The following is a 60,948-nucleotide window of genomic DNA, read 5'->3' on the forward strand; positions in this document are numbered from 1 at the left end:
CCATGCCGTTGCTACCGTTCACACAACCAAAAAAAAGCCCGAAAAACGTCCATTGTCCTTTCGAGCCTTTGGCTGCAGCCGGGAGCCCCCAGCAGTGCTGGAGCTGGCCGGGTCTGGAGGCCGGATGGCTAATGGTGTGGGTCCCGTCTGCAGAATGCACATTTTTGGGGTATTTCTCTTCCAGTTTCCCATCCAAAGAACAGCTACTCCACCCGCTCGCGCTGCAGCTCCGTCACCGCCGTGTCCCTGAGCGAGACCTCTGCTCCCCCCGCCCCCGCCTGTGCCTCTGCCTCTGCCGCCAACCTCACCACGGCCAGCAAGAAGCCCTCGTCCCCAGCGGATGCAGCCGTGGGGAATGTAGGTGGCCGCCCTTCCCAGCCTTCCCGAGAGGTAATTGCACCCCAGCACGGCACCGGCACCGCATGGTGCTGCGGGGAGTTTGTTCCACGTTTGTGGCTTCTCTCCCCGTTCCTGGGCTGGGTCAGGACTCGCACAGGGCTGAGCAGCAGCGGCGTCATAGAACCATAGGATGGTTTGGGTTGGGAGGGACCTTAAAGCCCACCCAGGGCCACCCCCTGCCCTGGGCAGGGACACCTCCCGCCAGCCCAGGTTGCTCCAAGCCCCGTCCAGCCTGGCCTTGAACCCCTCCAGGGATGGGGCAGCCCCAGCTTCTCTGGGCAACCTGGGCCAGGGGCTCACCCCCCTCACAGCCAAGAATTTCTTCCCCAGATCTCACCTAAATCTCCCTCTTGCAGTGTAAAACCCTTCCCCCTCGTCCCATGGCTCCCCTCCCTGCTCCAGAGTCCCTCCCCAGCTTTCCTGGGGCCCCTTGAGGGACTGGAAGGGGCTGGAAGGTCTCCGCGGAGCCTCCTCTTCTCCAGGCTGAACCCCCCCAGCTCTCTCAGCCTGTCCCCACAGCAGAGGGGCTCCAGCCCTCCCAGCATCTCCGGGGCCTCCTCTGGCCCCGCTCCAACAGCTCCGTGTCCTTCTGCTGTTGGTGCCCCAGTGTTGGGTCTAGCCGCGGAGCGCAGCCTGTCCTCAATGGTTCTGCTTCAGAGCGGACTTTGGAGGTTTTGCTGTTCCATTTCCCCCCTACCAGGACCAAGAGGTTGGGGTGTGCGGGGATGCAGCCCCAAGAGCTAGCAGCTCTCCAGCCCCCCTCACTCGCCCACCCTCTTCTGTTCCAGGCTTCCCAGGGGAACAGGAGACCGGGAGCGGGGCCCAGGTCCCAGGGCCAGCGCCACATCGGCCCCCCGGCCCCCGGCCGCTCCAACAACGGCAACCGACAGCGGAACGGGCCGGGCCAGGCCCATGGCAGGCGACAAACCCCCCCTCCAGCAGCCTCCGCCGGCAACCCCGGCCAGACGCAGCCCCCGGGCACTGGGGGGGCCTCAGCGCGGCACGGCCCCCCCTCCACCGGCACAGAGACCAAGGGGCTCCCGCAGCGGAAGCCCCGGAGCAGCCGTCAGGAGGGAGCCAACTCCTGAGAGCCCCGGGCTCTGCCGCCAGCCCCGCGGCGCAACCAGACTGGAGGAAGCTCCTAGCTAGGATACTAACGAAGGAAAGTTTACACTTCTCTTGTTATTTTTCTTTTTTTTTTTTTGTGCCATTTTTTTTTTTTTCTTTCTTTCTTTCCTTCCTTCCCCCCCCCCCCCGCCCCACCTCCTCATCTGCTTTGTGTTCTCAGCCTGCGCTGCGCCCTCCGCGCGGGTCCGGGCCCCCCCGCCCCTGCCCCGCTCCCCTCTCTCTCCCTTTTCCCCTCCAGAAATCAGCCGCCTTTGCAAAATCGCTGGCCAAAACCCAGCCCCAAAAGTGTCTTTTCTTCTCCCCCCCCCCTACCCCGGCCTCGGAGGAAGGGCCTCCGACAGCCCGTCCCCTCGTGCTGGCAGCGAGGATGATGAGGGCTGGGACACGGGGCCTGGGGAGAGCCGGAGGGGGGGTGTTGGGGGGATGTCCCCTCCCCTGGGGACAGGCAGGAATCTGGACCCCTCCTCTCCGGGGACCTGCGCACTTCGTCCGCACACTTTGCTGTTCTCTGGTTTTCGTGTTGGGGACCTCTTTTTATTTTATTCACTTCCCCGGCTTGCCCTGCCTTCTCCCCACCCCCCACCACTTCTCCAGCCTTTCTTCGTCCCTAAATTAAATTTATAGCAATATCAATTAGCAGAGCTAATCCTAGGTGATACGGGGTGGAGATTGCAACGGTCCTTCTTTAGAGCTGTATGAATAAAGACGATGTTCATGGTGGATGTCGCTGTCTGTGCCTTGCTGCCACCAGCAAATTATAGAATCGCAGGACGGTTTGGGTGAGAATGAACCTTAAAGCTCATCTCCTCCACGCCCCACATCCAGTGGGACGCCTCCCACCAGCCCAGGTTGCTCCAAGCCCCGTCCAACCTGGCCTTGAACCCCTCCAGGGATGGGGCAGCCACAGCTTCTCTGGGCAACCTGGGCCAGGGGCTCACCCCCCTCACAGCCAAGAATTTCTTCCTCACATCTCACCTAAATCTCCCTCTTCCAGTGTAAAACCCTTCCCCCTCGTCCCCTGGATCCCCTCCCTGCTCCAGAGTCCCTCCCCAGCTTTCATAGAATCATTTAGGTTGGAAAAGACCCTTGGGATCATTGAGTCCAACCATCATCTCCACTGTACAACGTTCTCCCTTACACTGTATCCCCTAACACCACATCTAAACGAGTCTTAAACACATCCAGGGATGGCGACTCCACCACCGCCCCGGGCAGCCTATTCCAGTGTCCGACCACTCTTTCTGTGAAGAATTTTTTCCCTAATGTCCAACCTAAACCTACCCTGTTGCAGCTTGAAGCCATTCCCTTTTGTTCTGTCGCTAATGACCTGTGAGAAGAGACCAGCCCCAACCTCTCTACAATGGCCTTTTGAGTAGTTGTAGAGAGCGATGAGGTCTCCCCTCAGCCTCCTCTTCCTCAAACTCAACAGTCCCAGCTCCTTCAGTCGCTCCTCATCAGATTTATTCTCCAGGCCCTTCACCAGCTTCGGTGCCCTCCTCTGCCCTCGCTCCAGCACCTCGAGATCTCTCTCGTATTGAGGTGCCCAGAACTGGACACAATACTCCAGGTGTGGCCTCACCAGTGCTGAGTACAGGGGGACAATCACCTCCCTCCTTCTGCTGGTCACACTAGTTCTAATACGAGCCAGGATGCCGTTGGCCCTCTTGGCCACCTGGGCACACTGCTGGCTCATGTTCAGCCACTTGTCAATGAGAACCCCCAGGTCCGTTTCTGCCAGGCAGCTCTCCAGCCACACTGCCCCCGGCCTGTCGTGTCCATGGGGTTGTTGTGGCCCAAGGGCAGGACGCGGCACTTGGCCTGGTTGAAGCTCATCCCGTTAGCGTTGGCCTATCGATCCGATCTATCCAAGTCTCTCTGTAGAGCCTCCCCATCCTCATGTAGATCAACACTCCCGCTTAGCTTTGTGTCATCTGCAAACTTGCTGATGATACACTCTCTGTCCTTATCAAGGTCATCAATAAAGATGTTGAACAGAAACGGTCCCAACACCGAGCCCTGAGGGACACCACTTGTGACCGGCCGCCAGCTGGATTTGACTCCATTGACCACCACTCTTTGGGACCGCCCATCCAGCCAGTGCTTGATCCAGCAGATCGTATGCTCATCCAGGCCATGAGCCGCCAGTTTCTCCATGAGAATTCTGTGGGGGACAGTGTGAAATGCTTTTCGAAAGTGTAGGTAGACAATGTCCACAGCCTTTCCCTCATCCAATAATCGGGTCATCTTCTCATAGAAGGAGATCAGGTTCGTCAGGCAGGACCTGTCTTTCCTAAACCCTGACTTGGCCTGATCCCCTGCTTGTCCATTATATGAGTTGTAATGGCACTCAAGATGATCTACTCCATGACCTCTCCTGCTACCGAGGTCAGACTGACAGGCCTATAGTTTCCCGGATCCTCCTTCCTGCCTTTTTTGCAGATGGGCGCTACATTTGCTCCCCTCCAGTCCATTGGGACCTCCCCAGTTAGCCAGGACTTCAGGTAGATCATGGAAAGTGGCTTGGCGAGCACGGCTGACGACTCTTCCAGCACTCTTGGATGTAACCCGTCCGGTCCCATAGACTTGTGCGCATCCACGCGGCGTAGCAGGTCGTAGATCACTTCCTCTTTCATTGCGATGACCTCATTCAGCTTCCCCTCCCTGTCTCCCAGCTCACGAGGCTGGTGCCCAGGGAACAGCTCGTTCCACTGCTAAAGACTGAGGCAAAGTAGGCATTGAGCACCTCAGCCTTTTCCTCAGCCTTTGGGACTGTGCTTCCCTCTGCCTCCAGTAAGGGAGGGAGATTTTCCCTAATCCTCCCTTTGTTGTTAATGAATTTATAGAAACAGTTTTTGTCATCCTTAACGGCTGTAGCCAGGTTGAGCTCGAGCTGCGCTTTGGCTCTCCTAATTTTCTCCCTGCAGAGCTTCGCTACATCTTTATAGTCTTCATGAGAGACCTGGCCCCTCTTCCAGAGGTCAGAGACTCTCCTTTTGTTCTTGAGGTCCAGCCAAAGGTCCCCATTTAGCCAGGCCGGTCTCCTTCCTCGCCTACTTGTTTTTCGGCACACGGGGACAGCCTCCTCCTGTGCCTTTCAGACTTCTCTCTTGAAGTATGTCCAGCCTTCCTGGGCTCCTGTATCCTTCAGGGCAGCCTCCCAAGGGACTCTGTCCAGCAGTCTTCTGAACAGGTCAAAATTTGCCCTCCGGAAGTCTAAGGTGGCAGTTTTACTAACCCCTCTCCTTGTTTCCCCAAGAATCAGAAATTCGATCATCTCATGATCACTGTGCCCTAGACGGCCACCAACCTTTACTTGCCCCACAAGTTCTTCCCTGTTCACGAGAAGCGGGTCCAGGAGGGCACCTTCCCTGGTCAGCTCACTTACCAGCTGTGTGAGGAAGTTATCTTCCACACATTCCAGGAGCCTCCTGGATTGTTCCCTCTCCGTTGTGTTGTATTCCCAGCAGATATCCGGGAGGTTAAGGTCCCCTGCAAGAACAACGGCAAGTGATGGCGAGATTTCCCCCAGCTGCTTCTAGAAAGCTTCGTCCGCCTCACTGCTTTGGTCGGGAGGTCTGGAGAAGACTCCCACAGCGACAGCAGCTTCATCGGCCCTTAACCTAATCCAAACGCTCTCCACCGCGTCACCACTATACTCGATTTCGGAGCTCTCGTAGCATTCTCTAATATACAGGGCCACTCCTCCACCTCTCCTTTCCTGTCTGTCCCTCCTGAAGAGCTTGTAGCCGTCGATTTCCTGGAGCCCCTTGAGGGACTGGAAGGGGCTGGAAGGTCTCCCCGGAGCCTTCTCTTCTCCAGGCTGAACCCCCCCAGCTCTCTCAGCCTGTCCCCACAGCAGAGGGGCTCCAGCCCTCCCAGCATCTCCGGGGCCTCCTCCGGCCCCGCTCCAACAGCTCCGTGTCCTTCTGCTGTCCCCAGAGCTGCAGGTGGGGTCTCCTCCGAGCCGAGCAGAGGGGTACAATCCCCCCCTCGCCCCCCCCCGCCCACGCTGCTGGGGATGCAGCCAAGGTTGCCGATGGCTTTCTGGGCTGCCAGCGGCACGTTGCTTGGGGCGTGTGGAGCTTCTCACCCACCATCAGCCCCAATTCCTTCTTCTCCAGCCTGGATTTGTGCTGGGATTGCTCTGACCCCCCTCCCAGGACCCCGCACTCAGCCTTGAGTCCCCTCTTTCGCCTTCTGGGGGCTCCTTGTCTCTGCTTCCCCCCCCCCCCCAAAATTTTCATGCCGGGGGTTTTCCCTTCCCTTTTTTGAACTCTTCTGAGCTGTTTGAGCGAATGAAAATAAAGGAAACCCAACTTGGGAGCTTTCAAAATCCCCAAATCCAGCTGTTTTTTGCCTAATTCAGTCCCTTGGTCTGTGGTTCCAGACCCCCCCGTGCTCTCCCCCGTGTCGTCCGTCCCCCGTCCCCCCCCCCCAAAAAAAATAATAAAGCTACCTGTGTCCCCACGGGCCACCGATCCCAGCCCCTCTCCGGGATGGGGGGCGGCGGTGGGTCCCGGGGGGCGGCGGCGCGGGGGGGACCCCGCGCCGCCGCCCCCCGGGACCCGCCGCCGCCCCCGGTGCCCCCCAGCTCGGAGCCGCCGCCGAGATATCGCCGATGGGGGGGTTCCCGGCACCGCAAAAAACCCTTCCTGGACCCCATCGCCCGCCGCTTCCACGGGACGCGTGAGTGCACCGGAACCGGGACCCGCACCGGCACCGGGACCGACGGGGCGGCGGCGGCGGCGCTGGGACCGGGTTTGGACGGGACGGGCGGTGCTCGGGGCTGCGCATCCCCCGCGGGGAGGAGGGACCGGGATCGGGAGTGGGATCAGGATCGGGACTGACACAGCGACAGTGACCGGGATCGGGACCGGGATCGGGACCCGGACAGGACTGGGAGCGGGATTGGGACCGGGACAGGCGGTTCTCGGCACTGTGCATGCCCCCGGGGAGGAGGGACCGGGATCGGGATTGGGATCGGAACGGAGATCAGCACTGGGACCGGGATCGGGATCGGCACCAGGACCAGCACTGGGAGCGGGACGGGCGGTGCCCGGGGCTGCGCATCCCCCGCGGGGAGGAGGGACCGGGACCGGGATCGGGATTGGGATCGGAACCGAGATCAGGACTGGGACCGGGATCGGGATCGGGATCGGAACCGAGATCAGGACTGGGACCGGGATCGGGATCGGGATCGGGATCGGGACTGGGAGCGGGGCGGGCGGTGCACGGCGCTGTGCACCCCCCTGGGAAGGGGACGGGGCCAGGAATGGGATCAGGATCGGGACTGGGACCGGGACAGTGACCGGGATCGGGACCGGAATCGGGACACGGACAGGACTGGGATCGGGAATGGGACCGGGACAGGCAGTTCTCGGCACTGTGCATCCCCCCGGGGAGGAGGGACCGGGATCGGGATTGGGATTGGAACCGAGATGAGGACTGGGACCGGGATCGGGATTGGGTTCGGCACCAGGATTGGGACTGGGACTGGGAGCGGGACGGGCGGTGATCGGCGCTGTGCATCCCCCTTGGGAGGAGGGACCGGGATTGGGATTGGGATCAGGATCGGGACCGTGACCGGGACCAGGATTGGGACCCGGACAGGACTGGGATCGGGATTGGGACTGGGACAGGCGGTTCTCAGCACTGTGCATCTCCCCGGAGAGGAGGGACCAGGACCGGGATAGTGACCGGGGGAGCGGGATGGTGACTGGGATCGGGATCGGGATCGGGATGGGTGGTGCTCGGTGCTGTGCACCCCCCTGGGGAGGAGGGACCGGGATTGGGACAGTGACCAGGATCGGGATCATAGAATCATAGAATCATTTAGGTTGGAAAAGACCCTTGGGATCATCGAGTCCAACCATCAGCTCCAGATCAGAACCAAGATGGAGACCTGGACAGGACCAGGACCGGGATCGGGATCGGGATCGGGACTAGGACCGGGAAGCCTGGCTTCAAAACCTTTGAACGCAGGGATGCAGGGAAGAAATCCCGGCCCGTGCAAGAGGATGGCCAGAGGATAGAGCTGCTCCCTGGGACGGGAATGGTGCTGCAAGAAGAGGCCCCTCTGGAAGCTTCTGAGACGGGAGCGCGCCCCACACTCGGGGGTCATTAACGCAAGACAAGAAGCCCCCGGTGGGCCCTGTGCCCGTGGCTGCCGGCCTTCGAGGGGCATCCGAGGGGCATCCGAGGGGCATTCAAGACCCCCCCCCGGGCGGTGGCCGAGGCAACGTGCCATCGCCCCCTGAGCGCGACGAGGCCGCGGAGACCTGAGGAAGGTCCGAGAGCCAGAGGACAGGCCACAGGGACCACACCGCGGCGGAGACGGGCTGGGGCTGAGGAGTAACCCCCCCCCCCCGGCCTTCTCCTGCCCAAAGCACAACCCCCCCGCCCCGAGACCCCCTGCCAGTCCCTCCACTTCGCTTCCAGAGGGTCAGGAGTCTGGATTCAGCCTTCACAAAACCCACGTCCATCCATCGCTGCTGGCTGGGGGGGGGGAGAGAAGTTGAGCTGTGTCTCCTTGCCAGGGCCGGGGGCGGGGGGGAAATTAGATTTTTTTTTTTTTTTGGATGATGATGATGACGATTCCTTGGTGCGATTCTGCTCGTGCGGATCCGGAGGAAGGTTTTTCCCGCGGCGGCATCCTCCCGGAGAGGCTCTCGCCAACCCCCCCCCGGTTTTCTTCAAGCCCAAAGAACCCCAAAAGCTGCCACTTTTGCTGCCATTTCATTTATAGTTGGGGAGGGGGTGGGGGTGGGGAACCCCTCCTGGAAGTGGGGCGGGGGTGGGAGAACGTGCCTTTGGGATACGCAACCTCAAATAAAGACACGATTTATTTTACCGCCGTCCTGGCTCCGGCTTCCTCCGAGCTCCTCCGATTTAATTTCCTTCCCTCTTCTTGCCCTGGAAACTGCCGTTTGCAGCCCAAAAGTGGATTTAAAGCCGTTTTTGCAACGAGGGGTCAAATTTGGTGTGGGTCAAAACCGGAGTCGGGGCATCCCCGCGCCGGGGCGGAGACTTCGCTGCTGACCCTCGCCACTTCTGCGCCCAGAAAACATAAAAGTGATTATTTTGAGACGTTTTAGCCCTGAAATCTCGTGTTTTCCTTGGAGATAAGAGCAGAAATGCAGCAGGTGTGGGGTTTTTTTTTGTTTTTTTTTTTTCTTTCTTTCTTTCCGTATTTTTCTTTTTTTAAATGATTGGACCGATAACCGCCGCTATCACACGTGCCGTTTTCCATCCACTGCTCTGTGAGCGGAGCAAAAACCTCCTTTCTGCAGGTTCACACCCCCATTCCCCCCCCCCCCCAAGAACACCCTTGATTTCTTTTGAAAAGGGGGGAAAAATAAAACCGTTTTGGCCAGAAATCAGGGTGGTTTTTTTTATTCCGAAACACGTTGGTGTTTCATTTAACCTCAAAACGCCCCGTGTAGGTCTCCTCCAGTCCCCGTTCGGTTGCCCCCTGTCCTGGGTTGGGGGGGGGACGATATTTTTTTTTTTTGCCCCGCGTTTGCCTCGATTTTCCCAACCCGGGGGCGACGCGGGCACCGTTCCCCTGTTAAAGCTCTTAGAGATAAAGATAAAACCCTCGGGGGCAGCCCGCGGCTACACGCCCTGCGAGAGAACCGTGGCCGGGGCTCGTCCCTGGGGCTCGAGACCGGGCTAAACTCATGACAGCGTTGCCCGAGATGCGCAGAGGAGGGGGATGCCGCCTCCTCGCTCCCGGGGCAGGGCAGGGCGGGGGGGTGGATTTGGGCTGCCTGCCCAAAGCCGAGCGAGACTTGGGGTGCACCCAGGGTTTTCAGCCCTGACCTCGGGGGGCCTTGTGTGTGTTTTGGAAGGGGGACCAAGGCCGCGCCACCTGCTTTTCTTCCCGTCCCTCCTTCCCCGTCCCCTTTAAAGCCACCAGCGACGCGGAGCCCCGGCTTCAGACGCCGCCGCATCGCCGTGGTCCGAGATGATGCTGCAGCTGGTGCTCCTCGCCGCCCTCGCCCTCTGCGGTGGGTCCCCGTCCCCGGCGGGAAGCCATCGGCCTCGTTAGCTGGCGGCGACCCCCCCTTTCCCCCCCCCCACCCCTGGGGGGTGAGTTAGCGATTCCCTCTCCCCGCCGCCCCCTCCATCTTCCCCGTCCTCCGTCTCCCGCAGGACGCTGCTCCGAGCAGGACCTCGATGGGGCCCAGCGGGTGGTCGGTGGGACCGAAGCGCGTTCGCACGCCTGGCCCTCCCAGGTGGGTCCTTCCCGGGGGCAGCCGGAAAATCCCATGGGAACCTCAGTGAGACACCCCCCCCCGACCCCGCGCCTCACTTTCCCCCCCCTCCCCAGATCTCCCTCCAGTATTACTCCGGTGGCAACTGGCACCACACCTGTGGAGGGTCCCTCATCCGGAGAAACTGGGTGATGACGGCGGCCCACTGTGTGGATCGGTGAGCAGGCGCGGGGACCCCCGCCTTCCCCTCCATTTTTCCACCCAAAATCCTTTCCAAGGAGAAATTTTGGCCGCCTCGACCCAGAGAGCAAAGGTCCTTCAAGGTCTTCGCTGCTCCTCCACCCGGGGTGGTTGCGCAGCCCATCTCTGGGAGCATCCTCTTCTTCACCGGCCCTTTCTGTATCGACTCACTCCTGAAATAATCCTAATTTGGGGCCTGATCCTGTGTTTTGTTTTTTTTTCCCCCCTCCCGGCAGCCCCCTGAACTTCCGCGTGGTGGCCGGGGAACACAACCTGAACAGGGCCGACGGCAGCGAGCAGACCTTCAGCGTGAGCAAGATCATCATCCATCCCTACTGGAACAGCAACAACGTCGCCGGAGGGTAACGCCGGCGGGGAGGGGGATTTGGGGGGAGCATCGCTGGGGAGCGGAGGGGGGGTGGTGGTGGTGGTGATGGGGGTGTCCTTGCAACATCCTCTCCCTCCTCTCGCCAGCTACGACATCGCCCTGATCCGCCTGGCCAGTTACGCCACCCTGAACTCCTACGTGCAGCTGGCGGTCCTGCCCCAGGAGGGAACCATCCTGCCCAACAACTACCCCTGCTACATCACGGGCTGGGGTCTCACCCGCAGTGAGTGCCTGAGGGGTCGCCCCCGGCCCCGAAACACCCCAAAAACATGGGAAACGCGAGCAGCCGAATGCTATTTTTAAGCCCTTGGAGGTCCCAGGAGGCATCACGCCCGGCTTGGCTCAGGGCACGGAGTTGCCCGGCGTTGGGTGGGATCGCGCCAAGGTTTTGGGGGTGGCGGGGGGGGGGATTTTCCGCAGGCAAAGGGGACTGGGTGGCGGGTGCGGGTCCGGCAGGTCTTTGCCAGGGTGGCGTTAACCGGCGCTTGGTGGTTGGGTGCAGCCAACGGGCAGCTCTCCAGCGTCTTGCTGCAGGCCTACCTCCCCGTGGTGGACTACCAGATCTGCTCCAGCCCCTCCTACTGGGGCTCCTCCGTCAGGCCCACCATGGTCTGTGCCGGCGGTGACGGCATACGCTCCGGCTGCCAGGTATGGTCCCGGCGTCCCATTTTTTCCTCCCCTGACATCCCACCGGCGTCCCCGTTCTTCCCATCTCACCCCGGCTTCCTGGGTCCGGCAGGGCGATTCCGGCGGTCCCCTCCACTGCGCGGTGAACGGGCAGTACCAGGTTCACGGTGTCACCAGTTTCGTCTCCGGTATGGGCTGCAACGTCGAGCGCAAACCCACCGTCTTCACCCGCGTCTCCGCCTACATCTCCTGGATCTCGAGCGTAAGGCGGCAGCGGGGCTGGGGGTCGAGACCCGGCACTATCGTCGCACCCATCGCGGCGGCGCTGCCCCCGCTCGGCTCAACCGTCGCTTTTCTTCTCCTTCCAGATGATCGCCCAGAACTGAGCAGCGGCAGGAGAAGAGCCCAGTCCCCGGCTCGGGCGATGGACGTCATCTTGCCCCGCGTTTTGCTCAGAGGGGTTTAAAACCCGTAGCCGGTGTCAATAAAATCTGTTCCTCAATCCGGCGCGTTGGTGGATGTTTTTTCCTCCATCCCTCAGCACCCTTTTCCCCCTCCCATACTCCGGAGCGTCCTTTCGCCCGCGTCCCCCTCCTCTTCCTCGCGCCTTAGGAAAGAGCCGCAGGGAAAAGCACCCGGCCCCGCGCTCTCGGGGCAGCCGGGAAATCCTTGGGATAATGGGAAAGGGGAAAACACCACAGATGCCCTCGGTGGGCAGCGACGGAACCCTTGGAGATAGAGGGGGGAGAGGGAGGGATGCGGGGTGATCCGGTGGGATTTTTCCCCGCTGCTAGCTCCGTTTCTCTTCCAAAAATGACCTCCTTTAAACGAGAGATGTCGGGTTCGGTGGCTGTTACCGCCTCGCCCCACGGCTGCGTCCCGTCTTTTCCACCGGGAGCGGGGTGAGCCCCTGGCCCAGGTTGCCCAGAGAAGCTGGGGCTGCCCCATCCCTGGAGGGGTTCAAGGCCAGGTTGGACGGGGCTTGGAGCAACCTGGGCTGGTGGGAGGTGTCCCTGCCCAGGGCAGGGGGTGGCCCTGGGTGGGCTTTAAGGTCCCTTCCCACCCAAACCATTCTGTGACTCTGGCGATTCCACCACTTCCCTGGGTTGGAAGGGACCTTTCAGATCATGGAGTCCAACCATCAACGCAACGCTGCCCAAACCACCCCTGACCCACGTCCCTCAGCACCGCGTCCGCCTGGCTTTTACACACCCCCAGGGATGGCATTTAGGGACTGGAGCCATGGGACGAGGGGGAAGGGTTTTACACTGCAAGAGGGAGATTTAGGTGAGATATTGGGAAGAAATTCTTGGCTGTGAGGGGGGTGAGCCCCTGGCCCAGGTTGCCCAGAGAAGCTGTGGCTGCCCCATCCCTGGAGGGGTTCAAGGCCAGGTTGGACGGGGCTTGGAGCAACCTGGGCTGGGGGAAGATGTCCTTGCCCAGGGCAGGGGGTGGACTAGGTGGCCTTTAAAGGTCCCTTCCCACCCAAACCATCCTATAATCCTATGATCCTGGAGGAACCAGCCATGTCACAACCCCACCTGACACGGGGGCCAAATAAAACCCCAACCCGGCACCAAAATTGCACCGAGCGCCAAATTTAAAGCCAAACCCAGACACCGGTGGAAGAGTCAAGAGGCGGGCGCCGGCGTTCCCCACCGCCCGCTTGAATCACCCACGGCGCTGGGCGCAGGGGGGAGCCTTTCCGGGGGGGTGGTGGCGGTGGGTGCCCGGGTGCTCGGCGGATGCCTCGCCTCGAACTTCCTCCATAGCAAAAAAACATCGAACCGCAGCGCGCGGCGGCGAGCGGGAGCCGAGCTGCAGCCATGGCCGAGGGCAAGACCGGGGGAGCCGGGCTCTTCGCCAAGCAGGTCCAGAAACGGTTCAGCCGGGCGCAGGAGAAGGTAGGGCGCGACGCCCCAGCCCCCCTGCCCTGCCGCCCGAAATCCCATATTTTCTTTTATCCTTGAAGGGTTTTTTTTTTTCCCCAGCGTGGTGCCGAGGGGGTGGCACAACGGGCACCGCTGGGCGCCCACGGGTGCTCACAGGGTGTTAATTTGGGCGCTTCTGGGTCAACGTCATGGTTGCTCCACCATGGCCTTGGTGGCATCTCCCCAACCTCCCCCAAGCACTCTAAAAGTGGGATTTTTTTTTTTTTTTCCACCCGAAACACCTTCCGGAGGTTGCGGGGGGGGACCGTGCGCTGCTGGCACAGGGTCCCTGGGGCTGGAGGGAGGTGACGGCCCCCAGCGGGACCCGGCGTGGGGACGGGGACGGGAGCGCTGGCGTAGCCTGCACCGGCCACGCAGGAAGCGAGGGGGAAGGGCTCCGGAAGCGGGCAGAAACGGGGCAATTCTGGGCTGTTTTGGGGTGGTTCAGGGGCGTCTCTTTCCCTTTCTCTCCCCAAAAAAAGCAGGCGGCGACTCCCATTTTGGGGGCGATGTGAAGTGTGTGTGTGTCTCCCCTCCCTCATCCAAACCCACACGCCGTTGGATTTCCTGGCTGGGGCTCGGTGCTAAATTCAGCTCCCCGGCGGCTGTATCAGCCCTGGCCAGGCTCCGGCCACTTCCCGGGGGGGGTCAACCTCTTCCCGGACACCCCAAACCTCCCTCCTGTGCGGCCCTGGCCCCGCCACGCTCCTGCGACGGCGATTCCGGAGGTCTCAGACCGTCCTCATCCTTGGCACGGTGTCACCGGTGCCCGGCGAGGCCCCATTGCGCTCCTGCGATGGCGATTCCGGAGGTCTCAGACCGTCCTCATCCTCGGCACGGTGTCACCGGTGCCCGGCGAGGCCCCATTGCGCTCCTGCGATGGCGATTCCGGAGGTCTCAGACCGTCCTCATCCTCGGCAGTGTTGCTGGTGCCCAGCAAGGCCCCGTCGCGCTCCCGCGACGGCAATTCCGGAGGTCTCAGACCATCCTCATCCTTGGCACGGTGTCGCCGGTGCCCCCCGTCGCGCTCCCGCGACGGTGATTCCGGAGTTCTCAGACCGTCCTCATCCTCGGCACGGTGTCACCGGTGCCCCTCGTTACGCTCCTGCGATGGCGGTTCCGGAGGTCTCAGACCGTCCTCATCCTTGGCACGGTGTTGCTGGTGCCTGGCGAGGCCCCGTCGCGCTCCCGCGACGGCGATTCCGGAGGTCTCAGACCATCCTCATCCTCGGCACGGTGTCACTGGTGCCCCTCGTTACGCTCCCGCGACGGCGATTCTGGAGGTCTCAGGCCGTCCTCATCCTTGGCACGGTGTCACCGGTGCCCCTCGTTACGCTCCTGCGATGGCGATTCCGGAGGTCTCAGACCGTCCTCAACCTCGGCACGGTGTCGCTGGTGCCCGGCGAGGCGGCACCCAGGGTTTCCCCTGCAGCCACGGTCACGCGCGGGTGCTTCGGGGTCCGTAGGGCTGCACCTGTGGGGTTTTACAGGGGAGGGCGAGGAGTTCGCACCCAAAAAGTCACCGTTTTCCTCTAAAAAAAAATAAAAGCCCCGAGGGATGCGTTGGAATTTTGCAGCCCCCATGCGAATCCCGGCTCTGGGTGGGCTCTGCCGGACCCTCAGCGTCCCCCGAGGGGACGTTCCCACGCGCCCGGCTCGGGGCTGACGGCTCTTCCCGCTTCTCCGTCTCTCTCCATCCCAGGTCTTGCAAAAATTGGGCAAAACGGTGGAAACCAAAGACGAGCAGTTCGAGCAGAGCGCGTACAACTTCCAGCTGCAGCAGGTTGCCGCCGGGGCAGCGGGGAAAGAAGCGGGACGGGGGGGGACACCCCTACGCCAGCCCTGGGCCCCCGCTGCCGCTCCGGGGTGCCTCCGTCTCCGGCGGGATGGCGGGAATCCCCGCGGGTCCTTGGGGGACGTCCCTGACCCGTCGCCGCGTTGCTTTGCAGAACGAAGGCAATAAACTCTACAAAGACCTCAAGGCTTTCCTGGGGGCGGTGAAAGGTACGGCCCCCCCCCCCCCAAAAACCCCCCCAAAACCCACCCCCCCGCTTCCCCCCAATCCTGTAAATACTCCGGGAAAAACCCCGGGGAGGCACCACGGAGGAGCCGGGAGGCGACTGAGCATCTCGGTGTTGTCTTAGCCAGGACAATAGATAATAATAAATGTTAATAAATGTTAATAAATGTTAATAAAGAATAATAATAAATAATAAGTGATAATAAATAATAAGAAATGATAATAACTAATAAAAATAATAATAAATAGTAATAAAGGCTAATAAATAATAATAAAGGCTAATAAATAATACACAATAATAAATAATAAATTATAATAATTGATAATAAATTATAATGAATAATAATAAATTATAATAAATAATACACGATAATAAACGATAATAAATAATAAATGATAACAAATGATAATAAATAATAATAAATGATAATAAATGATAAAATACTAATAGATAACAAACAATAGCACATATTCAGAAGTAATAAATAAGGGGATTTAATCATAAATAGTAAAAAGAATAAATAATAACAGATACCAACGCATCCTAACAAATAATAATAATAAATAAATAACAAATAATAACGGGCGAGGAGGAGGAGGAATAACCCGGGGTGTTCTTGCCGGGCGGCAGTGATGCACGAGAGCTCCCGGAAAGTGGCGGAAACGCTGCAGGAGATTTACAGCCCCGAGTGGGGGGGTCACGAAGAGCTGAAAGCCATCGCAGATGTGAGCCCCTGGACTTGCCACCCCCCCCCCCCCCCCCCCCCGCGCTGTCCCCAAGGGTCCCCTCCAGGGGTGGGGGGGGGTGGTGGGGGGGTGGAATTCCCTGGGGATGCAGCCCGGCACGTAGGGCTGGAGGGGAGGTTGTTGGGGGGGGAGGTTGTGGGGGGGAGGGTGGGAATCTGGGTGTTATACCCCTGTCGTCGTGTGTGTGTGTCCGTGTGTCCCCCCCCGGCCTTTTTTCCACACACCCCCCCAGAGCAACGACCTGCTGTGGGACGACTACGAGGCGAAACTGGCCGACCAGGCCCTGCGGCTCATGGAGAACTACCTGGCTCAGTTCGGGGACTTTAAGGTAACCCCCCCCCTCAACCCCCACCCCCCCGGCACCCCGTAGGGTGTTGAGGGGGGGGGGGAGGGCTTGCCAAAGGGCCCGATCCTGGCTGACGGTGCCCCCCCCCGGCAGGAGCGCATCGCCAAGCGGGGCCGTAAGCTGGTGGACTACGACAGCGCCCGGCACCACCTGGAAGCTCTGCAGAGCGCCAAGAAGAAGGACGAGGCCAAAATCGCCAAGGTTTGACACCCCCTCCCCACCCTCACCCCCACCCCCAGCCTCAGCTCCCTCCCCCCCCCCCCCCCCCCCAATCCCGGCCGTGTGCCGGCAAAGCCACGGCCCCCCCCCGCCCCCCAATCCCTCCCCACAGGCCGAGGAGGAGTTTAACAAAGCCCAAGCCGTGTTTGAAGACCTGAATAAGGACCTGCGGGAGGAGCTGCCGGTTCTGTATGGCAGGTACCGGGGGGGGGGTCACTTCAGGGCTGGGGGACATCGCGGGGCTGGGGATGTCACTGGGGCCGGGGGACGTGGGGAGACGGGGGTCATCGTGGGGCTGGGGGACATTGGAGTGGCCGGGGGACGTGGGGAGACGGGGGACGTCTTGGGGCTGGGGGACATCACAAGGATGAGGGGGTGTCGCAGGGGCTGGGGGTGTCACAGGGGCCGGGGGACATTGGAGTGGCTGGGGGACATCTTGGGGCTGGGGGACATCAGAGGGCTGGGGGGGTGTCACAGGGGCTGGGGGACATTGCAGAGGCTGGGGGACATCGTGAGACTGGGGACATTGTGGGGCTGGGGGACATTAGAGAGGCTGGGGGACATCACAGGGCTGGGGGTGTCACTGGGGCTGGGGGTGTCACAGGGGCCGGGGGACATTGGAGCGGCTGGGGGACATGGGGAGACGGGGGACATCTTGGGGCTGAGGGACATCAGAGGGCTGGGGGGGTGTCACAGGGGCTGGGGGTGTCACAGGGGCTGGAGGTGTCACAGGGGCTGGGGGACATGGGAAGACGGGGGACACCTTGGGGCTGGGGGACATCACAGGGCTGGGGGTGTGTCACGGGCTGGGGGACATTGCAGAGGCTGGGCAACATGGTGAGACTGGGGACATTGTGGGGCTGGGGGACGTTGGAGGGGCTGGGGGACATCACAGGGCTGGGGGTGTCACAGGGGCTGGGGGACATTGGAGTGGCTGGGGGACATGGGGAGATGGGGGACATCTTGGGGCTGGGGGACATCACAGGGCTGGGGGTGTCACAGGGGCCGGGGGACATTGGAGGGGCTGGGGGACATGGTGAGACTGGGGACATTGTGGGGCTGGGGGACATCAGAGGGCTGGGGGTGTCACTGGGGCTGGGGGTGTCACAGGGGCCAGAGGACATTGGAGGGGCTGGGGGACATGGGGAGATGGGGGACATCTTGGGGCTGGGGGTGTCACAGGGGCTGGGGGACATGGTGAGACTGGGGACACTGTGGGGCTGGGGGACACCGTGGGGCTGGGGGACGTTGGAGGGGCTGGGGGACACCGCAGGGCTGGGAGGGTGTCACAGGGGCTGGGGGACATGGTGAGACTGGGGACATCGTGGGGCTGGGGGACATTGCAGGGGATGGGAGACGTCATGGGACTAGGGGACGTCGTGGGGCTGGGGTCATGGCAGGGCTGGGGGTGTCACAGGGGCTGGGGGACATGGCGGGGACATGCCGTTACCCCCGTGGCGGGGCAGGAGCGGGGTTTTCTCCCGAAAGGCCGCGGCGGTGACACGGTGGTGGCCCCCGGGGCCGCGGGTGGCTGTGACAGCCGCGGCTGCGGCCGGGTGGCCGCGGGGACGCATGTCCGGGGCCACTTCGTCCTCGTCCCGAAGGTCGAATCGCCGTTCGCCGTCTCCGCGGGGGGACGGGTCCTCGCCCGATGGGTGCTCGGCACCCTGAGCCCGGCCCCTGCCCCACCCCCCGGACCCCCCCCCACCTCCCGCCGCCTTTTCCCTCCCGCAGCCGCATCGCCTGCTACGTGACCATCTTCCAGAACATCTCCAACCTCCGCGATGTCTTCTACAAGGAGATGAGCAAGGTGGGGGGGGGGGGGGGCGGGGAAAGGGGGGGGCACCCCAAAACACCCCTCCCCTCTCTCCCCCCTGCCCCCCCCAGCAGCCTTGTAGCCATCCCCGGCTGCTCCGGCCACGCTGGTGGCCGGGTCCTCGCTGCTCTTCGTTTCACTTAATAATTTAGAGCAGCTTGAGGATGTCGGTGGTGCCGCCGGGGGATGGGGGGTGCTTGGGCGGGGGGGGTGTATCCCCTGATGTGTTTCTCTCCCCCCCCCCGCAGCTCAACCGCGACCTCTACGAGGTGATGAGCAAACTGGAGAAGCAGCACTCCAGCAAAGTCTTCATCATTAAGGGCGTCCCCAGGTAAACGAGCGGGCGAGCGCCCGTGACAGGGTGGGGGGGGGCCGCTTCGAGTGGCCAAATCGCTCCCCCCCGCCACGCCCCGCCACCCCGGCCCAAAAAGCAGCCCCCAGTCCTGGGACGGGCGAGCAGCTCCCAACACCGGGTTGAGGGCGGTTGGCGGAAGAGTCACCGGCCAAGCCGGGGCGGCGGCGGTGTGGTGCCACGTGTGTCCCCCCCCCCAAGGATGATGATGCCTGTGGGACGTGCGGGAGGGGGCTTTAACCCCCTCTGTCCTCCCCCCGCGCAGCAACCGGCGCTCGCTGGTCATCTCCTCGCCCGTCAGCCCCCCGGCCATGTTCCCCTGCCCGGGGAAGGCACCCGACTGGCAGCCCGTGGTGGAAGCGGAGGCGGCGGCGGCGTCCCCCGGGGAGGGCAGTGGTGCCACCGACGCCGTCTCCAACGGGGACCTGGGGGCTGCCGTCCCCGGGCCACCACCGGCTTCCCCCGCCAGCGGCAGGTCCCTGTCGGAGACGGCGTCGGTCTCCAGTGAGGAGGGTCCAGAGCCCGGCCCCGGCCCCGAAGCTCCGTCCCACGAGCAGGGGACATCAGTGGCACCAGGCACCGGCCCCCCCGGGCTCACCGAAAGCCAGGGTCCGGAGTCACCGGGGGCTACCGGAGGGGTGCAGGCGGGGGCCGAGGGCATCGCTGCCTCCCTGGCATCGCTGATTTTATCCGAGGCGGTTGCCCAGGCTGCCGGCACCGCGCCACCGGAGCCTCATGAAGCCATGGCCGGGCTGGAGGCCACCGCAGGACACCCCCGTCAGCCGGATGGCATGGCCACCGATGGTGACTGGACGGAGCCACCGTCCCCAGCCCCGGCTGTCCCCTGCGATGGCCCCGGTCCCGTGGCGGAGGCAACGGCGTGTGCGTCCCCCAGTAACAGGCAGGAGCCGTGCCGGCTCGACGATGCCGCGGGCGACCGCAGCGACTCCGAGGAGAGCGTGGAGGCAACAGACCTCGAGCCAAAGGCGGCCGAAACTCAGGTGAGAACGTCCTGGTGCCAGGAGAGGGGACACCACGGCGGGGGCCACATCCCTGTCCCATGACGGCAAGGGGATGCCTGGCTTGTTCGGGGTCCCAACCCCTGCTGGGGGGCGGCCGGTGGGGATGTGGGGACAAGGGGGGGGTCCATGGGACAAATCCAGCCGGGTGCCACGCTCCTCTGCTGGCAGATGGGGCTGGAGGTGGCTCCCGAGGTGGCATCGAGCGGCACTGGGGATGGCGGCTCCCCCTCCGGCACCGAGGTGGGTGTGGCAGCGCTGCGGGGGGAGACGCCGACCCGACCCCCCGCCCCGGCCAGACTCGGGTCTGGTTTAACCGAAGCACCAAGTCTCCGTCTCACCTGGCTCGGCGTCACCTCCGTGTCTCTCCCAGGAGCAAGGCTGTCCCGGGACGGCGGAGCAGGACACGAGCCAGGACCCCTCCCCACCAGCGACCCCCCCCCAGGACCCCACCGAGACCCTCACCTCCCTGTGAGCCCAGCGCCCTGGGTGGAAAACGGGCGTTTTATGGCGCCACGGGCAGATTATTGTGTTTCCCCGTAACCGTACCGTGCTTCCCATCCCCCCCCCGCTCCGTCCCGTCCCAAATAAAGGCCGAGGGCAGAAAAGGTGGCGAGAGGGGGAGGTGAAGACGCCATCGGGGGCCAAATTGCCGTCTGGCAAAAGCCCATTGCGGGGACGAGGGGTTGCCGCGAACACCGGGTTGGCGGGGGGGGGGGGGGGCGTCCCACCAGCATCCGAAGGCGGGTGCCGGAGGGATTTGTCACCCCGTTCTCCCCCAGCACCCAACGCCGCTGCCTGGGCGCCTTGCGGTGACTCAGGGAAAAGGCGTCGAGCCGGTTTCTCCGGCTCTGGGAAAATGTGCTGCCTGCCGTGCAAAAAAAAAAAAAAAAAAACCAAACCAAAAACCAACAAAAAACCCCAAACCGAACCCCTAATTTTCCCCCCCCCGTCGTGCTGGAAAATTCCACACACACACACACAGACAGACACACACCCCCCCTCCCCGCCATCCCGTATCGAAGCTAAACCCCGCTGCCGATCGTCGCCCCGGCGTGCGGCCGGCCTGACGCAGGGTGACGGGCTGGGTGCCCAGCGAGCCAGGGGTTAATGGCGGAGGGTGGGTTGTTTTTTTTTTTTGTTTTTTTTTTTTTCTGGGTTTTTATTGTCGTCTGCAGCCGAACTGGAAAGGTGAGGCAGGAAAAGGGCTACGCCTTCGCCGGGGCGAGACTCGGAGCCGCACATGGTGCCGGCAGCCGCTCGCCCCCGGCACCGCGGGTGCAGGTAAGGGCCGGGGTTGGGGCGGGGGGGGGGATGGGGGACACACAAAGCTCCTGGGGTGACCCCCAGCGAAAAGTCGCCGTCCCCCGGGAGTCAGGGGGTCGGGGCGGGGGGGGGTTTGGCCGCGTTGGGTGCGTGGGTTGGCACCGGGAGGCACCGGGGTCGTGCCACTGGCCGTGGAGCGCGGCTGGTTTGGGGGAGAAGGCGGAATGGCGGCTCTCGGTTGGGGGTTTTCCAGCTGGAATTCGGGGGGGAAGAGGGAAGGGGAAAGGCCTGATCCTACCATGGGGAGAAAATCCGGCAGGAATGCTGAGTGGGGCACGGCGGGGTAGGGGGGGGACACGACAAAATGCCGCTGCCGGGGTGACGGAGGGGAAATGGGGGTGAGCAGGATGCGGGGAGGGTTTGCTCATCCCGTCCTCCATCTGCTGGCAATGGGAATGGGATGGGAATGGGATGGGAAAGGGAAAGGGAGAGGGAGAGGGAAAGGGATTGGGAAATGGGATGGGAATGGAATGGGGAAGGGAAAGGGCGAGGGAGAGGGAAATGGAATGCGATGGAAATGGAAATGGAAATGGGAAAAGGAATGGGAGAGAAGGGAAGGGGAATGGGAATGGGATGGGAAAGGGAGAGGGAAAGGTAATGGAATGGGAATAGGAAAGAAGGGAAGGGAACGGGAATGGGAATGGGAATGGGATGGGAAAGGGAAAGGGAATGGAAATGGGAATAGAAATAGGAATGGGAAAGAGAATGGGAATGGGAAAGGGAATAGGAAAGGGAATGGGAATGGGGAAAGGAATGGGAAAGGGAATGGGACCGGGAAGGGAGCGTCCCCGAGGGCAGGCTGTGCCCAGCGGAGCTGTGGGGCGCGGAGCCGGGGGGGAGGGGGGGGGCAGGGCTGCGCTGTGGGAACGGCGCTCGAGCGATTCGTCCCGCGAGCAAGAAGGAGGAAGATGACGGAGGGCGGGGTGGGTTTGGGTTTTCAACAACCCCCCGTGTCGCTTTTAAAAACCCCGGGGAGATACGCAGGGATCCGGCGCACTGGAAAAGGGAGTCCCCCCCTTCCCTCAGCTCCCCCCCCATCCCGGCACATCCCCTGCCAGTGCCCAGGGGCTGCATCCCGGCCCAACCAGGGAACCCCCAAAAATATCCCGCGTTCTTCTGCGCCGTGGAGCAGGCGGCTCCTTCCCGGTTGGTTTTGGCGAGTTCCTTCCCGTGATCCCAGGCCGGGAGCGGCGAGGGAGGATCCGGGCAGAGCGTCCCTCCCCGGGAAGCTCCGCTTTCCCGAACCGCCGCCGTTTCGATGCCGAAGCGAGTCCTTCCCCCACCTAAATTTTGGGTTAAACCTTCGGCGGGTCCCAGGACCCCATTTCGCGGGTGCCGCGGGCACGGAACTGGTTTGTGTTTCCCACTGGAAATTCCGACCGCTTCCCGACCTCCGAGGCACCCGGCTTGAATCAGCTCCCCTTCCATCAAACAGCGCCTTTTCCCCTTTTCCCTTAAATCCCAATCTTACGATTTTGGGGGGGGGGAAACTTCCCCCATTTATTACCCCGAAGCCGCCCGAGCAGCAGCCGCTGCCCTGTGGGAAGGGACGTCGCTGCCGGAGGAGCCCGATGGGCTCGAAAGCAAAGCCGGGTTTCAAGAAAAAACTGGATTTAATGTAAAGCTGGGTTTCAAGAAAAAAAATGGATTTAACGCAAAGCTGGGTTTAAGGAAAAATCACAATGCAAAGCTGGGTTTAAAGAAAAATCACACTTAATGCAAAGCTGGGTTTAAAGAAAATACATATTTAATGCAAAGCCGGCTTTAAAGCGAAACTGTGTTTAATGCAAAACCGGGTTTAAAGTAAAACTATATTTAATGCAAAGCCGGGTCTAAAGTAAAACTATATTTAATGCAAAGCTGGGTTTGAAGCAAAGCTTTAATGAGTTTGTGGCTTGCACCAGCCCGAGACTGAGCCGGGGGAAAGTTGTCGCGGTCGGGGGGAGCTCGAGATTCCCCGTCCCTGGGCGGCGGGAGATGCGTCCCAAAACCACCCCTAAACGCTGCCGGGAAAGGCAGGGGGAAATTGTTTTCCCAAATTCCCGTGACTGTAAGTGGGGAAGTTTTTTCCCCGCCTTCCCCGGTAGCACTGGAAAGGAAAACCCGCTGTCGTGAGGGACGGTTTGCAAACAGCCGGCAGCGCCGCGACTCACAAGGGCACGGTGGGACAGGCAGGGCAGGGCCAGACCCTGAGAACTTCCTCCCCGGTTCCAAAATTCCTCCCCATTTCCAAAATTTCCAAGAGCCGGGAGGTCACCGACAAGGTTAGCATCACCTCGTCCTCTTGAGACGCGTCCCACCGGCACGGCACGGCCGCGCTCCTGGCCCCCAGCCACGCTCCCGTGGTTAAATTTCCTCTTTCTACTTACAAAAAAATCACAAAAAATTAATTTTTATTTGCTCCTGACATCTAGCGGCGTCTCTCCGCAGAGCCGCTGAGTCACTTGTGCCCGAGCACCGGAGCCATTGCACAACAGCATTATTTTTTTTTGGGGGGGTGGGGGGGGGGATGGTTTTTACGAAGATTTCCAGCCACCTCGGGCAGAGCCGCCGAGGTCGGTTTGGCGGCCGCTGGGCCAGCTGCGGCATCGACCTCGGGGGACCCCGACGGGAGGATTCCCAAGGATTTCGGGGCAATTTGAAGCTCTCGAAGTTTGAGAGCGAATTGCAGAGTCGGCGGCTGGTTTTTCCCCGCCTTCCCACGTGCCCCAGCCCGAATAAAACCTCGGCTGCGTCGCCGCCGGCAGCCCATTTGGGGCGTCGGGTGCGACTTTGTCACTTTTATCCTTTTTTTGGAGTAGTTCTGAAGGATCCCAGCCCTTCGCCTGGAAGGAGCCGATGCGATGGAAGGAGATCAGCCCCCTCTGACTGCAGGTGAGCGTCCCGGCACGGCTTTGCCATATAAACCCTCGGCCAGAGCTTGCCCGGGGCCACCACAAGCCCCGTCCAGCCGGGTCGGAACCAGCCTCGCTCACCTTCTCCCCTCTCCCTCTCTCCCGCTTTGATGATGAAGAAGAGCTCACAACCCCTGTCCTGAAGAAGGCTCACACCCCACCTCTCCATGAGGACGCCAACACCGTGGTCATCGCAGGTAGGGGGCTCTCCTTGCCGGATCCTCCCCATTTACCGGCTCCGTATGGACCTCCGGGGGCTAAACCCTGCTCCTCTCTCTGCCTTCCCCCTGGTAGTGGTCATCACCCTGGTCTTCCTCACCCTGCTGACGGTCCTGGTGGTGATCATCATCTACCTGTACAGAAACAAAGGCAGCTACCTCACCTACGAGCAGCCGGCGGCAGAGACCGACGTCTCGGTGCAGATGGAGGATGCTCCATCCAAAGAGAAAGAAGAGTATTTTATCTAAGCCCCAGCGCGCTCCTTTTACACCGCGCTCCGGTCCAAATGACCCGAATTTCCTGGAGCCGGGGGAATCTACAAGCTGCTTTTTGTTGTTGTTGTCGTTGTTGTTTGTTGTTGTTATTTTCCTTAATTTATTAAGCCAAGCACGGAAGGAAAAATAAACCGGTGCGTGGCGGAGCTTTGCCTGTCGCTGCCCGGAGGGCGGGGAGGACGCCCGCACCCCCCGCGTCTCCTCCCTTCGCCGCCCCCCAATACAGCCCGGTGACAAACGCTCCGAGTCGCTCGTTTCTTTTGCCGTATCTCACCAAACAATTAAATTATTCCGCGGACGGGTCGGGGGTGGGGTAATTAGCATGGCTAATGTGGAGGGTAAGGTTAAGCGCGCCACGTAAAATAGCTGGATGGATGGGGCGAGTGAGGGAAAGCCCTGTCGTCGCCTACAAACACAGAGAAACTCATCCCTGCCCCGAGAGGCGCCTGATCTCGCAGGGTTCGGGGAATCGGGAGCGGGTTTGCTTCATCCCGGAGCCGCTTTTAGCACCGACACATCGGTTTTCCTCCGTTTTGGGGCCAGGCGCAGCTCCAGCCGTCCCTCCCCTGCTGCCTCGGCGAGGGCAGTTCCTCCTTTCAATCAAAAACTTAAAAAAAAATAAAAGAGCGAGCTGCCAAAAAGGAAGAAGTTCACAAAACAGCAGCGAGGAGGAAATAAGTGAAGAAACCCAAAGGCTCGCGATGGGCAGGAGCCAAGGGGTTTTATTTGAGGTCAAACGCCAATTTGCTTCAAATTTTGTTCAAATTTTCAAAATAGTCTTTATTCTACTTTTTTTTTTTTTTTTTTTTAGTATAAAAAAATCCACAAGGTAAGTGCACCACAGTGTATACAGAGAGAGACGTAATGCTGAACTTTCATAACAGTCAGTCGTATGGTTAAACACAACATAGACAAGACACAGATTTAGATTAAACCGAAACCTCGAGATAAAATATATTTGAATCTGAGCTTTTTTTTTTTTTTTTTTTCTCTCTGCGGAAAACAAAACGAAAACCGAAACACTGAGGATCCCTGAAATATTCTTCTTAACCCTAATAAGACTTCATTCTACCCAAGTCATTTTTAAAGTACGCGTTCACGGAACAAGCCATTAACCGAGCTAATTTGCGTGTTGATTGATAGTTGCTACACACCCTTGGACAGATGGTAACCAGCCCTCTCTGTTTGAACAACAGCCTTAAGGAGTTTTGGTGTCAAGACACCAGGTTGAATTAAAAAAAAAAAAAAAAAAAAAAAGAAAAAAAACCCAAAAAACCAAAAACACGCCCCCTCCCCTCCCCCCCCCCCAAAAAAAAGAAGTTTGTTTAATAAGCATCGTTCTAAAAGCCTAGTTAGCATCGAATGAAGTGTTCCAGCATGAGTCGCGCTGTGTTTCTGGCACCAAAGCATGGCTTTGATTAGATCTAATGTGCAAAGAAATCCAAGATTACTTGGAGTATATAAAAAAAAAAAAAAAAAAAAAAAATAAATCCCATGATAGACGCCGGCCGCGCACCTTCCTGGAGGAGAAGGGCGGGCGAAGGTGAGCACAGAGGGCTTCCAGGGATCCGTCAGAGAGTGAGGTCAGGAAAAAAGAAGCGCCAAGGTGCCCTCCCCGCTGCCGGGAAGTGAATTTTGCCTCCCTCTGCTCTACCCAGCGCCTTCGCTGGGGAAACCCGGCCGGGTTTTTTGTGGCTCCTGGGACCAGCGGACCGGCGCGACCGCCACCGAGGTCCCTCGCCCTCCCCAGAGCCAGCGTCCAGGCAGCCCGTTAATAAAAGCCCAGCGCCGCGGTGTTACTCCAGCGAAACGAAAGGGGGGCTGCCGAGCTCACGTTTGTTTTGCCAATTAATCCCATCCCACCACCACCACCACCCCCCCCCGCCCTGTTCTGAACAGAGGCGCCGTCACCATTAACACGGTTTCTTGCTTCGTTTTAAAGTGCCTGCGGGGCCGGGCGCCGGACCGGGAAGACCCCTCACCGCTGCGTGCCTAATCTGCAACTTCGGGTTAATATGGACTAAAGCAGTTACATCGTGAGAAGTGCTGACGGTATGTGATGTCTTTCCTTACACAAATGTAGCCCCCCCCCTCTCCCTCCCCCTTCCCCTTCCTCCTTCACCAGATAGTGTAGCCGCCATCTGAGCCTCCCAGGAAGAAGTTTCCCTTCCGTTGCGTCACCACGACGTTGGCTCCCTGCATCACGGCCAGCTGGGCGGCGTTGGGGGGACAGCCAGGAGGGGGGGGCTGGAAGAGAGAGAAAGGAGAGGCGGGAGGATCAGCCGAGGTCGGTGTCACCACAGGAGGCGGCACAAAGCCACCACGGGGACGCAGAAACCTCCCAGTCGACGTCCCCATCGCTTTCTACCAAGCAAAGGCTGAGCGACAAGAGGCCAGGAGCCGATGGGCGACGCCAGGTTCCTCGTCCGTGCCCTGCCCTCTCTTTTCGGAGCCCGCAGCCCATGCGCTGACCCCCGCTTTCTGCCCGCGCAGAGGAGCCTGCGAGCCGGGGAGCACCACCTTCACGCGGCCACGAGCCACGGGGGGGAATGGCCCGGGGAGCGGGAACCTCCCACAGCTCCACTGGAGCATGGAGAGGCCAAGGCCGCGTTTGGGGCCAGGGGAAGTCGGGTCGCTAAGCAGCCCCACTGGCTCGCCTCCCCCCGAAGCGCATCACAGCATGGCCCCACAGCCAAATCGGGGCTAGCACTGGTCACGCGATGGCTTTGCTGTGAGCCAGAACCACCTGCGAGCCTACGTGGCTCCAGGCAGGTTGGCCAGAGGCAGCAAACCCTCAGCGGGAAAGTAGGAGCTTACTCTTCTCCCAAATGACGGATCGGGGAAGAAATATGTTTCTCTCTGACAACAAAGGCCCTCTTCTCGCCCCCGCCACCGCCTGCAAACCCCTAACGCTGAAGCCCGCAGGGTTTTGAGGGCACATTTATACTCACAGGGATGCTGGGGGTTCCGCCAGCCCCAAACCTTGCTCCAGCATCAAAGCCACCTTCGACAAGGACTGTCGAGCCCGGAGGATACACCGGTCCCACGGGGTAATATGCCATGGGGACCGAGGAGCCGATCGGCCCCACGGCCATGGACTGGGCCATGGGCAGGAAGACGGAAGCGCCAGGATACGCCGCAGACATCGTGGGGACGGTGGCAGCCCCCAGAGGCACGAAGCTGGGACGGTAAAGCTGTGAGGGAAAGGGGGGGAAAAAAAAGGCGGTGCAAGTTTAGAGACTTGGACACGGAGCTGTTGGAGCGGGGCCAGAGGAGGCCCCGGAGATGCTGGGAGGGCTGGAGCCCCTCTGCTGTGGGGACAGGCTGAGAGAGCTGGGGGGGTTCAGCCTGGAGAAGAGAAGGCTCCGCGGAGACCTTCCAGCCCCTTCCAGTCCCTCAAGGGGCTCCAGGAAAGCTGGGGAGGGACTCTGGAGCAGGGAGGGGAGCCATGGGATGAGGGGGAAGGGTTTTACACTGCAAGAGGGAGATTTAGGTGAGATCTGGGGAAGAAATTCTTGGCTGTGAGGGGGGTGAGCCCCTGGCCCAGGTTGCCCAGAGAAGCTGTGGCTGCCCCATCCCTGGAGGGGTTCAAGGCCAGGTTGGATGGGGCTTGGAGCAACCTGGGCTGGAGGAGGTGTCCCTGCCCAGGGCAGGGGGTGCAACGGGATGGTCTTTAAGGTCCCTTCCCACCCAAACCGTTCTGTGACTCTCTGGCGATTCCAGCACTTCCCTGGGTTGGAAGGGACCTTTCAGATCGTGGAGTCCAACCATCAACCCAACGCTGCCCAAACCACCCCTGACCCACGTCCCTCAGCACCGCGTCCGCCTGGCTTTTAAACACCTCCAGGGATGGCATTTAGGGATTGGAGCCATGGGACGAGGGGGAGCGGTTTTAAACAGAAAGAGGGAGATTTAGGTGAGATCTGGGGAAGAAATTCTTGGCTGTGAGGGGGGTGAGCCCCTGGCCCAGGGTGCCCAGAGAAGCTGTGGCTGCCCCATCCCTGGAGGGGTTCAAGGCCAGGTTGGACGGGGCTTGGAGCAACCTGGGCTGGGGGAAGATGTCCTTGCCCAGGGCAGGGGGGGGGAACTGGAGTGAGCTTTAATGTCCCTTCCCACCCAAACCATTCTCTGTTTCTATGACCTACTCCCCACCCCCAGCGGTTGCTCAGCCTGGCTGTGGAAGCATCAGCCCCAACGCGGACTTTCACCCTCCTGCTCGCGCAAGGCACTCCCCTTCCCCGGGCGTTTCCTCTGGGTTGTGGCAAAAGAACATTTTCCCCACGGTTGGAGAAAGTTCCCCCCTCTTCCCCCGCAAGAATCCAATTAAAAGAGATTATCGCAGATGAGTTTTACAGCGACAGGTGAGCTACATTTGTCATCTTAACTCAAGGGGAAGCTCGGCAACATTCGTCACTTCGGCTAATTCAGATCTCGTAAACGAGAAACTGGGGACAAACGGCCACGCCAGCAGCAAACAAACCCTCCAGACGGAAAAAAAAAAATAAAAATAAAAAAAATATTGCAGCTGTAAACTTATTCAGAAGGAAATAAAACCTTGGGAGAAGCGTCCCTACCTCGGAATAAGCCGGAGGCGCGTCTGTGTACGGCGGCGGCTGCGGAAGGGGCAGAGTCTGGGGGTAGACGGCGGGGGACTGGACGGGGTAGGACGGCTGGGGGGGGTACGGTCCTGAAAAAAAAAAGGGGGGGAGTCAGCACGGGGCGGAAACGGCGCCGGCCGGGACACTGAGGGGTTGTTGGGGTGTTTGTTTTTTGTTTTTTTTTTTAATCGGCAATCCCCGTTTCTTAATTTATCACGTGAGCAGAAGGGGGTATCGGCGTCTGTGAACCCGCCCGGGCCATCGCCCCCCCACCCCACTCCCCCCGCCCTTGGCATTTCGGTCCCCGGCAAAAACAAAACTGAGAGTGAAAATGGCTTTTTTTTTTCCGGAACTGGAAGCAGTGGGAAAGCAGGAAGTTTGGCAAAGCAAAAATAATAATAATAATAATAATAATAATAATAATAATAATAATAATAATAATAATAATAATAAAACAACCAAATTCCCCTGGGTCGTGGCCCCTGCTCAGAATCGCCAATTCTTAACCCAAATTCGGCCCCTTTCCTCTGGGATCGGGACGGGCTCCTGGGGTCCCCCGGCCCCCCAGTGTCCCCCCATCCCCCCCAGCCGGGACAGGCCTATTCAGCCACTGCAGCCCCCCGGGGGTGTCCCCTCCCTGTCCCCCCCGAGCCGGGGCCTTTTGGCGGATATCAGCCCCCTCAGCTGTCCCCATGTTGTCCCCTGGGGGTGTCCCCAGGCCCCACATAGGGATCTCCCCCCCCCCCATAATGAAGGGGTCTCACCCACTCCCCCCTTACATCACCCAGGGGGTCCCCAGTGTCATCCAGGGGTGGGTGTCCCCCCCGTTGTCCCCCCCGGCCGGGGCCTTTTGGGAGGTCTGAATCCCCTCAACCACCCCCATATTGTCCCACGGGGGTCTCCCCCCCGGGCCCTCCCCCTTACATCATCCAAGGGGTCCCCAATGTCACCCAGGGGCACCCGTTCCCTGCTGCGCCCCCCCCCCCAACCCCGGCCGGGGCCTTTCGGGGGTCTCAACCCCCTCAGCTGCCCCCATGTTGTCCCCAAGGGGGGGTCCCCCCCTAACGAAAGGGTCTCCCCCCCTAACGAAAGGGTCTCCCCCCCCGGGGCCTCCCCCCAACGTCACCCAGGGGGTGTGTGTGTGTGTCCCCAGCTGCCCCCCCAGGCAGCGGGGTCCCCCCCGTGGGGCTGGGCTCTCCCCCACCCGCCATTACGTCACCCGGGGCGGGGGGGGGACGGTCCTGCGCCCTGCCATAAAATGGGGTCCCTTCTGACGTCATGCGGGGGATTCCTTACGTCGGGGGGGGGGGGGTCTCCCTCACCTCAGCGCTCCCCCCTCCAATGGGGTCCCCCTGGCGTCACGCGCGGGGGGTCCCTCTCACTCCAGCTCCTACTGGGGTCCTCCTTACGTCACCCGGGGGATCCCCTACGTCACCGGGGGATGGGGTGGGTCTCCCCACCTCGTCTCGCCCTCCCCGCATGGAATGGGGTCCCCTGACGTCACGCGTGGGCAGCACGTCGTGTACCCCCCCCGCCCTACGTCACGGCGCGGAAGGGGGGTGGGGGCGCGCGCGGCACTCACAGGGTTAAGGCGGGGCCGAGCGCGCGCGGCGCTATAGCGACCCCGCGCACCCCCCCCGCCGCCCCGCTCCCATTGGCCGCCCGGCCCCGGCCCGCTCCCGCGGTCACGCGCTGCGGCGCCGCCCTTAAAGGCGCCGCGTCCCGGAACGGCGCTGCCCGGAGTGTGTGTGTGTGTTGGGGGGAACCGGAGGGGAGGGGCGGGTGGTCGCTGCCGGTGAGGCGCAGGGTTGAGGGGCGGGGAGGAGGTTCGCGGCTCGGGCCCGGTCCCCACTTGCCTTTGCCGTTCATGGCGGCGCTGCGTCCGGCGGCGGCGGCTCGCGCTCTGCCCGCGCCGCGCGCTTCCTGCTCGGTGTCACCGCGGCGCCGCGGGGGGGGGGGGGAGGGGGCGGGGGAGGGGGGGGGGAGCGGAGGGGTGGGGGCAGGAAGCGGGCGCCGCGCGTCGGTGGCGTCACCGCGCGCGGGGGCGGGGCCGCGCGCTCTTAAAGGGGCCGCGGGAGGCGAAGGGTGATCCTGAGTAGGGCCTGGAGGGGACGGGGACGGGGACGGGGACGGGGACGGGGACGGGGACGGGGACGGGGACGGGGACGGGGACGGGGACGCCTCAGGTAGACTCTGAGGGTCCAGGGCCGGGCCTAGCGGGGAGAAAGGGGTCCCTAGGGCTGGGGGGGCACCTTTAGGGCCCAGGACTGAGGAAGGAGGGGGGGGTGGTGCCTAAGGGAGGCCTCAGGTAGGCCCGAGGAGTGAGGGGCGCCTTAGGCAAGGCCCGGGAGGAGCTGTAGGTAGGCTTGCACGGGGGAAGGGGGTCCCTAAGCAGGGCCTGGGGGTGGCTGGGATTAGTGGGGAGGCCTCAGGTAGGCCCTAGGATTGGGGGGGGAGCTCTAGGGGTGAAAGGGGTCCCTATGTAGGGCCTGGGCGGGGGGTCTGGAGTAGTGGGGAAGCCTTAGGTAGGCCCTAGGGGCTGAGGGGAAGGTCCATAAGGGTGAAGGGGGGGCCTAGAGTGGAGGGGGGGGATTCCCCGGGCAGGAGCGGGGAGCAGACAGGCCCCAGGGGTGAAGGGGATCCCTAAGCAGGGCCGAGCCAGGGCCTAGAGTAGTGGGGAGGCCTCAGGTAGGCCCAGGGGATGAGGCGGGGAAACCTTAAGTAGGACCGGGAGGGGGACATTCCTAGGGGTGAGGGGGCCTCTAAGTAGCGCTGGGGAGGGGAATGAGGGCTCCAGGTGGAGCCTAGAGACCCGAGAGGGGGCCCTGGGCAGGGCCTTGGAGAATGGCCCTATGCAGGCCCCAGCTTTGGGGGGGGGGCATAAGCAGGGGATTGGGGGTGTGGGGGTGGGGGTGTGCTGTTCCAGGCCCATAGGTGAGGTGGGGGACCTCCGGTATGGAGTAGGGGCGATGTGCTGGGCAGAGCCTTCGCAGGGCCTGGGACAGCAGCGGGGAAACTGGTGGGCGAGGGAGCCCCCCCCAGCTCTCTCCCGGCTTCCTCCTGAATTGCACCCAGGGAAAGAAGCCACCTCCGAGTTCATGCATAAAAGATCAAGGGAAATGGTTGGTAACCTCCAAATATTGTTAAGCTTAATTAAGCCTTAAGGACTGTGTGAAGCCTCAGCAGGCAGAGCCGCTCGTTAGCGCGGTGACTGTGCTAACACTTGGTGACTGCAGCCTGAGCTCCGGGTTCTGTTGGTTCTTCTAAACTGAGTCCTTGTGGTTGTTAAAGCCCCGAGTCCTTCCTGGGGTTCTCCTTGGGACCCTGTTTTCTGCCTCCCTACATCAAGGAAGCCCTTAGAGACCCTTCTTCTGGGGGGTAACATCTTGCCACAGGACTCATTGGCTTCAGTGTGGTCTTCGCCGACATGCAGGGGGCACGTAAAGAACAGGTTCCTTTCAGAAGTGACCGCGGTCTCCCCTTGCCAAAAGCGCAGCGCCAAAACGCTGCCAAGAAGCTGAAGATGTGGTCAGGCACGTGTATCCGTGAGGCTTCTTCTGCCCCCCTGTTGCCCTTTGCCCAGCACAGGAGAGACCTGAGTAGATTTATGGAAATAAAACATCTCTGATTCAAGCACCCTTTTGCCTTGTATTTAGTGCCGCATTTGCAAGAGGGGGAAGTCCCCGTTCTTAACACCAGCCCTGTTCAACAGAGCTCTGGCATGTACCGCTGCTGAAAAACATTGTGGGGTTAAAGGAGGAGAGTGAGGTTTTTTGTGATAATCTTTAATGAATTTGGGGTGAGTTATGGTGCCTAAATACTGTTGTAAAAACCTCTTGCAGGTGTCGCCAGCAGAAGGTGCAGTCGGAGGTCTGGAGCTGTGCTTAGGGAAGGTATGATGCAATCTAGTAGTTCTATCTGTAAAGTCTTGTTTAAAAGAATAACGTACACAGATGGCAATGAAAGGACCACAATAAAGATACCCCCCGAAAGTGTAAAATTCCCACTTTTTTGTGTGTGTTTTTGATAAACTTTCTGGCTGCGTTTCGGCCAGAGTTGGAAGGCACGACTCTCCCTTTCGAGCTCGTTTTCAGGCATCTCAATCAAGAATAGCATTGTTCTCTTCCCTGTGTAAGTGAACGTCTCATGAATAATGTAGCGGCTGCCTGATGAATATGCATGTTGGCTGGTGTGCCTGGGAGGGCTTCGTCAATAATTCATGCCTAGAAAATGTTCTTCACCTTGCAACTGTACAGGAACCGTAAAAAAACCCCACAAAAACCCCGACCCAAAAAACAATGTTTACCCTTTAAAGTGGGAGAGAAGTTGGCTTGAAATCTGCCCACGGAAACGTGGGGTGAAAGTAAGTGAAGGGGAGAGAACCTCCAGGAAGGAGAAGGTGATTTCTGAGGGGCTGAGCCCAGATGTCTTCACAAACCCGACCCCGCGAAGCCCTAGAGCTCGTGGAGTTGCTCGGGGTTAAGCTTTTTCAGCAGCTCCTGGCTTCAGACCCTGATTTATTCTCACAAACGTGCCTTTTTCCACTCTCCTGTTATCATTACACAGAAAACTTCCTTGTAAAGGAAGAGCGGAGACACTCTGCGAGGAGGGGAAGGCAAGGAGAAAGCGTTTCCATTCGGTGGAGCCTGACTCTTCAGAGGGCATCTACCTTCAAATCCCTTGGGATTGTTTTCATTTGTATTTTTATGGCTGATTACCTTCTTTAAGGGCTTCTTGGGACTCCCAAGAGGAAAAAGAAAACCCACAGAACCTCCAGTAAACATCAAAAGCTATGAAAAATCGGCTCGTGAGTGGTCTTGTGCTGCGTGTGCGTGACCCGGAATGGAAACGTGGAGAAGTCGAGGGGGGTTTTTGGCTGCCTGGCCGGCTGCCAGCGGGTGCTGCTGCTTCCCACGCCGGGCACTTCTGGAAGGCAAAGGGGGGTGGACGGTCTGCAAAGACCCTGGCGCCCCGTCAGTGCCGCGCCGATAACACGCCGGACGGAGAAAAACATACGGGGCTGAGTCTTATGTTTTTGGGCGAGCCAAGGGGCCGGTGCTGAAAAGTCCTTCTTTACCCAAAATGGGGTTATTTAACCCTTTTTTGGAAGCAGGGCTGGCTGGGGTTGTACCCGTTGTTTGCTGCTGAAAGTAGCAAAACTTGAGCAGTAGCAGAAATAAAATAGCGGTAAAAATTGAGCTGGTGTTGGTGGCTTTCCGAGCAGGTACGCGTTTGTGAAACTTTACCCCTGTGAGCGATCAGAAGCGAGAGGTACTTCGAGGCAGAGACTACCCCGTGGGTCTAAGGCTGTAATTAATTACATAAAAATAATGAATAAGGAGTTGTTAATTACTGGATGATACCTTCCACCTAGGGAAAATGCTCTCCTTCCTTCTCCCACGGCTGAAATCGAGGGGGTTCTGCCCTTGGCTTTGCCAGGGCCGCGTTTCACCCAACCTTACAAAGTGGCCCGGAAAATCCCATGGAAATTTTAAAGCCCGTTTCTAGTTTTAAGAGGAAAAGCGAGGCAGAGCCCAGATCTATCGTAGCACCAACGAACCTGCATTAAACCCCCCCTGCAGCCTTTGAAAAGCACGTGCTTAAGCTGAGATTCAGGGAAGTTTGAGCGACCGCGGTTGCTTTGCAGCAGGGGAGCCAAAAAGAACGTCCTGGCTCGCTTTTTCCCTGCGCTTTTAGCCATTGAAGTTCTCGGGACGGCTGGAATAAGCTGGTTCGGGGCATATATGTGCCTTGCAGGGCTGGAAATTTTTTCCGTAGCAAATCAGATGTGCCAGAAATGGCGGGGTGAGGTGCAGGCCCTCCTCCGAGCCGGTGCTGGGTGCGATGAGAGCAGCCAAGTCAGCGAAAGAAGGGCGGAGGAGAAAACGGCGATATTAGTTCGGGCACGGAGCAGGAGTTCTCGTGGACGGAGCAAGCTCTGGAACAAAGGGCACATTCTTGCAGTCAGCGTTTTAGTTTTGCCAGCTATTCCTGTCAACCGGTTAATTAAAAATCCCCCCTCCCCTCCCAAGCAAGCTATTTTCCTGAAGAAACAAGGAAGAAAAAAAAAAAAAAAGGCTTTTCAGCACTCGTAAAATCAATTCCTCTTCAAGAAAAATTAAAAATGCGCCGTGCACCCTTTTCCCCCTATGCATTATATTAACCAGTATGCCAATGTATGTAAATGAGCCTGAAATTCGACTAGATGGAAGTATTTAAATATTCATAATCACAGGAGAGCGTATGCAAAGCAGGCTCTCGGCAGAATTGCGCTGCGGCCTCCGACAACAGCTGTACTCGGGCAAAGATGCTTTAACGGATCTAATTCGATTATTAATGAAAACGCGGCCGGCGCCGGCTGCGTATTTGTTAATATTCCTGCCCGGGCGTTAACCTCTGCCGGTCGTTAAGCGCTCGCTTAATTCCCGTTGAATGGGAGGGTAGGCTGCAAGGGGTGGGTGTTAATCGGCCCTAAATATTAGCAGATTAAATTGGTTGTGAGCGGCGAGGCCGGTCGGAGCGAGGTGGATTCCAGAAGGCGTCCCCGTGTGCGCTGGGAGGGATTTTGCCCGCGGCGTCGGCGCTCGTTTTCCAGGGGTGGCTCTTACCTCCCTCTGAACGTAGATATTCCCCCCTCACACCCCCGGCAGCTGATGGGGAAGAGCGGGTCGTGAATACCATAGTGATGAACTCCGAGGAGAAAAAAAAAAAAGGCACGTTATGAGGCAAAGATTGAAATCGGTCCATCGGCTTTTTCAGCAGAAAAAGACGGATGGGGCGATTCTTTCCAGCTAATAGGGCTGGGAAAGAAGTAAGAATTAATTCAGCTTTATCAAGCCGTGCTCGTCTTTTAAAGGTGCCGATAACTGTGACGTTACGTTGGAGTTTTTGTCCTTTTTTTTTTTTTTTTTTTTTTTTTTAATTTTTCCTCCCTTTTTTCCTGCCGGGAGATAAGAAGGAAGTCACGATTTTAAAATTGTAAAAGAAGCAGAACGCGAGATAATCATATACGCTGCTTCCTTTCTTTCTTAACGATTCCAAACAAGTTATAATTGGTCCGTAAGCTGGCTCGAAAAGCCGCAGAATTGCACCTGCGCTTCTAATGAGCTTTGCAATTACAGAAATAGTTTTCTTCCCTCTTTTAATTACGGAGCGACAAGGTTAAAGTTGCACCTGAGCTCCCTCTTATGCTACTTATTTCCTTACTCTTTCACCCAGTCCCTAAAAAAACCCAAAAAACCCAAAGTCCCTCCGAGCTGGCAGACGAGTCCCGGGGACCAGGGCATCGACCTCGCACAGCTCTGGAAATTAAAGCTATCGGCAGGATTCCGAGAGTCTCCGGGAGCACATTCCCTCTTGGAGACACCCAGAATTAAATCACCTCCTGGTTTTACCAACCCTTTATCGCTTCCCCCGCAGCTCAAACTCTGCGCCGTCGCCGAGCGAGCGGGAGTTGAGGGGTGGCCGCCGCCGTCGCCGTTAGCGGCTGGGGACACCCCCGTTGTCCCCGCGGGACGGTGCTGCTGCGGACGAGGTGGGTGCCGGCGGTTTACGCGCATCCTCATTTTTGGGACTCCCCGGCTTTCCCGAGGTCCTGCACGTGCCGGTGAGGGAGCCGGCGGCTCCCCTTGGAAATAGATCTGATTTTCAGAGCGGCGTGTTGATGGGCCGAAGTCCCCCCTCCCCGAACTCTTTGGGGCCCAAAGGAGTATGTGGCTCCGCACGCCCCTGGGACCTGTGGCCCCGGAGGGTGGGATGGGACCCCGGAGAGTGGGATGGGACCCGGCTGGGACCCGAGAGGGTGGTCTGGGACCCCCCCTGCATCCTCAGAAGGTGGGCTGGGACCCTGCTGTGGCCCCGGGGGGTGGGCTGGGACCCCACTGTGTCCCTGTAGGGTGGGATGGGACTGGGATGGGACCCCGGAGGGTGGGCTGGGACCCCCCTGGGTGGGATGGGACCCCAGAGAGTGGGATAGGACCCCTCTGTGTCTCTGGAGGGTGGGCTGGGACCCCACTGTGGCCTCAGAAGGTGGTCTGGGACCCTGCTGCAGACCTGGAGGGTGGGATGGGACCCCTCTGTGCCTCTGGAGGGTGGGCTGGGACCCTGCTGGGACCCGAGAGGGTGGGCTGGGACCCCCCTGCGGCCTCAGAGGGTGGGGTGGGACCCCACTGCAGCCCTGGAGGGTGGGATGGGACCCTGCTGTGGCCCCAGAGGGTGGGATGGGACACCGGAGGGTGGGCTGGGACCCTGCTGCAACCCTGGAGGGTGGGATGGGACCCCACTGTGTCCCTGGAGGGTGGGCTGGGACCCCCCTGCGGCCTCAGAGGGTGGGGTGGGACCCCACTGCAACCCTGGAGGGTGGGATGGGACCCTGCTGTGGCCCCAGAAGGTGGGATGGGACACCGGAGGGTGGGCTGGGACCCTGCTGCAACCCTGGAGGGTGGGATGGGACCCCACTGTGTCCCTGGAGGGTGGGCTGGGACCCCCCTGTGGCCTCAGAGGGTGGGCTGGGACCCTGCTGTGTCCCTGGAGGGTGGGCTATGGCCCTGGAGGGTGGGATGGGACCGTACCCCGCTGCAACCCCGGAGGGTGGGATGGGACACTGGAGGGTGGGATGGGACCCCACCGTGGCCCCACAGGGCCAGAGGTCCTCAGCAGGCTGGGACCCTGCTGGGGATCTGGAGAGTAGGATGGGACCCCGCTGCGGCTCCGAAGGGTGGGCTGGGACCCCAGAGGGTGGGCTGGGAGCCCAGGGCGGGCAGTGGGATGCTGGCCGGCGGGAGCGCGAGCGGAGCGGGCGTGCGGAGCTCAGCCTCCTGCATATTACGCCGGGGGCTGGATCTGAGGCTAATGCTATGCCGGGAAGATGGAGCGTCTTGAATTATTACTGTGGGTTCCCCGGGCGAAGGCAGCGCTGCCCCCGCCCAGGCCCCTGCTTCCAGCTCCCGCTTTAAAGCCTCAGGAAGGTTTTTTTTTTTGGGGGGGGGTGGTTTAATCACTTTTAAAAAAGCCCCCAGCCCTGGCAGGGAGCGGGTTTGGCACCGGGGCTCTATCCCAAGCCACAGCCCTGGAGGAAAGTGGATAACGGGGCCGAGGGGGTGGAAGGGGGGGTGAAAGGGAACAAATTGAATCCTTTGTGCTGCCCCGGGGTGGTTCACGTTAATGTGGTGATTAATGTATTAATTTATGATGATGAAATGCTGTATTAGGGTTTTGATGAGCCGGCTCGGAGCTGGAGTCGGGAGGGCTGCTCCGGGCGTCACCTTGTGGGGTGGTGCAGAGCTGGGGGCTCGCCCCCCGCCCCCGGCACCCACCCCAGCAAAGTGGGGACACGGCGGTACGGGTGACCCCAAAGCCGGGGGGTGGGTGCTGGGAGTGGGGTCGGGGGGCTTTGGGGTTTGGGAGAGTCAAGGATTTAACAGGGCTGGTGTTTGGGGGGGGGCTGGGGTTGGGGGTGTGGGGTTTGGGGGGTCCTGGCATTTCAGGGGCTGGGGACTCTGGCTTTGGGGGGGTTTCGGGTTTGGGGGCATTAGGGCTGGGATGGGTCTTGGGGCTGGGGGCTCTGGCTTTGGGGGGGGTCTCAAGGACTAGGGGCTCTGGCTCTGAGGGATATCTGGTTTGGGGGTCTCAGGGATGGAGTTGGGGGGATCTCAGGGCTGGGGGCTCTGGCTTAGGGGAGGTCTGTGGTTCAGAGGTGTTGGGGCTTGGGGGTCTTGGGGCTGGGGGCTCTGGCTTTGGGGGGGATCTGGTTTGGGGGTGTCAGGGCTGGGGGGGTCTTGGGGCTGGGGGCTCTGGCTGTGGGGGGTCTGTGGTTCGGTGGGGGCTCTGGTTGTGGGGGGTCTCTGGTTTGGGGGTCTCTGGACTGGGGTCTCTGGCTGTAGGGGGGTCTGTGGTCTGGGGGGGGGTCTCAGGGCTGGGGTCTCTGGCTGTAGGGGGGGTCTGTGGTTCGGTGGGGTCTCTGATTGTGGGGGTGTCTCTGGTTCGGGGGTCTCAGGGCTGGGGACTGTGGCTTTGGGGGGGGTCTCAGGGCTGGGGTCTCTGGTTGTGGGGGAGGGTGTCTCTGGTTTGGGGGGCCGGTGGTGGTGGTGTCTCTGGTTATGGGGGGGCCTGTGGTCCGGGGGTCTCAGGGCTGGGGACTGTGGCTTTGGGGGGGGGGGTCTCGGGGCTGGGGTCTCTGGCTGTAGGAGGGGTCTGTGGTCCGGGGGGGGTCTCAGGGCTGGGGTCTCTGGCTGTAGGGGGGGTCTGTGGTCTGGGGGTGTCTGTGGTGCGGGGATCTCAGGGCTGGGGAATGTGGCTTTGGGGGGTGTCTCAGGGCTGGGGTCTCTGGTTGGGGGGGGGGGGGGGCGTCTCGGGGCTGGGGTCTCTGGCTGGGGGGGGGGGGTCTGTGGTCGGGGGGGGGGGCCCCGTGCGCCCCCGGCGGCGGCGGGCAGCGCAGCAGCCCCGCGGATGCGGCAAAGGCCTGCGCATAAATTATGTTCATGACGCAGCAGCTAAAAAATCCCCCCGGAGGAGGCGGGGGGGTGGGGGGGGGAACGAATAACCACCGAAACCACTCAACCCCACGGGAAAAAAAAAAAAAAAGCCACCCCCCAACCCATCCTCCCCCCACAAAAACCCACCCCCCGAGGGCGTCCTGGCCCCCACCCCCCCCCCCAACCCCGGGTACGGGGGGTCCCGGGGCCGCTCCCCGCCTCCCTCTCCCCCCCCCCGCCCGCCTCCCTCCCCTTTGTGCCGCCGCCGCCGCCGCTGTGAGATGAATTTTTAATTATTCCCCGGCAGAGGAGAAGGCGCGGAGCAGCGCGGAACGGCGCGGAGCGGCGCGGATCCCCCCCCTCCCCTTTCCCCGGCCCCGGTCCCGGTCCCCCCCCCCCCTTCCCGGCCCCGGCGGCGCGGTGAGTGCGGGGCCGGAGCGGGGCCGGGGCCGGGCGGGGGGCGGTGGGCCCCGCCGCGGTGAATATGCAATGCCGTAATTAGCATAATTTATATATTTATGATAAAGAGTGATGGGGGGGAAGCGGGCGCGGAGGGGAAAACGGCGCAGAGCGGGGTGCAGCGCTGGGGGGGGGGGGCACAGGGATTTTTTTTTTGGGGGGGCGGGGGGGATATACCTGGATTTTTTTGGGGGGGCGGGGGGAAAGGCAGGTTGGGGGGTTTTGGGGGGGGCATCGGGATTAAGGGGGGGCCAGCCGGACTTGGAGGTGGGGGGGGGGGGGTCACTGGGTTGCGGGGGGGGTGTAAATTGGGGAGAACTGGGAGGAGGACGCACGCTTAGAGTGGGGGTGCAGATGAGGGGCAGCAAGGGAGTGATGGGGGGCAGCGGAATGGGGGGGGGGTGTGTAGGATTAGGGGGTGCCAGGAGAGATCACGGTTAGGTGGGGGTCCCTGAGGGGACCCCGAGCTGGGGGTGTCCAGAGAAAGGGGGAAAGATGGGGGGCTGGCGGGCCCCGGGGTGTGGAAAGGGGGTGACTGCCCTAGGGGGGGCTCGGGGGGGGGGGCAGGAGAAATTGGGGGCTGCGGGAGACGGGATTTGGGGCTCAGGAGAGGAAAAACAGGGCTGGGGGTGGACAGTGCTGGGGGGGGGCAGGACAGGGGGACGGTGTTGGGGTCCTACCAGGGGACGGCAAAGGGACCCCCCCCTGGGTGGGAGATGAGGCGGGAGGCGCTGCCTGGGGGGTGCAGGTGCCAGGCAGGGACTGGGGTGCCCTGGCGGCTCCGGGGGGTGGGCAGAGCCCCGGGGAGGGGGGGCGGCTGCTGCAGCTGAGGGGGGGGGGTGAATGGAGAGTAGGGCTGGGGGGGGTACAAGGGCATTTTGGGGTGCTCCGGCACGGTGTGGGGCTGGGCATGGGGTGCTGTGAGGGTTTGGGGGGGCTGTGCAGCCCTGTTGGGGGGGGTCACTGTCCCGGGGGCAGCTTCCACGGCCACCCTGAGCCCCTCGGTGTGTGTTTTGCTGGGGGTGGGGGGGTCTTCCCCGGGCACCGCAGAGCCCCGGCTGGCAGGGGTCCGGCAGCGCAGGGGCTGGGGGGGCTGCGTGGGGTACGGTGGACCTCAACCATCTTGAGGGGGGGGGAAATGCGATGGGGGGGGCTGCGTTCGCTCCTTCGCCGGGGAGTGGAGGGGGGGGACTGTCCCCCGCCTTGGACCCGTCCCCCTGCAGCTGCCGCCATCCCGGGGTCGGGCTTCAGCCGATGGACCCCCTTTAAAAGCCCCTGAAGGGGCGATGAGGGGCAGAGCGCTGCCCCCCCCCCGCCATTGCCTTTCACAGGACCGTAGGCTTGGGGTGGGGGGGTCCTGTGCCCCCCCCGAACCCACCGCGATGTCTCTCTGAGACGTCCTGGGCCCTCCAGGTGGCTTCCAGCCCCCGGGGGGGCTTTGGTGGGAAGGAGGGTGGTTGATGCTCCGGGGGCTATTTCGGGGGGGACAGATGGGAGTTTGGGAGATGGGAAATCTCCTCCTGGTTTTGCCACCCTTGTCTGGCGTGACCTTGGGAGGTGAACTTAATCCCGTCTCCTCTCTAAAGGGAATGAAAATACTTTCCCGTCTCTCCCGAAAAAGGAGCAGATTCCTGGGAAGTTGCTGTAAGCTGATCCGGCTGCTGCCAGTGCCGGAGAGTGGGATGAACTGGCCGGGCTTTGCCTTGCGGAGAAGACGAGGGGAACTCCATCCTCCTTGGCACGGCCACGCGGGCGGGAGGTTTGATTTGGGATCGGGCTTTTGCCTCCCAAAAAACCCCTGGGAAGGTGGGAAGCGAAGGCAAGATGAAGGGATTCAACCGAGGCCGCGCAGCCCCGGCGGAAGCAGAGCGGGATGCAGCGTCCCGTGGCTCTGCCCTCCCTCCAGCAGGGCACGAAGGCATTTTAGGGCAATAGTCACCAAAAGCAGTAAAAACACACCATGGCTGGGATAAATTTTGGTTGTTTGATTTTTTTTTTTAAACGGTGCAAAGAGGATTTTGCCAAATAACGGAGTTAAACGGCCAAAGTGGCAGGGAACCCCGGCCAACTCATTTGGGGTTTCCCCCACCCATTTTTCCAAGCAGGTTTTGGGACCCTCCGCCGGGTTTTTCCCTTGCCCAGGCAGCAGACGTTGGGACGAAGCGATTAAAGGAGGTATTTCTGCCCGGGATGGGGGTGCCGGAGCGAGCTGCGCTTGCACCGGGGCTCGTCCCCGGCAGCTTCACGCAGGCTGGGGCCGAGTCGATGCCAACCGACCTCTCCACCTCCTCCTCCCGTGCCCTTGGCGTCTCTCGAGCGAGATAATCCAGGCTGGGAAGCGCCCGCTGTGTGTCAGCGGCTCCGTTTTCTCCATGGACGCAATGTGCATTCCCTTCCCGAGCCGGCTCCGGTCCCGGCAGGCTCCCCACAGCCACGCATCCAGGCTCAACACAACCCCTCCATTTGCTTGGAAAACTTTAGGATCACCCCCGAGCGACCCCGGCTGTGCCTTTTCACTGGTGTTGGGAGACGAGTTGGGCCAGTAAATGAGTTTTCCCGGACTCTCCTTTGGGATTCAGCCGCCCCAGCCCCGACACAGGGTTTTCCAGGCGTGAAGTTGGCTGAACACTCTGGATGAGGAACGCTGGGGAGCTGCCGTGTCTCCTCCAAAAGCCTCCCAGCAGAGAAAAAAACCCTCTGTCTTAAAGATTTCACCGTCCTGCCAGTACGGAAGCCGCCAGCGTTCCCTTACAAGCCCAGATCTTCAGGAATTTTACAGCTGGCTGTAAATCCATGCTCCGCAAGGCTTTACATCAACCCTTCTGCAGTCCTGTGCCCGGACTCCAAGCCCTCCCGTGGTACCACGCCAGGGAATTTGGTGCAGGGCCAAAAAGAACGGGGAGAAAATGGGGTAAAAAGGAGATTTACGTCGTTTCGCGGCTTAGCGGAAAGGTTTTGCTGCAGAGGTTGGGGCTGGCCAGTTCGGCTCCTCTCCCAGCAGGAGAAAATGCCCCGTTTTCGGTTTTCCTTTCTCCCGCTGGTTCGCGGAGGGTGAGCTCGGGCGCAGGGATGCTCGCCCCGGCCACGCGTCTCCGTCGGAGATGGATGGATTTGACTCCGGCAGCAACGCGTCGCATCCCGTCCCCTGCCTCAGTTTCCCCATCACTAAACGCAGCGACGTCTTAAAAACGATGCAGTTCAGAAGGAGAAAAAGGCATTTTAAGAGGGAAGCTGACTTTTAAAGAGGGGAAAAAAAGCCTCGCAAACTGCTGGGCTGCCCTCAGCTCCAGGTCTCCGCCACCCGCAAGTAGGCTTTGAAAAAGAATTCCCGCCGATGGTGTCGTTTCCAGCCCAGAGCTTTCCGCTCCGAATGTGGTGGAAAAAAATAAATGGTGAGACAGCGGCGAGGGATGCTCGGGACCGCGGTGTTGCCGTAACGCTTCATTTCCAGGGAGCGGGACCCTGACTTGGACCCGTCCCCCTCCGCGTTGGTGACGGCTTTGCCGGGAGGATCCGGGGGGGTGTCCTGCACCTCCGGGTGCCTTGGCACGCGTGTCCCGCGGGGGTGCGGGCGTGCAGAGCCACCGCCGGGCAGGAACCGGCCTCTTCTAGGGCTCGTCCACCTGAAGTCGGTGCGTACTTCAGACTCCTCAGCCCGGGATCGGATCCTCCATCCCGAGGAATTCATCCAGGGTTAACATCAGCGAGTAATTAGCGCCGGTGTCACCACGTCCAAAACGTCTCCTGTTTAATTAACCTCTTCGAGTTTCTCACCTGTGGCGAGTTTGTTCAAACTTCGATTTCCACCCACTTGGGATCCAAGTGGCTGCATCTCTGACTCATCAACACTTGTAATTAACACGGCAATTATATTCACAGTGAGACTCGGAGCAGTTTAAATTATCCTTCCCTTTTTTTTCCTCCCCCCCCCTCCTTTTTTTTTTTTTTTAAATTATTATTATTATTATTATTTTGTGCATTTCATTTCCTTGCCGCCATCTGTTGCGAAATGGCTGTCTCCTTGCTGCGTGCACTTAACACCACCATCTGGACAAATTATTTGTCCCATTAATTGCACCAAAAAAAAAAAGAAGGGAAAAAAAAAAAAAAAAAAAGAAAGTGCGAAGAAACGAAATGAAATGGTACAGCCGACCTGCTGAAGGAGAAGCAGCCCACTCCGAAAAGCCGAAGCACGCCGCCAAACCGCATCCAGCCTGACATTCCGAAATGTCTGTTTAATTGTCTGGCGCACTAATTGGTCTCTTTGCACGGCACCGAGGAAAAAAAAACAACCCAATCTTTTTCTTTTTCTCTCGGCGTTATTTCTCTCCTCTTCCCCCCACGGGGCAGGCCTGAATCTCCGGCTCGCGCAGGGGCGGGAGATAAATCTGGCGGAGCAGGGATGTTATTGCCCTCTTCAAGTTTTCACCGCTCCGGTCGCGCTGGAACAAATCCGTGGCTCCCAGAGAGGCTTTTTAACTGGGGCTGGGATGGATGGGGATGGGTGACGGCGAGGTCTGGCGTTTGCAGCGGCGTCGGGCGCTCCTTACGTCGGCAAAGGCCGAGAAAAACCAACACCCGCGTTAAATTTTCGGTGCCGCAGGCTTTGGGGGCAGCTCGGCCCTTCAGCTCCGCTTCCCAAAGCTCTTTGGCAGCGCCGAGGAGCAATGAGGGAGGAATTCCATCGCGAGGATGGGGATGCTTTTTGGGTTATCCCCTCTCGCCCAGAGCCTGGGATCCTTTCGGGGAAGCGCGGGGGTCTGGGAATTGTAGAGAAGAGGTTAAAAACGCTGGTGTCGCCTTATCTCTTGTGCCAACCTCGCGGGTGGAGATGGAGGTGAGCTGGAGAAGCAGCCGAAGGAGGAAGTTTTGCGGCGGCAGGACGGCCCTGTTCGGGCTAAAGATTGCGGGAATAGGCAGATAAACGGTTTCGGTGCAGAATCTTGTAGGTCGCGGTGCTCGGAGCGAAGAGCTTTTGCTTGATTCTCCCGTGAAACGAATAATTAAAGTTTCCGCCCCTGAATACGATAGTGAGCTTGGTGAAGAACGTGCTAAACATACAGGAGTGTAGTACTCGCCTCTCCGCTCAAATGGTGTTAAACGTCACCCCAGAGAGGGGAACAGGTAAGATCAGGGTGTAAAGGACGTTGAGGGAAGGATCTCTGAGGGAGAGGAGAGACTAGAGACTGGGAAGAGGCAGCGGACGGGCTCTGCTCCTCTTCCTCCCCCCAGACGCCTTCTCGGTGAGCGTTTTGCCGTCCCCTCTCGGGGAGGAACCCCCGGGACGGCGTTGATTTTGCCGGCCCTGCCGTCAGGTAGTAGTGCCGTCGCAGCTCCTGCGTTCATCGGCGGCGATTCCGAATCGGTTCCCGTCTGTCGCTTCGATAAATCGTCTGTTTTTCAACTTTGCCCAACTGTCTCGCTGGAAGGCCGTGGCAGGGCTCGGAAACAGGCAGAGCTCGAGCTGTCTCAGTGCAAGTCCCCGGAGGGGGTCTGGGAGACAAACCTCAAAATGGGGTTTTACGTGTTATATACTTTATATATAATATATATAATGATAAATACTCATAACGTGACAGTTCGGCACCGAGACAGCTCTGGTTTTTCTTTCCCCACAGCCTAAGCCAGGAGCGCCGCAACCCGTCCGGAGGAGCGGGAGGCCGCAGCCAGCCCCATCTCCTGCCGGGAGCGTTCCTTCACCCCGGAGCCGACAGTGAGTGAGTCCCGGGGCTGCCGATGCCTCTTCCCACGCTGCCCTGGAGATCCCGGCGGCCCCCCGCCATCCTGTGGGATTCCAGCTACAGGCAGCGACCCCACGCTCCCCGTCCGCTCCAGGCTCCGCTCCCCGCTGGCTCTGTGGGTGGTTTTGGGTCGTGGACGTGCCCTGGCGGCGCAGGACGGGTGCCCCCGCGGACCGAACAGTCCCTTGGCCATCCCTTCTCTTCCAACGGCCGTCACCGTGCCCTCGCCCACCAGTTTGGGATCCCAGTTTGGGCTCAACTGCCCGCTCTAACGAAGACCCCCTATGTGACAGGCACAGGGGGGAGCTGGGGAGGGGTCCCTGGGGCAGGGACGGTGGCGGGGAGGTGACGGGACGAGCACAAGGAGCTTTCCCACCTCTCCCAAGCTCAGGTGTAGGAAAAAGCTGCCACAAGACCCTCCGGGGGTGGGGGGTGGGGGTTGCTCCTTGTCAGCAAATCCCCAGGGGCTGCTCTGCCCGTGCCGGCACCCACCCGGGCCAGCGGGGTACGGTGGTGCCGAGGGGAGATAAAATGCTAAATAGCAGCTCCCTGGAGCACGTGGATCACGTCCCGTGGGGTGCATTCAGCAGGACGGAGGGTCGGAGTTCCCCCTGTGCCCCCAACAACCCTCCCCGTTGCCAGCTACTCTCCAGTGAAGTTCAGAAAGCTCCTCTGGAGCGTTTTCCTTCCCCTTGCTCGCACTTCTTGCAGCGGGACGCGTTGCTTCTTTATTTTGCTGGTTTCCCTGCGCTGCCGGCCCCGTGCAGGCAGCACAGATATCCCTTGCTCCAGCTTCCTCACTGTTTGCCGGGCTCTGGCTGCTGGAAAGCTCATTAACTTTTAATAAGGCCAGCTACCTGCGTCAGCCGCTCGCTCGGCCCTTCCTCTCTTCTCCGTTGCACTAGAATAAATGGTTAATTAAACGGTGCACCGGCATCCCGAGGTGTTCGGCTGCTCTGAAGCTAAGGCCGGGTTTTAAAAATTGACAGCAGCTACCGGAGATCAGTCACCAGCTGCTCTAAAAGTCCTCGCTGAAGCTGGCAAAGGGGACGGTTCTGGGTCCCGCGTGGATTTTTGGGTCGAGCCTGGCAGGGGGAGAGCTGTGGCGAGCGGCTGGTGAAGCAAATAGCCCCGACTCGGCCGGCACCCCAAGCGTCACTTCGCTGCGGATAATAAATACCGAGCGGTGTGTACAAAAGCCAGCCTAAGGGAATCAGATGCTCGGCCCCTGTTGAGTTTCAGATGAGAATTCGGCTCTTAATTCAATTTAGGCCGCTTTGGATCAACAGGATCCAAATAACTGTGTTTACTAATTGCATACAAACGCCAGCTCCGTCTCAGGATACGCTCGGTGGCCTCAGCAGGAGCCCAGTGGCTTCTGAGACACAGAGAAACGATAAAGGGCTGGTAAAACGGTGCGGGGGGATGTTTCCCGGATGCTGGAAGTGCCTCCCGGGCTGGCGTGACGGGCCGGTGTATGGCAGCGGAGCAGAGCGGCAGGGGATGCCCGCGCTGCTCCGGATTCCCCGGCAGAAGGAAAAGCCAATGGATGAGACGCATTAACACAAGTTTGGGGCTGAAATTCCCTTTCGGATGAGTTGTGAGCCCGGGGAGGCTCTGCCCGCGTTTAACACGCTCGGATTTGTGGAGCTTGCCCAGGGCTGAGCTGGCTGGTCCGTGTGACGCCGATGTCCCCGGTGGGGCACAGACAGGATCAGGCCCAGCTCGGAGGTGGTGGCACCCAGGCTGGAGGGGACCGGACGCTGCCCAGCGTTTTGGGACGGCTCGTGGGGTCTGGCAGCACCTACCAGCGCCAATGTGCCCCCAGGCTCCGGAGCAGTTACACAAACAAGGACACTTTCGCTCACGCATCGAGTAATTTTGAATGTCATCCAGGCTGGCTGGTTAAACGCGTCCCCGAGACGTTCCTAATAAAAAATTCATAAGCCTCTTATAAAGGCAATTATGCTCCTGCAAGGCAGCGAGGGGACAATACGTGACCAAATGAGTTAACGAAGGCCGCGGGGAGGGGAAGAGGTGCCTTCCAACAGGTGGGCCGAGCCCCTTCCCGCCATGAAAGACTCGTTTCACCAGCTTAATGAAGTGTCCCCCATCCATTTAGGTCCCCTCGGGAAAGAGCAGATTGACTTTTCTACTTCTTGCGGCCGGCGTCGGGGGCTTGGGAGAGCTGCTAAGCGTCACGCGGAGACTTTGGGGACCCGCTCTGGGCTTCAAGTAGGGAGCACGGGCAGTTTCACCTGGGTTTTGCCTGGTTTTTTAAGGTTTTTAAAGCAGGTCTGGGAGCTGCACCCTCATCTCCCAAAGGGAGAGGGAAGGGGGAAAGGCTTGGCCCTTGGAATGACCCTGCCGGTGCTCTGCCGCTTGTATATTTGATGGTCACCCAATAAATTATGCCGACCCACACCCGTGACCTCTTTGCCGAGAGGATGGGAGGTGGTGGGAGGTACCCGAAACACCGGAGCCCCACCTGGGGAGGAGCGTGCACCCCCGCCGTGTGGGGTAGGAGGGCATGAGCAGGCTCTGCACGGCCCCGAATGGCAGCCGGGAGGGCCAGGAGAGCGGGAGAGGGGGGTGGAAGAGTGGGATGGGAGCAGGGAAGCGGTGGGAGAGACCAGGTTTGGTTGAACCGGCGTGTGACCACCCCCCAACCCTGCCCCGAGCCGCTCGCTGGGTCGCTGACGGACGCTCTTGTGTTTCCCCACTTGCAGCATGTGGAAGGTCTGAGCCCTCTCCCACCTTCGCCGGGACGCCATGGACACCGAGGCCGTGCAGCCCCAGGAGGCTTCACTGACGGTTAACGAGCAGGTACGGCCATCGCCGGCTCCCTCCCCGCCGCCCCCCACAAGCGGGAGGGCCAAGGAGTGGGGAGCTGGGGTTCAGCAACAGCCTGAGCCCCATTGCGTGGGGGTGAAAACCCCGCCTTGTGCCTGCCCCACGCTCACAACCGGCCTGTTTGCCCCCACGCTTGGGCACGCAGATGTTCGGCTCCATCTTTTGGAGCTTGGCTGCCTCATCTCGGGGTGTTTTTTAATGGCGAAGAGGAGGCGCGAGGTCCCCATCCCGGGGGCCCGGCTGTTTGCAGGAGATCTTTGCTGCGGGGCTTTGGCTGCCTGCAGCCGTGGGGGAGCTGGCGGCGGGGAGCTGGTATCTCTGCTCGTCGCTCCCCGCGCGTCCCCAAGCAATGTCACACGGGGCAAATCGTCTCGTGATTCCGAGGGCTCGCATGACCCCGGCTCAGAGCCGTGGATGGGGTCGTAGATAAACGCTCGCTCTGGTGCTGCCGATGGGGTGCTGCCGGCTCTGCCGGGGCCGCTGCGCCCACCGACGGCCGTCTTTTACCTGCCGAGGATGTCGTTTATCGACGCGTGTGGAGCTGGGGTTACCAGGGCCCAGAAGCTGCTGATTAACTAAAGCAGCGAGGGGCCGGCGGGGCTGCCATCCCCCCGTCCCGTCCCTCTTTGAGGGGACGGTGTGGGCTCTGCTTGGTTCGTTTTAAGGGTCACCCAAAGCCATGTCCTGTGGGGCGGGGGGAGCTGCTTCGCTCTGCCCTGGGGTGCGTGGCCCCAGGGGCACCCCCATGGGGTCGGATGCCTGGAGCTGATGGACGTTTTGGGGCGTATTTGCAGGTTATTGTCATGTCCAGCCATGAAACCATCCGAGTGCTGGAGGTCGGCGTGGATGCCCCGCTCCCGGCTGAGGAGGACCGGAAAGCCGTGGAGATGCCACCGGGGGAGGTAGCGCGGGGCTCCCCGGGAGAGACGGGGCCCCCGGGCAGAGAGGACGTGCCACCCAGCACCCAGAGCTCCTGCAGCGGGGAGCCGGCCGGTAAGACAACTTCCTTCCCCGGGACTCATTCCCTGGGCTGCCCCTGCTCCCTCCATCCCTGCAAGCGAAGTTGGGCTCCGGACCGCAGGGTCGGAGCCAGTGGGACAAGTTGTGCCCATCCCGCTCCGGAGCACCCCCGTCCCCAGCTCCGGAGTTAGCAAAACCTATTCCTTCTCCGGGAGCTGATGGGGAAAAGCGTCCTGCGCCGAGGATGGCCCTCAAACACCTGCTTAAAATGGAGAGGACGCTTGTGGGTGAGGGGTTTTGCCGGGGAGCCGGGTTTTCCTGCGGCCACGTAGAGCGGGGGCTTGGGTTTCCTCTCCCAAGGGTGCATCCCTTCTCGCTCTGGAAAAAGCCTTCGGGTAAATCCCGCTTTATTCCTCGCGGCTTTTTGGCCAGCACCCCAATCCTCCTGCCAGATCCATTCGGAATCTGCCTCCAAGCCCCCCTCTCCCGTCCCCTCCTCTGCCCCTCTGGTGCTTTATTCATTAATAAGACTTTTCTCTGGTTGTCACCTCCGTGACACAGAGCACAACCAGATCCCCCTGCTTTTTCCGGGATTAAACGGGCAGGACTGGGGCTTGTTTGAGGCCGGTTGGGAAGAGGAGGAGGCGAGCATCCCTCCGACGCCGGGGGATGCTCCGGTCCTGCTGCCGCGGGCTGGAGGGAAGGAAAAGCACGTCAAGATACGCAAAACCCACGGGAGCCGGCAGCATCGCTGCCCCGTAGCACGCTCTCTGCTATTTGGGAAGCGCTGGGTGTTACCCGCGCTGGGGTTTGGTAAGAAATTTTAAAAAAAAAAAAAAAAAAAAAAAGGAAAAAAAATAGAAAATAGGCTTTTTTAAAATCGTCCAGACCTGTAGTTATTTCTGGGCGAGGAACCAAAACCCGAGAAGCGTCTGGCTCTCAGCTGAGAAAAGCATTTATTTGGTAAAAGTTGGGGGGGGGTGGATTTTTTGCCAAAGGAAAAGGCAGGAAAAGGGTGTTTTTCTTTGCACAAAAATAGAAGAGGATTAAGTGGATTTTATACTCGAGGGTTGCCATTATTAGAAGTTGAGGAGAATAAATACAAGAGGTTGCTAAAAACCCAAGTAATTACTTTTGGAAGTAATAAATATGGATTAGGAGCAAGGTTTCCTCTCACTCGGATGTTCACGGTAACTAGGAAATATGAATATATTGGGTGAATTTGGGTGGAGGGTTGAAAGACATTGCATGAAACTCGGCCCGCGGGGGACCCCCCCCCCCCTCTGCCAGGCGATCTCGCTCCCTTCCCTTTCCAGCTCCCCATTCCCGGGGGGAGCGGTTCAGGAGCTGACACCGCTTGAATTGCTGCTAATTTTGGAGCCGGCAGCTGGCGGAGGAAAATACCTCCTGCTGGAGCCGGCAGCCCGAGAGAGGCGCAGGCAGCCCGGCGAACCACTGACACGCCGCTGCTCCTTTTTATCCCCTCAACCCCCCCATTTCCCACGCTTACTCCTCCCCAAATCACCCAAATTCTCCCCCCTCTGCCTTGTCCCTAAACCATCCCATGAGAAGCCCCCGAACGCCCTTCCCCTGCATCCCAAAACCTGGGCCGTGACCCCCTCCCTTGGGGATTGCTGCTCCCCAGGATGCCCTGCGCCGGGTTTCCCGTGGGGCCGCAGCTCCCCCGGGACCCTCGTGGGAGGTTGTCCCTTCCCTGGGTGTCTGTAATTTGGGTGCCCCCCACCCTCACCCCCGTCCTTTGCGCGGACGAGCTGCTGTCGCTCACCCGACGGCCATTTCTCCAACCCTTTCTCCTCTGCCCTTCCCCAGGCAAAGCCAAACCGGCCACCGGAGCGTCTCCCAGCACCGTCCCCTCCCTCGGCACCTTCAGCCACCCCACGAGCCAGCAGCCGCAGACGTTGGCCCCGCTGGCCGTGCAGGCCACCCCGCAGGTAACTACCCCGCAGCCACGGAGCGGGACGGGCTGGGGGGGCGAGGGATGGGGTGGAAGAGAGGGGGTGGGGGGGGGGGTGGGGGGACGGGATATGGCGGGGACCCCCGGGGAGGCGTCCGCTTGCTGTAGGCAAAACCCCAAGGGCAGAGAGGACGGCTGGTGGCGCGGGGTGTAGGACCTACGCCCCGAACCACGGCGGTTTCCCTCTGCCGGGCGCCCTCGCCACGGGCCTTGCGCCGCCGAGGTGCTGCCAGAGACGCGTCGGGGGGCGGGGGGGGATCCCCAACACCCCCCTCCCTCCTCCCCCGCCATCTCCCCACGGAGAGGGGGCTCCGCGGAGCTGGGAACCCAGCTGCTGAGAGGGGAGGGACCCCGGGCCGCCCGGCCGCCGGGTCTACGCGCCCCTTTACAAAGACTTATGCTCCGCTGATGCTGTCTGCAGTGGCGTTGATTTGTGTTCTTTTTTAAATCTTGTTTACTTTTGCAGGTCTTGACTCAGGAAAACTTAGCAACAGTTGTGACAGGAGTAATGGTTCCAGCAGGGACAGTTACTCAACCTCTTCTTATCCCCATCAGTATTGCAGGTCAAGTGGCAGGTCAGCAGGGGCTGGCTGTGTGGACATTTCCTACAGCAACGGTCGCTGCCCTTCCCGGATTGACGGCTGCTTCTCCTACAGGGGGAATTTTCAAACCGCCTATAGCCAATTTGCAAGGTAACCCGTGCCCTTCTGCTTGGCAGACACCTTAATTCATTCTCCCCCCCCCCGCCCCCCACCCCGCCCCCAATGGGTTCGTGCCAGATTCGGGTCCTTCTTTCCAGGAGGGCTCTGAAACGGCGATAAATTTGGGGGTTTCGTTGCGGCTCCTGGAGTACAAAAGGTGCCAGGAGCGTCGGGGAAGAGGAAAGGCAGGACGAGGAGGATGAGGAGGGGGAGGAAGGCAGCAGACGGGGATGGGGGGTGAGGTCCAGGTTGGATCTGGGGCTCTGGGAACGGCACCCCCAGGGGGGTCAGCGCCTCCCCGGGGTTCCGGCCCTTCCCTGTAAGAGGGAATCGTCTCCTCTTGAGCTCCCGCAAGGGAAGGAGCCTGTCCCAGGAGTGATTCGTAGACAGGGGAGATGATGGGCCCCCGGAGGTGCCCCCCACCCTCTGCGCTGGCAGTTCTGGGGTGGACCCAGCACCCCATGGGGGCAGGATGAGTCCAGCTGTAGCGGAGGGGCTCGGCTCTGAGGAGCTGAGAGGACCTTTGGCTGCCATAACAGGCGCACGTGGAGATGAATCACCTGGCGATCGGGTTCCCTTCGGGAAGGGACAGTGAGGGATGGGGGGGACACCGAGCTCAGGGTCTCCCCGATGTCCCTGCCTGCCCCCGGCTCACGCTCTCTCCCTCTCTTTGCTCCGCAGCCGCCGCCGTGTTGAACACAGCCATCCAAGCGCCGGTGCAGCCTGCCCAGCCGCTGCAGGCTGCCGTCCAGCCCCGGGCCCCCCTCCAGCCCCCCGGCGTCTTCCCCGCCGCGCCCGGCCAGCCCCCCATCCTGCCACAGCCCCCCGCAGCCCCCACACCGCCCGTGGCCAAGCCCTTAGAGACGCAGACCCAGATCACCGTCCAGCCTGCCGGATTTGCCTTTAACCCTGGCATAGTAAGGACCTGGCAGCTCGTGGCGTGGAGCCGGGCGAGTTCGGGATCCGTCCCCCTTTCTCCGGTGCCTTACGTGGCTGCGGAGAGCGGCGAGAAGTTGTCCTTCCCCCGGGGACGAAGCGCTCTGGTTCTGCCGTCATCTCCCGGGGGATCGTGCAGGATCCCAGCCTCAGTTTCCCCATCCCCGGCGAAGCACGAGCGACCGAGCAGGAAGCTTTGCTTTGGGCAAGAATCTAAAGGATGGATTTAAGGACTTCAAGAGACTGCATCCCATCGCGGCGGCGAGGCGGGAGTCGCCCCGCCACGGGGAAGGGGGTGGCCGGCCGTGCGTGGGGGGGGGACGCGGTGGCCCTGGGGTGCCACCCAGGTCTCTGACCCCGGGCTTTCGGTTCTCCGCAGATCAGCGCGGCTTCTCTCGGGGGCCAAACCCAGCTCCTGGGCTCCTTGGCGGCTGCCCCCGTGATCGCTAACACCATCTCCAGCGTGCAGGGCATCACGGGCCAGATCCTGACCAACGCCCAGGGCCAGGTACCGCTGCGGGGGGGACCTGCCATTGCAAACCCACCGTCAGCTGCCCCCCCCTCCCACCCCCCGCCCCGGGGGTTGTTTCTCCTGGGTGAGGAGGGTGTGGACGCAGCCGGCGCGTCCCCCCGCCCCTGGGGAAGGCTGTTTGCAGGATGCAACCCCCCAGCCCTGGCTCTCCTCCCTTCGCCCAGGTGATCGGGACCCTGCCGTGGGTGGTGAACCCCCCCGGGATGGCGGCCAGCCCTGTCCCGGCCGCGCTGCCGGCCCAGAACCTGCAAGTACAGACGGTGACACCCCAGCTGCTGCTCAATGCCCAGGGCCAGGTCATCGCCACGCTGGCCGGCAGCACCATCCCGGCGGCCGCCATCAAGAAAACCGGCACCCCCGAGCCCCCCACCAAGAACGAGGTGAGCGACGGGCACGGGGCTGGCGGCCGCGTGGCCAAAGGGCTGGAAATGTCCCCGGCTGTGTGGCTGTGGGAGCACCCGAGCAGCTTTGGGACACGCTGCCCTGCTTTGGGACCTGGCCATGGTGCTTTGGGAGCTCGTGACCACCTTTGGGACCCAACCACGTTGTTGTGGGAGCACGTGAGTGGCTTTGGGACCCGGCCGCGTGGCGTTGGGACCCAGCCCCGTTGCTTTTGGAGCTCATGAGCACCTTTGGGACCCGGCCATGTCGTTTTGGGAGCACGTGAGTGTCTTTGGGATCCAACCACGTTGTTTTGGGAGCACACGAGCATCTTTGGGACCTGGCCGTGTGGCGTTGGGACCCAGCCCAGTTGCTTTGGGAGGTCATGAGCAACTTTGGGACCCATGAGCACCTTTGGGACCCAGCCATGTTGCTTTGGGAGCACGTGAGTGTCTTTGGGACCTGGCTGTGTGGTGTTGGGACCCAACCATGTTGCTTTGGGAGGACATAAGCATCCTCGGGACCCAGCCACGTGGCTTTGGGAGCCCGTGAGCATCTGTGGGACCCAACCATGTTGCTTTGGGAGGACATGAGCACCCTCGGGACCCAGCCACGTGGCTTTGGGAGCCCGTGAGCGTCTTTGGGACCCAACCGTGTTGTTTTGGGAGCACATGAGCATCTTTGGGAGCCATCCGTGTGGTGTTGGGACCCAGTCACATTGCTTTGGGAGCACATGAGTGGCTTTGGGACCCAACCACGTGGCTTTGGGAGCCCGTGAGCGTCTTTGGAACCCAACCACGTTGTTTTGGGAACATATGAGCATCTTTGGGACCCATCCATGTGGCTTTGGGACCCAGTAATGGTGCTTTGGGAGCTCGAGACCACCTTTGGGAACCAACCACGTTGTTGTGGGAGGACGTGAGTGGCTTTGGGACCCGGCCGTGTGGCGTTGGGACCCAGCCCCGTTGCTTTGGGAGCTCATGAGCACCTTTGGGACCCATGAGCACCTTTGGGACCCAGCCCCGTTGCTTTGGGAGCACGTGAGTGTCCGTGGGACCCAACCGCATTGCTTTGGGAGCTCATGAGCATCTTTGGGACCTGACCGCATGGCTTTGGGACCCGGCCATGTCGTTTTGGGAGCACGTGAGTGTCTTTGGGATCCAACCACGTTGTTTTGGGAGCACACGAGCATCTTTGGGAACTGGCCATGTGGCGTTGGGACCCAACCATGTTGCTTTGGGAGGACATGAGCATCCTCAGAACCCAACCACGTGGCTTTGGGAGCCCGTGAGCGTCTTTGGGACCCAACTGTGTTGTTTTGGGAGCATGTGAGCATCTTTGGGAGCCGTCCATGTGGCTTTGGGACAAGGCCACGGTGCTTTGGGAGCACATGGGTGGCTTTGGGACCTGGCCACGTTCTTTTGGGAGCACGTGAGCATCTGTGGGACCCAACCGCGTTGTTTTGGGAGCACATGAGCATCTCTGGGACCCGGCCGCATGGCTTTGGGACCCGGCCGCATGGCTTTGGGACCCAGCCACGTTGTTTTGGGAGCAGACGAGCGTCTTTGGGACCTGGCCGTGTGGCGTTGGGGCCCAGCCATATGGCTTTGGAAGCCCGTGAGCATCTGTGGGACCCAACCATGTTGCTTTGGGAGGACATGAGCATCCTCGGGACCCAGCCACGTGGCTTTGGGAGCCCGTGAGCGTCTTTGGGACCCAACCGTGTTGTTTTGGGAGCAAGTGAGCATCTTTGGGAGCCATCCGTGTGGCGTTGGGACGCAGTCACATTGCTTTGGGAGCACGTGAGTGTCCGTGGGACCCAACCGCGTTGTTTTGGGAGCACATGAACATCTTTGGGAGCCATCCGTGTGGCGTTGGGACCCAGTCACGGTGCTTTGGGAGCACATCGGTGGCTTTGGGACCCAACCACGTTGTTTTGGCAGCCTGTGAGCATCGTTGGGACCCAACCATGTTGTTTTGGGAGCATGTGAGCATCTTTGGGAGCCATCCATGTGGCTTTGAGACCCAGTAACGGTGCTTTGGGAGCACATCAGTGGCTTTGGGACCCAACCACGTTGTTGTGGGAGCATGTGAGTGGCTTTGTGACCCAGCTGTGTGGCGTTGAGACCCATTCCCATTGCTTTGGGAGCTCATGAGCACCTTTGGGACCCATGAGCACCTTTGGGACCCAGCCCCGTTGCTTTGGGAGCTTATGAGCACCTTTGGGACCCATGAGCACCTTTGGGACCCAGCCATGTTGCTTCGGGAGCACGTGAGTGTCCGTGGGACCCAACTGCGTTGTTTTGGGAGCACGTGATCATCTTTGTGACCCGGACGCATGGCTTTGGGACCCGGCCATGTTGTTTTGGGAGCCTGTGAGCGGCTTTGGGACCTGGCCGTGTGGCTTTGGGACCCAGCCACGTTGCTTTGGGAGGACGTGAGCATTCTCGGGACCCAGCCATGTGGCTTTGGGACCTGGCCACGTTGCTTTGGGAGCCTGTGAGCGTCTTTGGGACCCAACTATGTTGCTTTTGTGAGCACATGAGTATCTTTGGGACCCAACCACATGGCTTTGGGAGCCTGTGAGTGTCTTTGGGACCCAGCCACGTTGCTTTGGGGGCCCATGAGCATCTTTGGGACCTGGCTGTGTGGCTTTAGGAGCACATGAGCATCTTTGGGACCCAGCCATGTTGCTTTGGGATGTGGCCACGTTGCTTTGGGACCTGGCCACGTTCCTTTGGGACCTGGCCATGTTGCTTTGGGAGCCCGTGAGCAGCTTTGGGACCCGGCCACGGTGTTTCGGGAGCCCGTGAGCATCTTGGGGACGTGACCCTTCATGCCCCATGTGGATCCCGCTCTCTGCACCCACCAAATCTCCCAGCTGGGGTGGGACGTGACCAGGCCTCACCTTGGCATGAGCCGAGGTGCTGGTCACCCCCAAACCTACGTGACGAGGACACCCCAAACCCGGTACAGAATTGTCACGGCTCCGTTCCCAGCATGGAGCTGGGTGGTTTCCAGTGTCACCTCTCCGTCCCAGCCTGTCTCACCTCCACCGTCAGCAAAAGCGAGGGGGTGGATGGAGCCGGTGGGCAGGGAGGAGCCCGGCCGTGGGGCTGGAAGTGGGGTAGCCCCCGCTCTGGGGGTGCTGACCCTCCCCTCTGCCCCAGGTCCAGCCCATCCAGCCGGCCCCGGCGCTCTCCCAGCCCGCCGTGGTGATGGCAAACCCTGCCCCAGCGGCGAAGGCTTCCTCCGCGCCCGTCCCCATCACCTGCTCCGAGACCCCCACCGTCAGCCAGCTGGTCTCCAGTGAGTCACGGCGGGGGATATTGGGGGGTGCTGGGGACTTGGAATCCCCTGGGAAGAACGGGGTGTGGGATCCCCTGGGATGGGGAGAGGGTGCTGGGAGTGCTGGGAAGGATACTGGTGGGATGCTGGAGTCTGGGATCCTCTGGGATGGGGAGAGGATGCTGGGGATACTGGTAGGATACTGGTAGGATACCAAGATCTGGGATCGGAAGAGGGTGCTGGGGATATTGGGGGGCATACTGGGATCTGGGATCCCCTGGGAAGAGGAATACTGGGGACTGCGCTCCCCCGCGATGGGGAAAGGATGCTGGGGATACCGGAGGGGGATACTGGAAGAATGATGGGATTCTGGGATGCCCTGGGAAGAGGGATACTGGGGACTGCGCCCCTCTGGGATGGGGAGAGGATGCTGGGGGTATTGAGGGGGATACTGGTGAGATCCTGGGCTCTGGGATCCCCTGGGAAGAGGAATACCGGAGACTGTGCTCCCCTGGGATGAGGAGAGGATACGGGGGGGGATACTGGAAGGATGTCGGGGTCTGGGATCCCCTGGGATGGGGAGAGGGTGCTGCGCACCCGCACTCTGCATCCTTGGGGATGACCACCGGCACCCAGCCTTCGTTAGGGAGCCTAATGAAGGGGATGCTCGTTATGGCGGCGGGGAGGGAGAGGCGGCTCCGTGGCCATTTCACGGCAGCCCCCGCATCCCTCCTTGGGCAGAGCCCCCGGCTCCCAACAGCAGCGCGGAGGAGGACGGGATTAACCTGGAGGAGATCCGGGAATTCGCCAAGAACTTCAAGATCCGGCGCTTGTCCCTCGGGCTGACGCAGACGCAGGTGGGACAGGCCCTGACGGCCACCGAGGGACCCGCGTACAGCCAGTCGGCCATCTGCAGGTACCACCGGCCGCCTCCGCGGGGTCACCGCCCCTCCGGCGGGAATCGGGGAAAGAGAGGGAAATCAGGGAATAGGAGGAAAAGCAGAGAAAGGGGGGGAAGTGAGAGAAAAGGAGGGGTATTGGGGAAAGGAGGGAAATCAGAGGAAAGGGAGGAAATTGGAGGAAAAGAGGAAAATTGGAGGAAAAGAGGGAAGTTGGAGGAAAAGAGGGAAGTTGGAAAATTGGAGGAAAATCAGAGGAAAGGAGGAGAAGTAGAGAAAGGGGGGGAAATTGAAGAAAAGGGGGGGAATGGAGAAAGGAGGGAAATCGGAGGAAAGGGAGGAAATTGGAGGAAAAGAGGAAAGCTGGAGGAAAAGAGGGAAGTTGGAAAATCGGAGGAAAATCGGAGGAAAGGAGGAAAAATAGAGAAAGGGGGGGAAATTGGAGAAAAGGGGGGGAATGGAGAAAGGGAGGAAATTGGAGAAAACTGGGAAAATTAGAGAATGGGGTGAAATTGGAGAAAAGGGGGAAAATTGGGGGGGGGAAGTTGGAGAAAAGGAAAAAGGGAGGAAAAGGAAACGTGGAGAAAGGGGGGAAAACATAAAAGGAGGAAAAATGGGTAAAAGGAGGAAAATTAGGGAAAGGGAGGAAAACTGGAGAAAGGGAGGAAAATTGGAGAATGGGGAATCGGAGAAAGGAGGAAAAATGGAGTGAAGGAGGAGAACTAGAGAACGGGAGGAAAGTGGGAGAAAGGGAGGGAAATGAGAGGAAGAGAGGAAAGTTGGAGAAAAGAAGAAAAACTGGGGGAAAGAAGGAAAATTAGAGAAAAGGAGGGAAGTGGGGAAAATGGAGGAAAATCTGAGAAAGGGAGGAAAATCTGAGAAAAGGAGGAAAGTTAGAGGAAAGAGGGGAAAATGGAGAAAGGGAGGAAAATTGGAGAAAAGGAGGAAATTTGGAGAAAAGGAAGATTAAGGAAAGGGAGGGAAATGGGAGGAAAGGAGGAAAATGTGAGAAAAGGAAAATTAGGGAAACGGAGGAAAATGGGAGAAATGGAGGGAAATGGGAGAAAAGGAGGAAAGTGGGAGAAAAGGAGGAAAGTGGGAGAAAAGGAAAATTAGGGAAAGGGAGGGAAATGGGAGAAAAGGAAGGAAATGGAAGAAAAGGAGGGAAATGGGAGAAAAGGAAAATTAGGGAAAGGGAGGGAAATGGGAGAAAAGGAGGAAAATGGGAGAAAAGGAAGATTAGGGAAAGGGAGGGAAATGGGAAAAAAGGAGGAAAATGGGGGAAAAGGAGGACAACTGGAGAAAAGTAAACTACAGGAAGGGAGGGAAGTGGGAGAAAAGGAGGAAAATGGGTGAAAAGGAAAATTAGGGAAACAGAGGGAAATGGGAGAAATGGAGGGAAATGGGAGAAAAGGAGCAAAGTGGGAGAAAAGGAGCAAAGTGGGAGAAAAGGAAAATTAGGGAAAGCGAGAGAAATGGGAGAAAAGGAGGGAAATGGGAGAAAAGGAGGAAAATCGGAGAAAAGGAAGATTAGGGAAAAGGAGGGAAATTGGAAAAAAGGAGGAAAATGGGAGAAAAGGAGGAAAACTGGAGAAAAGAAAAATTAGGGAAACGGAGAGAAATGGGAGAAATGGAGGAAAGTGGGAGAAAAGGAGGAATATGGGAGAAAAGGAAAATTAGGGAAAGGGAGGGAAATGGGAGAAAAGGAGGGAAATTGGGGAAAAGGAAGATTAGGGAAAGGGAGGGAAATGGGAAAAAAGGAGGAAAATGGGGGAAAAGGAGGACAACTGGAGAAAAGTAAACTACAGGAAGGGAGGGAAGTGGGAGAAAAGGAGGAAAATGGGTGAAAAGGAGGGGGGCTGGGGTCGCTGCCCACGAAGCCCCTCACCGCGGCGTCGCTCCCCGCCGTGGTCTCCCCGGCTGCCCCCCAACCCCGCCGTGGCGTGTGTGTCTGTCCCCCCCCACCCCCCCCCCCTTCCCCTCCCCCGGTCCTCGCCCACCTCCCTGAGTTTTTCTGGCCGCAGGTTCGAGAAGCTGGACATCACCCCGAAAAGCGCCCAGAAGCTGAAACCGGTGCTGGAGAAATGGTTGAGCGAAGCCGAGCTGCGAAACCAAGAAGGGCAACAAAACCTGATGGAATTCGTCGGGGGGGAACCTTCCAAAAAAAGGAAGCGCCGCACCTCCTTCACCCCCCAGGCCATCGAAGCTCTCAACGCCTACTTCGAGAAGAACGCCTTGCCCACCGGCCAGGAGATCACCGAAATCGCCAAGGAGCTCAACTACGACCGCGAAGTCGTCCGCGTCTGGTTCTGCAACCGCCGCCAGACCCTCAAAAACACCAGTAAACTCAACGTCTTTCAAATCCCCTAAACCGGGGAGGGGGATGTGCCCCCCCTGCCCCGACACACACCCACCCCCCCGACCCCATCGCCCACCCCTTCCCCCCGCCGACCTCCTGCCATCAGCACTTTTGCCACCGACTTTGTCCCCCCCCGGCCCCGCGGTGGGGGGCTGGGGGGGCTCCGCCACCCCGCCTCCGCCCGTAGCTGTGTCCGTGTGTCCGTCTCTCCCCTTTCCTCCGCATCACACATGACCTAAGCGTGTTCGCGTCGGGCGTCGCGCCTGCCTCCTGCCTCCTCCTGCCTGCGACGCGCGTGGTGACAGCCCCCCTGCCTGCACGCGCCTCTCCTGCCCCCCGAGTGTCGTGTCCCCCCCCCCTCCCACACACACACACAAAAAAAAGGAGTGATTTTCATTTTTTGGTCGTTTTCCCGTGTTTCCGCGGTCCGCGGTAGCGTCGCGGCTCGTTAGGGGTGAGCCCCGATTTAATTTCACACACACCCCCCCGCCCCGCTTTGATTTCGGCGGTCCCCCACCTCCTGCCCACCGGTGCGAGGGGCTTCTCGGTGCCACCCCCGCGCCACGGGGGACGTTGTGGTGGTTGGGGACTTCACCACCATCCCGAGAGGGGTTCTGGGGGGGGTGAACCCC

General features: G+C 60.4%; 6 protein-coding genes across 22 annotated transcripts in view; 5 read left to right on the forward strand and 1 right to left on the reverse strand.

The window, feature by feature from the left end:
• Nucleotides 1–2,247, forward strand: part of SPATS2 (spermatogenesis associated serine rich 2) — a 31,290-nt gene extending 29,043 nt beyond the window's left edge. For all 4 annotated transcript variants that reach the window (XM_074565051.1, XM_074565050.1, XM_074565049.1 and 1 more), the window contains 2 exons: nt 185–390; nt 1,188–2,247. In XM_074565051.1, coding sequence (XP_074421152.1) covers nt 185–390; nt 1,188–1,487 — 506 coding nt within the window. In that variant the 3' untranslated portion in view covers nt 1,488–2,247. The remainder of the gene's footprint in view (nt 1–184; nt 391–1,187) is intronic.
• A 7,246-nt stretch (nt 2,248–9,493) lies between these two features.
• CELA1 (chymotrypsin like elastase 1) lies at nt 9,494–11,384 on the forward strand. The gene is made up of 8 exons (XM_074564782.1): nt 9,494–9,536; nt 9,682–9,764; nt 9,860–9,960; nt 10,220–10,345; nt 10,458–10,594; nt 10,874–11,019; nt 11,111–11,260; nt 11,367–11,384. Exons 1-8 carry the CDS (start codon nt 9,494–9,496, stop codon nt 11,382–11,384), a joined length of 804 nt encoding a protein of 267 aa, XP_074420883.1.
• A 1,239-nt stretch (nt 11,385–12,623) lies between these two features.
• Nucleotides 12,624–20,056, forward strand: BIN2 (bridging integrator 2). Of its 2 annotated transcripts, XM_074564813.1 has the most exons (12): nt 12,624–12,902; nt 14,632–14,712; nt 14,879–14,933; nt 15,581–15,675; nt 15,929–16,024; nt 16,136–16,243; nt 16,374–16,459; nt 17,996–18,071; nt 18,326–18,408; nt 18,695–19,430; nt 19,620–19,691; nt 19,822–20,056. In XM_074564813.1, the coding sequence occupies exons 1-12, from the start codon at nt 12,825–12,827 to the stop codon at nt 19,921–19,923; spliced, it is 1,668 nt and encodes a 555-aa protein (XP_074420914.1). In that variant the 5' UTR covers nt 12,624–12,824; the 3' UTR covers nt 19,924–20,056. The 2 variants fall into 2 exon arrangements, with proteins under 2 accessions (XP_074420914.1, XP_074420915.1); XM_074564814.1 differs by lacking the exon at nt 19,620–19,691 and having other exon boundaries at nt 12,625–12,902.
• A 142-nt stretch (nt 20,057–20,198) lies between these two features.
• SMAGP (small cell adhesion glycoprotein) lies at nt 20,199–24,387 on the forward strand. Of its 3 annotated transcripts, none has more exons than XM_074564817.1 (4): nt 20,199–20,732; nt 23,576–23,648; nt 23,788–23,865; nt 23,963–24,387. In XM_074564817.1, the coding sequence occupies exons 2-4, from the start codon at nt 23,618–23,620 to the stop codon at nt 24,133–24,135; spliced, it is 282 nt and encodes a 93-aa protein (XP_074420918.1). In that variant the 5' UTR covers nt 20,199–20,732; nt 23,576–23,617; the 3' UTR covers nt 24,136–24,387. The 3 variants fall into 3 exon arrangements, with proteins under 3 accessions (XP_074420918.1, XP_074420919.1, XP_074420917.1); XM_074564818.1 differs by having other exon boundaries at nt 23,791–23,865; XM_074564816.1 differs by lacking the exon at nt 20,199–20,732 and having other exon boundaries at nt 23,511–23,648.
• Nucleotides 24,388–25,104: 717 nt separating this feature from the next.
• Nucleotides 25,105–30,707, reverse strand: DAZAP2 (DAZ associated protein 2). Its single transcript, XM_074564815.1, has 4 exons — nt 30,617–30,707; nt 28,737–28,849; nt 27,114–27,356; nt 25,105–26,409 (listed from the first exon to the last, which is right to left on the reverse strand). The coding sequence occupies exons 1-4, from the start codon at nt 30,627–30,629 to the stop codon at nt 26,281–26,283; spliced, it is 498 nt and encodes a 165-aa protein (XP_074420916.1). The 5' UTR covers nt 30,630–30,707; the 3' UTR covers nt 25,105–26,280.
• Nucleotides 30,708–31,686: 979 nt separating this feature from the next.
• POU6F1 (POU class 6 homeobox 1) lies at nt 31,687–60,367 on the forward strand. 11 transcript variants are annotated; one of them, XM_074564810.1, is made up of 17 exons: nt 31,687–31,882; nt 32,603–32,653; nt 36,180–36,294; nt 37,970–38,097; nt 39,540–39,652; nt 41,319–45,404; nt 47,555–47,667; nt 48,162–48,258; nt 49,080–49,278; nt 51,076–51,197; nt 51,687–51,912; nt 52,603–52,838; nt 53,237–53,365; nt 53,554–53,769; nt 56,941–57,079; nt 57,800–57,974; nt 59,982–60,367. In XM_074564810.1, the coding sequence occupies exons 8-17, from the start codon at nt 48,205–48,207 to the stop codon at nt 60,325–60,327; spliced, it is 1,842 nt and encodes a 613-aa protein (XP_074420911.1). In that variant the 5' UTR covers nt 31,687–31,882; nt 32,603–32,653; nt 36,180–36,294; nt 37,970–38,097; nt 39,540–39,652; nt 41,319–45,404; nt 47,555–47,667; nt 48,162–48,204; the 3' UTR covers nt 60,328–60,367. The 11 variants fall into 11 exon arrangements, with proteins under 11 accessions (XP_074420911.1, XP_074420909.1, XP_074420907.1 ...); XM_074564808.1 differs by having other exon boundaries at nt 45,310–45,408; XM_074564806.1 differs by having other exon boundaries at nt 45,310–45,404.
• The last annotated feature ends 581 nt before the right edge of the window (nt 60,368–60,948 follow it).

Source organism: Larus michahellis, chromosome 22, assembly GCF_964199755.1.
Source record: "Larus michahellis chromosome 22, bLarMic1.1, whole genome shotgun sequence".
In the NCBI taxonomy this organism is placed as follows: Eukaryota; Metazoa; Chordata; class Aves; order Charadriiformes; family Laridae; genus Larus; species Larus michahellis.

Coding starts and splice junctions, on each gene's coding strand:
- CELA1 (XM_074564782.1), top strand. CDS start 9,494: ATGATGCTGCAGCTGGTGCTCCTCGCCGCCCTCGCCCTCTGCG. Junction 9,961..10,219: donor GCGGCCCACTGTGTGGATCG/GTGAGCAGGCGC, acceptor CCCTCCCGGCAG/CCCCCTGAACTTCCGCGTGG. Junction 10,346..10,457: donor AGCAACAACGTCGCCGGAGG/GTAACGCCGGCG, acceptor TCCTCTCGCCAG/CTACGACATCGCCCTGATCC.
- BIN2 (XM_074564813.1), top strand. CDS start 12,825: ATGGCCGAGGGCAAGACCGGGGGAGCCGGGCTCTTCGCCAAGCAGGTC. Junction 15,676..15,928: donor AGCTGAAAGCCATCGCAGAT/GTGAGCCCCTGG, acceptor ACACCCCCCCAG/AGCAACGACCTGCTGTGGGA. Junction 16,460..17,995: donor CTGCCGGTTCTGTATGGCAG/GTACCGGGGGGG, acceptor TCCCTCCCGCAG/CCGCATCGCCTGCTACGTGA.
- SMAGP (XM_074564817.1), top strand. CDS start 23,618: ATGGAAGGAGATCAGCCCCCTCTGACTGCAG. Junction 23,649..23,787: donor TCAGCCCCCTCTGACTGCAG/GTGAGCGTCCCG, acceptor TTGATGATGAAG/AAGAGCTCACAACCCCTGTC. Junction 23,866..23,962: donor CAACACCGTGGTCATCGCAG/GTAGGGGGCTCT, acceptor TCCCCCTGGTAG/TGGTCATCACCCTGGTCTTC.
- DAZAP2 (XM_074564815.1), bottom strand. Junction 27,357..28,736: donor CGCCTCCGGCTTATTCCGAG/GTAGGGACGCTT, acceptor TTTCCCTCACAG/CTTTACCGTCCCAGCTTCGT. Junction 26,410..27,113: donor GCGGAACCCCCAGCATCCCT/GTGAGTATAAAT, acceptor TCTCTCTTCCAG/CCCCCCCCTCCTGGCTGTCC.
- POU6F1 (XM_074564812.1), top strand. CDS start 48,205: ATGGACACCGAGGCCGTGCAGCCCCAGGAGGCTTCACTGACGGTTAAC. Junction 57,080..57,799: donor CGTCAGCCAGCTGGTCTCCA/GTGAGTCACGGC, acceptor CTCCTTGGGCAG/AGCCCCCGGCTCCCAACAGC. Junction 57,975..59,981: donor AGCCAGTCGGCCATCTGCAG/GTACCACCGGCC, acceptor TTCTGGCCGCAG/GTTCGAGAAGCTGGACATCA.